This window comes from Hypanus sabinus, chromosome 2 (assembly GCF_030144855.1).
Source record: "Hypanus sabinus isolate sHypSab1 chromosome 2, sHypSab1.hap1, whole genome shotgun sequence".
Classification (NCBI taxonomy): Eukaryota; Metazoa; Chordata; class Chondrichthyes; order Myliobatiformes; family Dasyatidae; genus Hypanus; species Hypanus sabinus.
The window spans coordinates 83,622,788-83,694,876 of record NC_082707.1 but is presented as its reverse complement, the minus strand read 5'-3'; the positions used below and the strand labels follow the sequence as shown (position 1 = coordinate 83,694,876).

Sequence of the window (72,089 nt, the reverse complement as noted above, 5' to 3'; positions counted from 1 at the left end):
CACCTGACCATCCAGACTCTGAACAGGACATGCAGAATAGATGTCTCTATTGAATTTTCATTAATTTGGAGGAAATAAAATTGTGCGTCTTGAGAACCAGGTAGCAGCCTGTAAAGCTCCAAATTCAACAAAAGTCTAATCTTTCTGGAACCTTGTGAAGTCTTACATATGTGGCCAAAGTAAACGTACAAGCTCTGCTTGTGTTCTCAGTGTAATATCGCCAATGAAGAACTCAAATACAGATTGTACAATCTATAGAACATCTCCATTAAGTTCACAAAGCTAGAGTTTCCAATTACGTGTCACTTTAACACTCTGAACATTCCCACTTTGATCCTTGTGCCTGGGGCCTCCTTCAGTGATCCAGTAAAGCTCAATGTAAGCTTAAGGAATAGCACCTTATTTTCTCTCTTTACAATTTATAAGCTTCTCAATTTAATATCAAATTCAGCAGTTTCATACAATCAACCATTCCCATTTTCCTTTAGATTTTATTTTTCTCCTATATACACCTGTAGCTACCACTATCAAGATTCAAACTTAGTGGCAATGAAGGAAGAGTGCTTTATTCCTGAAGCGTGGCTTGGAAGAATACCTGTGGCTGGTGGAACTCACATCCACCTTTCGTCCTTCCCTTTTCTGGTGACAGGGATGAGTTTGAGAGGTACTGTTGGGTGACCCTTGTAGAGTACTCACACTGAATTTTGTAGGTGGAACACACAGCTGGCACTGTACAGTGAAGGGAATGAATTTTGGGGGCAGTGGATGGGTTAGAATGAACTTCCTTATCTTGAGCTCCTTGAGTTTAGCTAGAAATGTTCTCATCCACCCAATTGGAGACCTATACTTCTATCTTGTGTCTTACAGAAGATGGGAATGTTTCAGGTTGCCAGGACATGAGTCACCCCTAATGCACCACAGGATATCCAGTCCCTGGGCTACTTCTGTGGGCATGCTATTTCTATGGTTTCTGGTCAATGGCAGTTTCCAGGATATTGATGGTGAGGGTCTCAGTGATGACAATGCCTTCATTGAGTGCTCATAGGTTAGTAGAGTCTCTTGTTGAAGATGGCTATTTCTGGGCATACTTGCCACTGAGTGAACGAATTTCACGACATATGCCGGTGATATTAAATCTGATTCTGATCAGCCCAAGCCTGACTGTTCTCTGTCTAGCTGCATGCAAGCATGGAATGCCTTATTTGCTGAGGAATTGCAAACTGAATATTGCACAATCATTTGCAAACACCCCCACTTCTGACTTTCTCAGATGGGATGGACATTGAACGTAGGCCCACAAGAGAACCCTGTGGAACATCTGTACTGGTGTCTAGAGGCTGGAAGGATTGACATCCAACAATAACAATGATATTCTTCTTGTATAACTCTAAGCATGGAGTGTCTTCCTTTTCATGTCTTTTCAAGTTTTCTCAGGGCACCTTGATGCCACGCTCAGTCAATCCTGTTCTGGAATTCAATTCAGTGGTCCATGCGATCAGGAGACATAAACCAATGAGTACATAAGAGAAGAGGCTATTATTGAATGAATGCCACCTGGTAGGTCTGCCAATGGCACCTCCCAGCACTTCACTCACCAATGAGATTAGATAGGTTACATTGTAATTAGCTGATCTAAACATGTCCATTTTGTATAACTAGGAAACTTATATATTATTTTACAGTTGCCAATGATGTTCCTGTACTGGAGTAGTTTTTCTAGAGGTGTGGTTATTCCAAATATAAAGGATAATAATACAAAATAAATTCACTGAAGTGATGATCCATTTCACATTTTTGCACAAAGTTCAATCCAGTTATATTTGGAGGGACAGTCCTGTAAGTAAAGGAGAGATAAGATGGTGAACCTGTTTGCAGGCCACAGACTAACCAAGTATTTTCTAAACTAGCATTATTCAGCACTGAAAGAGCATTCTGGCACGTTTTTTCAGTCAAGGATAGTTTGAGGAGTAGATATAAGCCATTCAGATATTTAGCCAAACAGAGTTTAATCAAAGATTTGACATTTAGATTGTTTGACCCCAATTTATTGTACAGCACTAACCATAATGTGGGATTTTAAATCCACTGAGATTTCTTTACCTACTGTTACAAAGCAATGTGCCTAGAAATTCCAGTATACCCTGCTGTAATTATGTCTATACAGTGAGGCAAGATCTGCCTCTCACACTGCAGTAAAGGCTTTGAAAGGAAGTTCATGTTTTGATTCAACATTATCTCAGCTGTCTGAGGGAATTCAGCTGATCTGTGGGAAAGTTAAGGGGCAGTGAAATTGCCTAAAGATTCATGGAGGACTTTCACTACCATCGGGCCTGGCAGGTCAGCTACAGGGGTCTGAGCCAATATTCTCCTGGGTGCACATTGATGGGCTCTTCCACTCCCCTCTCACTCTGCCAGAAAGCTCTGCACAAGTCTCCTGCAGTGCCCAAAGGGAGGATTAGGTAGGGAATAACATAGTCCCTCGTGGCTCTGAGGTAGAAATCACACCAGCATTGTAGTACTGGAGGAACTCAACAGGTCCTGATGACAGGTCTCGGCACAAAAAGTTTGTTTTAATTTCTCTCCACAGATGTTGTCTGAGTTGCTGAGCTCCTCCAGTATTTTGTATTGTTACTCTGGATTTACAGCATCTGCAAACTCTCTTGTGTTTGTAACAGGGAGTTTGTGGCTGGACACAGGTTTTGACTGGTTGTTTCAACCAGAAATACTTGGAACCTTTGTATACTCTGGGTTACAGTGATTTTCAGTAAAACCATTCTGAAAAGAATTGTTATCTAATCCAATCTCTAGACTGCAGCATTTTGACATAATTTTGTTACAACCAAATTCTGAGCTCCTCGACATAGCCACTTCCTTCCTGCTGAATACTCAGACATTTCTAGTCATGGACTTTCTACCACTACATTGTTATCCTTTATGATTTATGGCAGATACATTGAGCCCGATTTTGTTTACTTAAATACAGGATTAAACCACTGAATTTGACAACAAAGATGAAGAAGTGCTGGAACCAGTTTCATTTCGTATGCATTGAGGTGAAACAGTTAACTTAAAGTGATTGGCTTCAGATCACTTTCAGACTTTTTTGTAATTTGTATGCTGCTTGTACAAGAGCCCACCATTATTAAAGCACTGTTTCTGGCACACTGTATTTGGCAGCTTAGGTGTTAAACCAGATCTTGACATGCCCTGATAATAATCAAGAAGCACCATGTTGTTCTATCTGTGGTATGTGTTTATACATTTGTTAATTAATTAAAAAAATCAAGGGAATCAAGCTTCCTATCGGGCCTTTATTTGTGAGCAGCAGGAGGTGGCAATTATCTGTAGAAGACAGAAGATATGATTAAATGTTCATACTGTATATATGGAGGAACTGCCTATTATTTTTGTCTGTGGCTTTGAAATAACTATCGGCACTACAATGTTTTAATGGTATTTTTGAAACCTGTGGTGTGGCTTTCAAATTACTATGATACTAATATATTTAGCACATTCACTGTCATTTTTTGTACATAGAATCCTCATGGTCTCAACCAATTTTGTAGCTCTTATGTTCCAGGAGAAATTAAGTTTATGGACTCAATTTTTTTTGTTTCTTTGATGTGTGCTAAAAGCTTGTGATATGCAAGTAGAATTTACTGAAAATTACAAGACAGTGTTTGTAAAAATTTTCTCTTTGTACGTGGATAGTTGTTTACATAAACACTTCAAGCACGATATGGGGAATAAAATGTTTTCATTGTGCCAAAAACAAAGCTGCTTGATATTGAATGCTTGTGTTCTATACAGTCCATGTTATAATGTGTTTCTTATTGTTAGAACTATACTGGATGGAAAGCAATAAATGCTGTGATTGTGTGACATGTCAATCAACACGTGAATCACAACTGAAGGGTAATGATTCAGAAATGATGGTTATTTCCTCCTGCCTGAATTTAAAAAATTCTGGTACACACATTAGTAAATAAGCTAATAATTATAAGCAATTTTCTTGGAGAAAAAAATCAAATAAGACATTTTAAATGAAATTTTGTACCCTTATAAGACCAGAAGACTGGTTTCTTGTCTTTCGGAAAAGGCTCATCATTCTCAAATATTTCCCCTTGGGTGCTATATTTTTACAATTTAAACACTCCAAACAATTATTTCTTCTTTGTTTTCCTTCCTGGTTCATTGGCCTAAATATTAGTCATTCTTGGAATAAAGATGACCTTTCTTTATACCTTTTTCAAGTTGGTAAATCATTCCTCTGAAACCATCAGCCCAATCCTATGCCCAGCCTTCACTAATGCAATTTTCAGCGTTCTTGTTAATACCATTCACTATCGTGTGGATAATTCAACCAGGGTAGCAAATTAATAGTTACCTAAAAAAAAAGGGAATGAGATGAAATATAAAGATTTTTTTAGACCATGTTTTATAAAATCTATTGCTCACAGTTCTGATGCCTTGTGGGAACTTGAAGGCAACATGCTTGAAGACTACATGTGCAAGAATTATTTCTGATAATCCAAATCAAGCTCAAGGTCTCTAAGATGGAAGGTTATATGGAGTCACTGTGGAGCATCAGGAGACAGCATTGCCCTGATCATGTGTTTTTGGAGGCAGCTACTTAAGGTAGTAAGTGTGAAGCTAACTGTAAGAGTAAGTGGGGGGAGGGTTTGCGGGAAGTTTTAGGGTGTATACCAATCCCAAACCATTACCAAGTACTAGAAGATTGTATCTGTTGGAGTCCAGTAATGAATACAGCATGATGTATTCTTCACACAAGCATTCTTCATACAGCATGAAGAAAAGCATGGTGAACAAGGAAGAGGGTGCGGTGAAGTGAAAGCGGTAATGATAAGGGTTTCCATTCATAAGGTGAAGACAGCTGTTTATGAAACATCTGTGTGGTGCATTCTCTAATGACATCAATGGGCAATATGAAAAAAAATGCGGCATTTTCCACAAAAGAGAAGGAGAGGTGACCCTGAGGAGGGGGGAGTGAACAACATGGAGAGGACCAAGTGTCCAACTTAAAGTAACAGGAAAATTTGTTACATCAAGACATTAAACATTAACATCTGGTCAAAATAGGGCAACAAGGCAGCATTGGGAGAAAAAGATAGATCTCAGCAGAGGAATTTGAGACAGTTTTCTATACTTCATTGCAGTAAATCATCTTCTATTCACTCGCAATTGTAAGAAATTCTGAAGTGGCATTAAAGCATATGCAAAGATTAGAACAATAAAATATAATGTAGCTTCTATCTCTGAAGTTTAGCGTTGGGAAAAGGATGGAAAATAATTTACAGAATCTGCACCCTCAGTGCACACATTTTGCTACTGGCAATGGGAATTGGAAGCTATAACTTCCCCATTGGTCAGAATATCACAATCTGCAGGTGACCAAACTTCTAACCTGATGCTCCACTGTAGAAACATTATCTAGTTAAGATGCCTGTATTATAAAACTGCTTACAGTTTGAGCTCATGTCCATGCAGTTATGCACAGTTTGTGCACATTAACTGAAAAGGCGAGGTGATTCCATCATGAAGACTGATCTGAAGGTGAAATATATCTAGTTCTCACCAGTAAGGAGCTTATTATTAGATGAAAAGGCTAAGTATTTTATGTATTTTACCATAGTATGACTGAACCAAACAGAGGCATGAAGTGGGGAGTGCTAGTCATAGAGTCATGGAAAAGTACAGCACTGAAACAGGCCTTTTGGCCCATCTTGTCCAGGCTGAATCCTTTAAACTATCTGCTTCCATCGACCTGCACTGGGACCATGGTCCTCCATACTCCCATCATCAATATACCTCGCCAAACTTCTCTTAAACGTTGAAATCAAGCTCACATGCACCACTTGCACTGGCAGCTCATTCCACGCTCTCACGACACACTGAGTGAAGAAGTTTCCCCTCATGTTCCCCTTAAGCATTTCACTTTTCACCCTGAACCCATGACCTTCAGTTGTAGTCCCACCCGACCTCAGTGGAAAAAGCCTGCTTACATTTTGCCCTATCTATACCCCTCATAATTTTACATACCTCTTTTAAATCCCTTCTCAATCTTCTATATTCCAAGGAATGAACCTATTCAATCTTTCCATATAAATCAGATCCTCCAGACCTGGCAGCATCCTTTTGTAATTTTTTTCCGTACTCTTACAATTTTATTTACATCTTTTCTGTAGGTAGGTGACCAAAACTGCACACAATACTCCAAATTAGTCTCTATCATTGCCTTATACAACTTCAACATGACATTCTATCTCCTGTTCTCAATACATTGATTTAGGAAGGCCAATGTGTCAAAAGCTTTTTTTACGACCTTATCAACCTGTGATACCATCTTCATGAATGATGAACCTGTATTCTTAGATCCCTTTGGTCTACCACACTCCTCAGTGCCCTAACATTCACTGTGTAAGACCTACCCTGGTCGGTCCTACTGAAGTGCAACACTTCACAATTGTTTGCATTAAGCTCCATCTGCCATCTTTCAGCTCATTTATTCAGATCCCACTGAAAGCCACAATAGTCTTCCTCTCTGTAAACTACACCACCAATTTTGGTGTTACCCGCAAATTTGCTGATCCAGTTTACTACATTATCATCCAGATCACTTATTGATGACAAACAACAATGGACCCAGCACCAGTCCCTGCAGCACTCCAATAGTCACAGGCTTCCAGTGAGAGAGGAAACCCTCTACTACCACTCTCTGTCATCTCCCACAAAGCCAATGTCTAATCCAGTTTACTACCTCATCTTGAATGCCAAGCGACTGAACCTTTTTGACCAAGCTGTCAAATGGGACCTTGTCAAATATCTTTCTAAAGTCCATGTGGACAACATCCACTGTCTTGCCTTCATCAACTTTCCTGGTAACTTCCTAAAAAAAACACTATATGGTTGGTTACACATGGCCTAGCACGCACGAAGCCACACTGACTATCAGTTCATCTCGATCCAAAAACTCACATATATTGTTCCTTAGAAAACCTTCCAATAACTTTCCTTCTGCTGATATCAAGCTCATCAGCCTACAATTTTCTGGTTTATTTTTAGAGACTTTTTTAAACAATGGAGCATTATTGGCAATCTTCCAATTCTCCAGCACTTCACCTGTCACTAAGAGAGATTTAAATATCTCTGCTAGACCCCCTTCCATTTCTGCACTTGCCTCCTGCAGTGTCCAAGAGGACACCTTGTCAGATCCTACAGACTTATTCACCCTAATTTGCCTCAAATAACACTTCTTCCTCTCTAATCTGTATGGGGTCCATGACTTCACTGTTGCTTTGCCTCACTTCCTAGACTCTTTTGTCGTCTCCCAAGTAAATACAGATAAAAAAAATCCATTTAAGATCTCCCCCACAGGCACCACGCATAAGTTACCATTCTGATCTTCCAGAGGACCAATATTGTCCCTTGCAATCCCTTTGCTTTTAACGTACTTGTAGAATCTCTTTGGATTCTCCTTCACCTTGTCTATGAAGACAACCTCATGCCTTCTTTTAGCCTCCTGATTCTCTAAGTGTTTCCTTGCATTTCTTATGCTCCATTAGCACCTTATTTGTTACCTGCAATGCATCTCCATTTTATTCTTAACCAGGGCCTCGATATCCCTTGAAAACCAAGGTTCCCTACTCCTGTTATCTTTGCCTTTTATTCTGACCAGCACATATAAACTCAATGCTCTCAAAATTTCATTTTTGAATGCCTCCCCCTTACCAAGTACACCTTTGCCAGAAAACAGCCGGTCCCTTTCCACAATTCTCAGATCCTTTCTGAACCATCAATATTGGCTTTTCTCCAATTTAGAATCTCAACCCACAGACCAGCCCTATCTTGTTGCATATTTACTTTGAAACAAATGGAATTTTGATCACGATACATGGTGCTCACCTACCCAGTTTCCCTCAGGATCAATAAAGTATGTCTGTCTGTCTGTCAAACTTCTGTCACTTACTCTGTCTCATCCCTAATAGTCAATCAAGTATCGCATACTCTCTCACTGAGATTTCTACGTGCTAATTAAGAAAACTTTCCTGAATGCATTTGACAAACTCTGTCCCATCACGTTCTTTTACAGTATGGGAGTCCCAGTCTGTGGTAAACTATGTATACCTGTCTGGACACACCCCTCTGCTGACTGCTCCTGTGGCTCCTCCCACGGACCCCTGTATAAAGGCGATTGGGGCACTGCTCCTCCCTCAGTCTCCAAGATGTCGTGCTCCCTTTTGCTGCTAATAAAAGCCTATTGTTCACTTCCTGTCTCCAAGAGTTATTGATGTTGCATCACAGTCATTATGTGGAAAGTTAAAATCACCTACTGTAACTACATTACGTTCCTTGCAACAGTCTGTGATCTCTCCACAAATTTGTTCCTCTAAATCACTTGGAATGTGAGGTGGTCGATAATATAGCCCCATTAATGTGTTCATAACTCTCTTATTACTCAGTTCCACCTATAATGCCTCTCTGTAGACGAGTTCTCTGGTCTGTCCTGATGGAGCACTGCTGTGACATTTTCCTTGGCTAGTAATGCCACCTTCCCTCCTTTAATCTATCCTGCTCTGTCTTGTCTAAAGCAACAGGACCATGGAATACTGAGCTGCCAGTCCTGCCACCCCTGCAACCAAGTCTCACTAATGGCTACAATATCATATTTCCAAGTGTTGACCTGATACTTCTTGCATTGAAACATAAGCAGCTCAGAACACCAGTCACACCATGCTCAACCTTTTGATTCCTGACTTTGTATGAGGTCTTAACAACATCTGTCCCCACAGACTCTCCACTATTTGTTCTGGCAGTCTGGTTATCATCCCCCTGCTCGCTGGTTTAAACACCTCCCCCACCCCCTTGCAGCACCAGCAAACCTTCCCGCTAGCATATTAGTCTCATTCCAGTTTAGGTGCAAACTATCTTTTCCATACAGGTCCCACCCTCCCCAGAAGAGAGCGCAATGATCCAGAAATATTATGTCCTCCCTCCTACACCAACTGCTAAAACATCTCTATTTCTGGCATCACTGGCATGTGGCATAGGTAGCAGTCCTGAGATTGCAACCCTGGAGGTCTTGTCCTTTATCTTAACACCTACCTCACTGAACTGACTTTGCAAAACCTCATCAATCTTCTTCCCTATGTCATTGGCACTGACGTGGATCACAATCTCTGGCTGGTTACCCTCCCACTTAAGAATGCTGAGGACTCAATCTGAGCTATCTGGACCCTGGGGCACCTAAGAGGCAACATACCATCCGACAAGATGCCATACAGTACATGAGGCTGCCTAACAAGTTAAGAGCCCATGGTATGACAGAAAAGATACTAGCATGAAGTAGTGGCTGATTGGCAGGAGGCAAAGAGTGGGAAGAAAGGGAGCCTTTTCTGGTTGGCTGCCTGTGACCAGTGGTCTGTGTTGGGACTAATTCATGTTGCATTATATGTCAATGACTTGGATAATGGAATTGGTGTGTTTCTGACAAAGTTTGCAGATGTTATCAAGATAGGTGGAGGGGCAGGTAGTTTTGGTAAGTGGAGGAGCTACAGAAGAACACACAAAATGCTGGAGGAACTCAGCAAGTCTTTGTGGAAGACAGCATCGATGGAAAAGAGTAAACAGTCAATGTTTCAGGCTGAGACCCTGTCGTGGTTTCTTGAAGTAACCAGGAGACGCAGAAGGTTCTTCGAGAAGTTTAAGCCTTTATTTGCAAACAAAAGCTGAGACAATTAATAAACGTGTCACTAATTGTCCACCGAGCCCTAGTTCACAGTATTCTTTATAGTAATTTCTTATCTTAGTCGCATTAGCATATACTTGTTCTAGTGCCTTGACTGGTCCCCATACCATCACACCACTCCATGATCCCGTCTACCACTGTTATCTCTACATTGCTTACTTTCTCAAGGCATTGATGTGTTCAATAGTACAGAGACAATACAGAGATTTCATTCTGGAAATAAGTTGGATACATAGTAAATATAAGGCTGGTTTCTCACTGTTCGCTACTTTCTTAAGGCTAGCTACATTCTCAAGGTACTGATGTGTTCAATAGTACAGAGATTTCATTCTGGCTAATAAATTGGATATATAGCAAATAGCAAACACAAGGCTGGTTACATAGTTTTGGCTACACAGCAAACAATGCAACTTTATTCTCCAATAACCCTTCATTAGGACTGGGAGTAAAAAAAGATGAGAAGTAAGAGCAGGAAGGAGGGGGAGGGGTGTGGGAGGTGATAAGTGAAACCAAGAGAGGGAGAAGGGTGAAGAAAAGAGCTAGGAAGCTGATAGGCAAATAAGATAAAGGGCTGGAGAAGGAAGAATCTGACAGGAGAGGGTAGAAGACTATGGAAGAAATAGAAGGGGAGGAGCACTAGAGGAAAGTGATGGGCAGGTGAGGAGATAAGGTGAGGGAGGGAAACAGGAATGGGGAATGATGAAGAGAGGCAATTGTCAGAAGTTTGAGAAATCAATGTTCATGCTGTCAGGTTGGAGCTATCCAGAGAGAATATAAGGTGTTGTTCCTCCAACATGAGAGTGTCCTCATTGTGACAATAAAGGAGGCCATGGACTGACATGTCCAAAAGGGAATAGGAAGTGGCATTAAAGTGGGTGGCCACGGGGAGATCTCAAATTTTCTGGCAAACAGAGCACTGGTGCTCAGCAAAGTAGTCTCCCAATCTATGTCAGGTCTCACCAATATACAGGAGGCCCTATTGGGAGCATCAGATGCAGTAGGTGACCCCAACAGACTCACAGGTGAAGTGTTGCCTCACCTGGAAGGACAGTTTGGGGCCCTAAGTGGTAGTGAGGGAGGCAGTGTTGGGGTAAGTATGACGTTTGTCACGCTTGCAAAGTTAGGTATCTGGAGGGATAACATTTGGGAGGGATGAATGGACAAAGGAGTCGCATAGGGAGCGATCCCTGCGGAAAGTGGAAAGTGGCGGGGCAGGGAAAGAGGTGTTTGGTGGTGGGAACCCACAGGAGATGGCAGAAGTTATGGAGAATTATATGCTGGATGCAAGGGCTACTGGGGTGATAGGTGAGGACAAGAGGAACCCTATCCCTGGCAGGGCGTTGGGAGGATGGGGAGAGGGCAAACGTGTGCGAAATGGAAGAGGTGGGTGAAGGCAGTGCTGATGGTGGAGGAAGGAAAGCCCCTTTCTTTGAAGAAGGAGGACGTTTTATTAGTTCTGGAATGAAATGCCTCATCCAGAGAGCAGCTATGACAAAGACAGAGGAACTGAGAGAAGAGAGATGACATTATTACAAATGACAAGGTGGGAAGCAGCATTGTCCATGTAGCTGTGAGAATCAGTGGGTTTGTAACAGATATCAGTAGATAAACTGTCTCTAGAGATAGAGACAGTGAGATTGAGAAAGGGAAAGGAGGTGGCAATAATGGACCTGGTAAATTTGAGAACAGGGTGGAAATTGGAAGCAAAGTTGATGAAGTCAACAAGCTCAGCATTTGTGCAAGAAGCAGTCCCGATGCAGTCATCGATGCAGCATAGAAAGAGTTGGGGAGTGATACCAATGTAGGCTTCTTTGCTTTGGAGGAGTTGGAGGAGCTGAAGGAGATATTATTGAGAGTGAGAACCAGTTCCGGCAAGTGTACGGTCATGCACTTTGGTGTAAGAAATAAAAAGATATACTGTTTCTAAATGGAGAGATTATTCAAAAATCTGAGGTGCAAGGGGACTTGGGAGGCCTGTGCATGATTCCCTAAAGGAATATAAAAGCAGGGATGGTATGTTGAGAATTTATGGTGTTGCTCCTCCAAACTGAGTGTGTGCCCATTGCAATAATAAAGGAGGCCATAGAGTATTGTGACCAGTTTTGGGCCCCTCACCTAGGAAAGGATGTGCTGACATTGGAAACAGTTAAAGGGGATTCACAAAAATTATTCTGAGATTGAAAGGCTTGTCGTGTGAACAGCGTTTTGTGACTGGGTCTGTACTCAACGGAGTTCAGAAAAATGAGGGGTGATCTCATTGAAACCTAACGAAAGGTGACAGGCCTTAGAGTGGATGTGGAGAGGATGTTTCCTAGGGTGGGGGAATCTAAGACCAGAGCACACAGCCTCTGAATCGAGGGGCTTTCTTTTAGAATGATGAAGAGAAATTTCTTTAGCCTGAGAGTGGTGATTCTGTGGAGTTCATTGCCACAGGCAGCTGTGGAGGCAACTTCATTGGATATATTTAAGGCAGAGGTTGACAGATTCTTGATTAGTCAGGGCTGGAAGGAATTCAGGCAGAAGGCAGGAGATTGGGGCCGAGAGGGAAAATAGATCAGCCATGATGAAATGGCAGAGCAGTCTTGATGAGCCAAGTGGCCCAATTCTATCAATTCTACTTCTATATTTTATGGTCTTATAGTACCACAGCTTGCCTCTTCACATCTCCATCCCTTCTGAGCCACAAAGGCAGACTTCATGCCAGAGACCTGACCACTGGCACTTTCTTCTCCTTGGTCATCCATCACCGCACCACCACCACCCACCCGCCCCAACAGTATCCAAAGAGGTATACCTGGCCTCAGGGTGCTCTGCACTGGCTCTTTAATCCCTTGTCCTTTTCTGAATATTACTCGTTTTCCTTTGTCATCCTCCTTGGTTATAACTAAATGCTCTATCTATCACCCCCTCAGCCTGCCAAATGATCCAGAGTTCATCCACTTCCAGCTCCAACTCCTCAACTCTGATCGTTCGAAGCTGCAGTTGAATGCACTTCTTGCAGGTGTATTCATCAGGGACATTGGAGGTCCCCCTGCCTTCCCACATCTCACAAGAGGAGCATTCCACTATCCTGAGGAGCATCTCTACTGTTCCCAGCTGAGCAACTATAAAAAATGAAAAACAATAAACCATGGGGGAGTGAAAAATACTCTGCCTACAGCTATTTTTGCCTTCTGTCACTCAAACCTCACCTCACTAAAGCCTCAAAATCTCCACTCTAACTCGAACCATTCCAACGATGGGCTCTCCACTTGCCCCTGCCTTACTTTAATTTGTTCTTGTCAATCAATCCGACTGATTGTCCACTGCTCAAAGCTCCAAAGTGCCATGAGTCACTGCTTTTCTACTCAACCTGCGAACCTGAGTGAGCTACATCTTCCCAGACTTTCAGTCTCTGATTGGTCACTATAGAATGGACAATAGAATTGGGCTGCATCTCTGGAGGAAAATGAACAGTCAATAGTCAAGACCCTTGATCTGGACTGTCTCACAGAGGCCTGATAGCAGCTCTTGGAAACATCCTCTTACCTTCCTGTGGTCTAGGACCCCACCAATGATCATCAGACAACTATGGCCCGCACCATCACCAAGATTGCACCTCCACGGTCTCCAAACATACTGTTCCCAATTCCTGCACTGCACTGCCCATTTCCACCTCCTACCAAAATAGCAGTCCAGTTAATGGACCACAAGTGGGAACCTTCACTATCCATCTCCCTACATAGAGAACGACTGAGCTATTGAGTTCCTCTAGTGTTTCTACAGATGTAGAGAGCATTCCAACTGGTTTCATCACAGGCTGGTATGGAGGTGTCAATGCACAGTACTGGAAAAAGCATTGGGGTTGTAGACTTTCCTAGCTCAATCATGGACACCAGCATCCTCACTGCCAAGGACATCTTCAAATGGTACAACCTCAAGAAGGTGGCATCCCGCGTGAAGGACACCCACCACCCAGGACATCCCCTCTTCTCATTAGGGAGGAGGTACAGGAGCAAGAACAGCTTCTTCTCATTCACCATCAGATTTCTGAATGGTCCATGAAACCACAAACCTTATTATTTTGCAGACATGAGGAGATCTGCAGATGCTGGAAATTCAGGCAACACACACAAAATGCTGGTGGAACGCAACAGGCCAGGCAGCATCTATAGGAGAAAGTACAGTCGACATTTCGGGCTGAGACTCTTCGTTCAGCTAGTCTCGGCCCAAAACGTCGACTGTACTTCTTCCTTACTATTTTGCTCTGTTTTTGCACTAGGTATTTATATATTCTGAATGTAATTTACAATAATTTTGTGTTTTGCACTGTACTGCTGTAGGAAAACAACAGATTTTCACAACATTTGTCAGTGATAATGAACTTGATTCATTCATTTCCTGAGAAATATACTACCCAGTTTTCTGACATTTGTTCTTTGTTCTAAGATCAGAGGTCTTCCGCTGATTCACAACAAGGCCCAATCCTTTGCAGAAAATGCTGTTAGATTACAATACAATCAAATTTTAATAATCCTATGTTACCAATCCAGAATTTCTATCATAGTGATGTAAGAAAGGACATTGAAGACAATCGTTCAAAGCAAGTAGTATGTATAAAACACTGGCCAGTTGGCTGAGGATTAGACACATCATTCAGAATGTTTGTGACATCATCAGAAGGCTGTGAGATTCCACTCTTAACAGTCTAGCACTTGACACCTCTTGATAATGATGAATATAGTTTTAACCATATTTTATTGTACTGCATGTTACAGAAGTGACCTCCGCATCAACCTCTGTGTGATGTAAATTATGACACATCTTTTGCACCCTACAAACCAAGGCAGTGGCTTACTGATAAAGTCCTGAATGACGGGTCAAGTTTGTTTAACACTAATGTGACCAGGGCTGATTTCCTTATTCAAAGCCAGTTGGCCTTCTAAATGGGAGCCTAATAATGGAAATTTGGAGTCCTGTTAACATCCTTTCTGACCACCACCGAGAATGAACACAATTTTTAATTGCCTCAAGGCAATAATAAATTCATGGGTAAGTTTTCCTAATGGTACATGTTGACTTCCTTTTTAGAAGTATTTATGCTGTTCAGTAATCAGAGCAGATTACCTGTGTGCGGATTGCGGTGTTAGACTTCTCCATTTTAAGAAGACATTGCAATATATGAGTATATCCTTCATTAATTGCACTTATATGTGGGTTACCATTCACGTAAAATGCAAACCAATCATGCAAAGATGCAAACATCTGCATTAATGTAGAGATTAAGCAAAATAAATAACCTACCCAGGACTTTTGTTCGCCGGTTCACAAGAAACAGAAGGGCAGGGAAACAGTAACTCTTACTGTTCAGATTTAAATATGGCCATTTAACTTACATCAACTAAAGTTTAAAAATTGCCAAAGCATGTTTCATCTTGGATAAAACAATAAACTGAGCACTCAGCTACTCTCTCAGGCAGATTTTCATGAAGCTGTTTTAAAGAAGAGACTGGCAGTTCTTTTTCACATCCTGGCTAATGTAGATCACTTAATCAACATCAGTAATATAACTATCTTATCCTTAACCTTACCTTGCTGTACTAGATCTCTCAAACTTACTGAGAGAAAATTGGCAGTTACATTTTGTCAGTGACTACAATTCAAAAAATACATAATTGGCTCTAAAACACTTTTAATTATAGAAGCTGAATAAAATGCAGAAATGCAGAAGGAAACCATTCTCTTTGCCATTATTATGACAGCTGTTTGAAAATACAATCCATTTTCCCTGCTTTCTTCTCATTCACTGTGGGGCTGCAAACATCCACACTTGAAGTATTAATTCAAATTTATTTTTTAAAGTTATTATTAAATCTCATTTTGCTATTTTGTTAGGCTTTGCCTTCCATGTCAAAAAATGTGTTCCCTCTATCTTAAATTCTTGTTCTGAGGTTAGCTCTGTCATTTCAAGCAGTTTCTGCTTATTCTCTGACTAAGCTATTCATGATTTCAAAGCTTTCAACCAATTTTCACCTTAATCTTTTCTGCAGCAAGGAGAAGCTTTAGTCATGTCCCAACATCCATGTAAACTGGGGGCTTTTGTCTCTGTTACCACTCTAATTAATTTTATTTGCACTTTCTAAAGTAATGGTGCTCAGAATTAACCTCAAGACTCACCAAATGGAGCCAAACCAATGATTTATGAAGGTTTAGCATGACATTATTTCTTTGTTCTTTATTTTTCTATGAATGTTATAACTTATCCACTCACTTTCAAAGAATTGTTTTCGCGACTGTTTCTGCTACATTGTTTATCCTTTACTCTGCTCCCCCCTTCTCTCTCTCCCTCTCTCTCCCCATCCACCCTGTTTCACTCTTCTTCCTCCTTCTCCCATCCTCACTCAGGCTGCTGTAGTAAGCCCAACCGTTACATATCACACTTTGGCAACCCGTTGGACCATGTTTCTTACCCTTCCCAATCCTAACAGTGAACTCCTTGGTGCTGCAGCTACAACATTGCCAGCTCCAGGACATTTCAGAGAGAATGTGTCAAACCCTTTGAAGAAGATGTTAGTAATAGGCCAGAAAGTTTAGAGAAAACTAAGGTTGTTTTAAATGATTTAGAGATCTTAAAAAGCGGGGCCCTGCTTCAGCTGAAAAGGCTGTAAGTTGACACTGTATTTCTCCAAGGCCAGACAACATGTATCCAAGGACACTTGAAAAGTTCTGTGCTTGTATATACAAAACACTGACATGTACTCTACAAAAGTCAGTGAAGCCTGGTGAACTCGCCAAGGACTGGAAATGGGCTAACGTTGTCCCAATATAACAACGGTGACTGCACTGACCCTGGTAACTGTAGGCCAGTAAGCTTAACGTGTATCGTAGGTAAGATAGTGGAAACATTAATAAAGAATGAGATGGAAAAGCAGCTGATAAAAACAGGCAAGTTAGCAGAAAGCCAGCATCGGTTCAGAAAGGGGAAATGATGTTTTAGTAATACGCTTGAGTTCTATAAAGAGACAAGTAAAATTTATGATAACATTAAGAACACTTGTTATCATTTACTTGGACTTTCAGAAGGCCTTTGTCAAAGTACTGTATCTCACAAAAGGTTACTAATCAAATTATAGGAGGTGGGGATTTAGGTTAAAGTGTGTGAATGGGTGCAGAATTGTCTCAAAAACAGAAAATGAGTTATGGTGAGAGGATAATCTTCACACCCAGCTGATGATAAAAGTTGGGTTCTGCAGTGATCAGTTTTCGGGCCACTGCTGTTTTTAATTTACATTAATGATTTGGATAAGCACATAACAAATAAACTAATAAAGTTTGTTGATGACACAAAATCAGTGGATGGACATTCAGGCAGCAGAATCAATCCAGTTAGATGTAAATAAAATCCAAATGTGGGCAAATAAATGGCAAATATGTCATTTATGTAAATGTAAAATATTATATATAGGAATTGGAATATTAGATACAAATATACAATAGGGTGTTTTGTGTTAGAAAGTGCATGGTATGAGAAGGATTTGGGAGTCCTGGTAGACTCTTCACTATCCACAACTAGACAATTCACAGAAGCGATTAGGAAGGCTAATAGAATGGTGGGCCATATAATGCCCTCTGTGGAAGAAGTCCAGAGACATTCTCCTTAAGCTGTACAATGTGTTTGTGAGGCCACGTGCATCTTGAGTATTGTGTATAGTGTTGGTCTCCATATTTTGTGAGGGATGTGAAGGCACTAGAAAAAGTTCAGAGAAGGGTGACAAAACTCATTCAGGTCTGTAGGGTATGAGCTATGAAGAACAGTTGAAAGAATTAAATCTTTTTAGCCTAAGTAGACATAGAATGAGAGGAGACAGGATAGAAGTGTTCAAAATCACTAAGGATATAAGTAAGGTTAATGACAGCTGCTACTTCAAAATTAATCCATCATCAAGGACATGAGGACCTAGGTGGAGACGGGTTAAAGGGAGATTTCAGACTAACATCAGCAAGCATTTCTTTATACAGTGAGCTGCGGTCATGAAGAACAAATACCTAGCTGTTCAGTTAGAGAAGTACCTTAGAGACTTTCAAATCTAAACTTGATTGTTATTTCAACATGCCATGTGAATAGGAATTTAGCAAGCTTAGTTGGGCCGAATGGCCTGTTCTTGTGAAAAAATTTCTAACGTTCTAACATTGGTGGTTCTCTAGTCTCCGCTGTAAAGACTAGTGGATTTTTTTTTATTCTCAGTCAGCACTCATTGATGACTGATATTCAGCTCTTCATGCCTACACAGCCATCCTAGAAGATCCTGTCTGATCTTATATTTCATCACTACTTTCTTCATCCATAGAACATCTTAATATTTATTGATCCTGACTTCAATACCTTGGCCTCAATAGCTCTTTGTGCAATTGGATCCTCGATTTTCTCACTTGTAGCCTTCCCATCAGCTTGGATTGCCAGCAACATCTCCACAATCTCCATTAGCATTGGTGCACCACAAGGCTGTGTGTTTAGCCTCTTTTCTTTATTCACTTTACACTTATGACTGTGTGGCTATCCACAGCTCCAGTGTCATATTCAAGTTTGCTCATGTAAGCCAGATCAAAGGGGGTGACAAATCAGCATCTAGAAGGGAGATTGAAAATCTGTCTGAATGGTGCCATAGCAGCAACCTTTTACTCAATGTCAGCAAGACCAAGATAATTGACTTCAAGAGAATGAAAGCACAGGTTCATGAAACAGTCCTCATTGGAGGATCAGAGGTTGAGAGGGTCAGTAACTTTAAATTCCTCAGTGTTATCATTTTGGAGGATATGTCCTGGGCCCACCACGAAAGTGCAACTATGAAGAAAGTACAGCAGCACCTCTGCTTCCTTAAGTGTTTCTTTAAACTGTGACAAACTTCTATAGATGTGTGATGAAGAGTATATCGAGCCCAGTATGGAAACACCAATGCATCAAAAAGCAGTGGATACAACCCAGTCCATTTCAGGTAGATCTCTCCCCACCATTGAGCACATCGACATGAAGCACTGTCCAGGAAAGCAGCATCCATATACAAGGACCCCGACCAAACAGATCATGCTCTCTTCTTGCTGCTGCCATCAGGAAGGTACAGGAGCCTCAAGACTTACACCAACAGATTTTGGAACAGTTACTACCTCTCAGCCATCTGGGGATAAATTCACCCAACATTACATACTTACCCTGTCATTGAAATGTTCCTACAACCTATGGACTCTAATAAATATTGCCAAATTATTATATTATTATTATTAATATATCTTTATTTTTGTATTTGCACAGTTTGGGTCTTTTGCACACTAGCTGAGCACCCAGGTTGGTGCGATCTTTCACGGATTCTATAATGGTTATTATTCTATTACGGATTTACTGAGTATGCCTACAAGAAAATGAATCTCAGGGTTGTACACGGTGACATTTATGCACTTACATAACAAATTTATTTTGAATTTTGAACTTGTGTATTGTAAGTTATCGAACCTTCACATCACTCTTGTCAATCCCAAAAATTCATCCTCTCTTCATCTGTAGCCTACAGGATTGTCTCCTTATTTTGAGACTGAGAGTCCTGGTTCTGGACCCCCCCAGCCTGGGAAAGCAACATCCCTGCATCCAGCCTCTTAAGTCATTTAAGAATTCTCCATTTTAATAACATTATCTCTCGTTTTGCTGGATATTGAAGCCTTTTCTGGTTTACATTAAGAAGTAAAGAATATACTGTAGGTTTTGTCTTTTTAATATCTTAATCCCTTTTACTTTAGTTAATATTGTGGAACTATCTGTTTTACAGTCTTGTTTTCCTTGCCTTCTACTTTTGATTATCACATTCCTCCTTCTCTTTTCCTATCCCAGTTTTTTCTTCTACTTCTCTCCATAGTTTCCTATCCCACATCATTGTAGATTAAACCCTCCTTAACACCTCTCGCTAACACACATGAGCACATCAGTCCTAGTCCTGCCCAGGAGCAATCTGTCCAACTGATGCTAGTCCCAGCTCCTCAGAGATTACTATCTTGAGGTCCTAGATTTTATTTTCTTCCTGACTTGCTTAGACCAAACGAGATGCAAAGGTTCCTTTCACACAGGTGACAGAGGTGTAAGGTTGTGTAGTGTTAGTGGTTCCTGATTGCCAGATTCTCTTTTCCACTTTGCTTCCTCCATTTTCACTTCCTCATATGTGTGAGCACTGATTTGTATGTGGGCAAGTCAAACAGGAAAATTCAAAGTTCCATTGGGAAGCATCAACTTGTAGGGTAGCATAGTCAGGAGAAATGTATATAATTCTCAACCTCCAACATTGAGTTGGAGTTCCACTTAAAGAAGTTGGTCTGGTGTGACGACATGATTATGCAAAGATTTTTAGCAGGCTTTGGTGTTTAGGTTTTGCAGATCATAAAATGTCTTATGGGTTTCTTTAAAGATAAAATGCCTGACTTCATTTTATTTGCAAAAGCCTACGTTGGTGTCTCTGATGCCCTCGGACAATTTCAGAGACACTCAACATGTCGGCCAATGCAGTCGCTTTGAAACTGCCAGAGTTTTGGGAGCAAAATGCCGTCACTTGGATTATACAACTAGGCAGTCCTGCATCATTCCTCCTCCTTTCTCTACCTCAATAAGCATGGTCAGCAAGGCCCCAAACATAAGGACACCCAAGGCTGCAAAACAGACAAAGCCGGGTCTGTGCTTTTACCATGTTCGCTTTGGTACGAACACTAGGAAGTGCCGACTGCTTTGCAGCTTTGACAGTGCCAGCACACTGGCACGTCAGAAGTCTGAGAACACCATGGGTTCCAGTTGCCAGGGACGTCCATTACAGACACCCATTCAGGGCAACACTTCCTGTGTGACACGAGTGCTCAAGTGAGAGTGCTAACAGCATCGCCTATTGATAAGGCAAAAGCAACACAACCTCGCTGGAGGTTGCCAATGGCAGCAGGATCCAGACTTACAGACACAACAGTTGATGCCTTGCTTCAGTGGGTGACATTACACATGGGACTTAGTCCTGGCTAAAGTGGCTAGAGTTTAGTGGCTCGGTACAGATTTCCTGTGTACCCAAGGACTGCTAGTTGATCGAAGAACTGCCAGCTTGTGGATGTCATTAGCCTGCTCCCCCAGAAATTTCCCCACAACAACTCTGTCAAGTGCACGCACCTCTGCATGTGAGTTTTCTCAATTGCTGGGCAAATTCTCAAACCTCAGCACGCTCACATTCTCCACAACAGTCACAAAATATGGGGTTGAGCTCCACATTCACAAGCTGGCTGACTAGTCCATGCCTGTGCGCGTAGATTGGACTCAGAAAAGCTGGCACCTGCAAAGGCTGAGTTTGCCAACATGGAAAGACTCAGCATTGTACGCCGCTTGAATACCCCCTGGGCTTCACATCTTCATATGGTCCCTCGATCCAATGGTGATTGCCGCACATCTGATCCCTTGATCATTGCCGCAGTCCCCGATTCGTTTCAGGCCTCTGGGCTGTGATGGCCCAGAGCCTCGCCATTAGGTTATATCACATCATGGCATATCATCAGCAGTCCACCACTCCTTAAAGGCTGCTCAGAGGGCTTCCCTGACCTATGGGCATTGGCATGATCATCTCCATTGGGTCCTGCAGGGGCTCAGAACAGCTCCACGAAGAAGACATGCAGTTGTCCGCAGCTGCGTTGGTATACGGGCAACCATTATGAGTGCCAGGTGATTTCATGCCTGACACCATGACCGCCTGGTTGGCCTCCCAACAGCATTCCACCTCCTTAGTAAATTCAATTCCCTTGCACCTATTCCTACCTCCCATCAGGAGTACAGCACTCTTGGGTTCCTGTTGAACTACATTCCACCTCGTTTGTTTTCGTCCATCATAATGCACGTCCACACCCCCTTAGGCCCACTTAATGATGGCCCGTTCCACATTTTGGAGCAGGGAGATAATACTTTTATCATAGAGGAGTAAACCTGAATGTACGTCAGTAGATCGCCTTAAGCTGGCCTACCAAGGTTTAAAGTATTCCACCGCCATGGCCCTGGCGTTATGACCATGAGCATGTTAACACACCTTTGGATGAGCCAGAAACACCCACCGTTCCTCCACCCATGGAACACAGGACCTGAGAGTGCTGGATTTAGTGAATTCGGGGGTAATGTAATTGGGAGAAATATACAGTCGGCCCTCCTTATCCATGAGGGATTGGTTTGGGACCTCCCGCAGATACCAAAAAATATGGATGCTCAAGTCCCTTATATAAAATGGCATAGTAATTGCATATAACCTACGCACATCCTCCAGTAAACTTTAAATCATCTCTAGATTACTTATAATACCTAATACAATGTAAATGCTATGTGAATAGCTGTTATAATGTAATGTTTAGGGAATATTGACAAGAAAAAAAAATGTACGTGTTCCTGATGAAGGGTCTCGGCCCGAAACATCGCCAGTGCTTCTCCTATAGATGCTGCCTGGCCTGCTGTGTTCCACCAGCATTTTGTGTGTGTTGTACATGTTCCTCTCACGCACAACACAAGCAGCGAATGAATGAGGCGCGAGGCGAACAATGCTCGAACAACGAGTGCTGGAAGAGCACTTCCAGGGTTTCTCGATTCACAGTTGGTTGAATTCGCACATGCAGAACTTGTGGATAAGGAGGGCCGACTGTATATAATTCACAACCACTGACATTGAGTTGAGGTTTCACTTTAAGAGGCTGGTCTGATATGAAGATGTAATTGTGTAAAGATTTTTAGCGCGTTTTGGTATTTAGGTTTGGAGTTCAATAAAATGTGTTATGGGTTTCAGTAAACAAATAACACCTCACTTTGTTTTATTTGCAAAAACCTACACGCTCCTCAGGGATTATTATAGAATCTCCATTTCTATCAGCCAGGTGACTATTTGCCTTCAGTCAACTCTCCTTGAAGTGACTGTTTGGGTTTTCTGTCATCAGATGTCCTTCTGATGTGCCATTTTGACATGTGTAAATGCTGCAAAGATTTATTTGAAATGGAATCTGTGAGTTTAAAATCTTCTCTTGTCACTTAATGCAACATATTCTGTTCAGATAGGTCATGTGGAAGTGGTTAAGCTGTCTGGCATGTCTGCAGCACACTGTCCAAATCTTGCAAGCATGAAGTGGGTATGACAATAACACAAATCATCTTCAGCTTGGTCTTTGAGCACATCCATCTTTCTTTTCGCATTTTGCTTCACAGTCTTTCAAAGCCAAGAGCTGGCTTTTGCTGATCTATTGTTAACTTTGACATCAGTGTTGACTGATTGTAAGAGAGTGCTGCCAAGATACTTTCCATTCTCGGGATAAATATATTCTTGGGCACCATAGCAACTAGCTATTCATATACATGCTCCAGGATGCTCTCCAACCACTCGGAGAATCCTTGATCCTCACACCAAGGATGAAGCACACCATCCAGGAAATTAACTTGAGTTGCAAAAGCATCTGCTTTCCTTACAAACAGACCTTCTACCACAGCAGCCTTCATAGTCATGAGCAGCTGAGCCAACTGTGTGTTGACTGTGCTACTTGACGTCATCCAGCACACCTGACTAAATCCAAAGCAGTATATCTGTCGTAAAGCTATAGCTCAGAACCGGAGCACTTAAATTCGAAATGCCTCCCTTTGCAAAAAGATCCCTGCTGAAATCAACAGTGCAGGTCAGTGAAAAAGAGTTTTGTGATTAAATTTGCAGACCTGGGTATGACTCTAAACTGCAACTGGTGATGAGGCTCTGATTGGGGACTTTCAGAGCTTTGGGGAAAATGGAGTTACCCCTTAGACCTTCATTGCTCCCAGGGCCACTCTGACCCGGAACGGTAGCACCTGCAAAGGTTCCTGCTCAGGATACGAGTGAAGGCCAACGGCAGATCCGGCAGGTTCAGTAACTGAACTTATGACGGAGAAGGCAGATGAGCTAGGGCCTCAAATGACAACGGCTATAGTACAGGCGGATGAACATTTGGGAAGAGAAATGGCGATCTCTTCAATTCGCCCAACAGAAGGCAATAGCAAACCACCGTTGCTGGATACTAGGATTCCTAAAATCTATTTGCTAAGAAAACCATGGTCAAACTCACAAAATGTATCGCACAACAACAGCGTCAAGAGGATCTTCAAGACAATTCTGAAGATGCTTCATTCAGGTGATCCCTGACCATCATCAAGCTACTGCTCATAAAATTCAAGTAAAACAGAAGAAAATTATTGCCACTTGGAATGTAAGAACCCTATATCAAGCAGGAAGATGGACAATGTGATAAATGACATGGAAGGACTAAAGATTACCATCATGGGAATTAGCAAAGTTTGATGGACAGGTGCTGGAACATGTCAGAATAGAAATGAAACAGTAATTTATTCTTGTGGAACATCCATACTAATGGAGTAGGAATTCTTATTGATGAAAACATGGCAAGTCCTTAGATAAAAAAGTTAAAAGCTTATGTCAAAAAGCCAAAGAAAAATGGTTAAACCAGGAATGTGAGCAACTAGAAAGAATCCCTATTACTGATCCAAAATGGGTACATCACCAAATCAAGAATACCACTGGTAGAAAGCTCCTCTGTTCTTCAGGTGGATGTTTGAAAGCAAAGGATGGTACCACTATCATGGAAAAAGATGAGATTATGAACAGATGGACTGAGTATATTCAGGAATTGTTTGAAGACGATCGAGGCGATAAACCAGAAATTAAGAAGAACGTTGAAGGTCCAAGTATTTTATAATCTGAAGATTGTAATGCAATAAATAAGATAAAGAAAGGAAAGGCAGCAGGCCCTGATGAATTAGTAACAGAACAAATTATCACCCTTGAAGATTATGGAATTGAAAAACTTATCACTCTTCCTAAGAAATCTGGAGCAATAGAATGTGAATTACATAGGACCATAAGTTTAATGAGTCATATCACCAAGATACTTCTAAGAATTTTGATGACAAGAGCTAAAAGTAAGATACAAGCTGAAACAGGTAAAGAACAAAATGGGTTTTGAAAGACAAAGGTACAAGAAACACGATATTGATGTTAAGGATACTATCAGAATGAGCTAGTCAAGTGCAAACAGATTGTTTGTTTTATCAACTACACAAAAGCACTTATTAAGTGAAGCACAATAAGTTATTTGAAATATTACAGGAGACTCTAGATCTAGATTTGAAAGACCTCCACCTAATCAGAAATCTGTACTGGGAACAAACTGCCACTGTAAGAATAGATGGAGAAGTGAGTCAGTTTATGAAAATCAAGTGAGGCGTTAGATAAGGATGTGTTTTCTCCCCTGATTTGTTTAATGTGTACAGTGAAACAATACTACAAAAAATAAGAGACATCTTGGGAATCAAAGTTGGTGGTGAAAACATCAATAATTTCAGATATGTGGATGACACTGTGTTAATTGCAAATACGGAGGGAGAACTACAAAACTTCATTGTTACTTTGTTGAAGAAAGTGCAAAAATGGGTCTGTCTATCAATTGCAAAAAGACAGAATGTATGATGATATCCAAAAAGAAGGAGAATCCTATCTGCAGGTTGAGAATAAACGGGGAAGACAGAAAACAAGTACAGAACTTTTGCTACTTAGGAAGCTGAGTGACATCAGATGGCAGGTGCGACATGGAAATTAAAAGAAGAATAGAGATAGCAAAAGACACCTTTACGAGAATGAAGAATACACTGAACAACACTAAACTAGGCATGACAACCTGCCTCAGAGTACTGAAATGTTACGTTTATCCAGTTATGTTATATGGATCTGAATGTTGGACAATATCTAGTAACAAGAGGAAATGAATTGAAGCAGCAGAGATTTGGTTTCTGAGGAGGATGCAAAGAATATCATGGATGAAACGAATATCTAACAAGGATGTCATGAACAGAGCAAGCACAAAAAGAGAAATAATGTATGAGATCATGAAAAGGCAATGTAGCTTCATTGGACATGTGATTAGGAAAGAGGAGTTAGAATGCACGGTAATTATGGGAAAGATTGAAGGGAAGAAGGCAAGAGGAAGGCAAAGACAAATGATGATGGAGACAGCAGCCAGAGAACTAGAAATGAATACAGATGAATTGATCCACTTGACCCAAAACAGGAGTGTGTGGGCCATGGCAGTCAGAGCTCAAACTGGGCACGGCCCTGATGATGATGATTCCATTTGACTTAAAGATTTGAAATGAGTTGCTGGGACAGAGGAGATTACAGTCTTCCCCAGCTCCAGCTTTAATGGACTAACTGATATGTCTTTGGACTGTGGAAGGAAACAGAAGCACCTGGGGAAAATCCACATATTCCACCAGGGGGACATACAATCTCCTTACAAATTATGTTGGAGCTGAGTTCTGAACTCTAACAACCCAAAGGAAACAGCATTGCTCTAACCCCTGTGCTACTGTGGCATCCAACAAGTTACAACAGATAAATAGAGAGGGGGAAATAAGTATACAGTTCTGGTAACTGCACTATACAACATGGAAAAAAGCTTTTCAGCCCAATGAATCCATACTGATCCTACATTACTCACATTTCATTTTTCTCTCCACATCCCCATTAACTCCCTCTTGATTCTACCACTCCCTACAAACCAGCAGCAATTTACAGAGGCCAATTAATCTATGTACTTGTACACCTTTGGGATGTTGGACCAAGTTTGAGCACCCAGTGGAAACTTACATGATACACGGAGAATATCCAAATCCAGTTGGACAGCATGTGAACTCATGTCTCTGGTGCTGTGAAGAGCCATTCTACCAGTTATACCTCTAAGAAAGATGAGATTTTGCTTGAGAATGTGCTTCGGAGATGAGTAGGGCTGCAGGAGATTTAAACAGTTAATAATAAATATGATGATTATTCAGATATGATGTTGAAATGTTAATAATCCCACATCAAATCTATTCACTTAAAGATAGAGTCATGGAGTTGTACTGCACAGAACTGAGCCTTTCTCTCTTCAAGTACATGCCAACCTATTTGCCCATTAGCTGTCTAATGAATATATCTTTTTATGCATTACCTATTGAAGTACATGTCTAAATGCTTCAGAAACATAGTGATTATATCTCATTCCACCACCTTCTCCAGCAATGCCTTCCAGACATCACGCCCTCTGGGTGTAAAAAAAATTACACCTCAGGTTCCCTTTAAAGCTCCTACCTCTCACTTTAAAATATGCCTACTTGTTTTGATATACCTTCTATGTGGGACAAAGTTCAAGTTACCCTACTGACAAGCCTCTCATAATCTTGTGCGAGGTCAGCTTTCAGCTTCTTCCCTCCAGGGAAAATAAACCCAGCCTCTCCATCTCTCCACATAACTAAAGCCCTCCAATCCTGCAACATCCTGGTGGATCTCCTATGTATTCTCTCGAGCAAAATCTCATTCCCCTTAGGTTGCACAGTGGTGTGGCACAGCGCTTCACAGTATAGGTTCAATTCCCGCCACAGACTGTAAGGAGTTTGTACGTTCTTCTCGTGACCACATGGGCTTCTTCCAGGAGCTCTAGTTTCCTTCCACAGTCCAAAGACATACTGGTTGGTAGGATAATTGGTCATTGTAAATTGACCCGTGATTAGCCTCCGGTTAAATCTAAGTGTTGGAAGGACTTATTTCATGCTGTATCTCAATAAATAAACATTAAAAAAAAGTTTCCACTGGGTGCTCAAACTTGGTCCCAAACCCCAAAAGCATACAAGTAGGTAGATTAATAAGCCTCTGTAATGTGCTCCTAGTTTGTAGGGAGTGATAGAATCAAAAGGAAATTCATGGGGACATGGAGAGAATAATGAAATGTGATTAATGTAGGGTTAGAGTAATTGTGTAGTTGATGATCAGTATGGATTCATTGGGCCAAAAGTTCTCTCTGTTCATCTGTTGGGCGCCACAGAAACGTAGGGTTTAAGATGATGCTATACACTTCGGGATGTCAGAGTTCAGAGTTTAATTCTGACATGTGCAAACAATTTGCATGTCATCCCTGTGACCACATGAGTTTCCTCTGGGTGTTCCTGTTTCCTCCCACAGTCCAAAAACGTATCAGTTGGTAGGTTAATTAGTCATTGTAAATTGTCCTGTGATTAGGCTAGAGTTAAATCAGGGGTTGTTGGGCGATGCGACAATGGGGCATTTTCCAAGCTGTATTTCAATAAATAAATAAATAGGCAGTGTCCTCAGCTTTTAATGGGCCTCAGGAAACCAAACAACTGAAGGAGAATGAGGCCTGTTTCTCTATCATTTGCCATTGAAGCAGCGTCTTCGGGTAAGGCACATTGAGTGTTTTCTCCCATTTCACCGAGGTGCAATCTTTTCCCACTTGCCCCCACCCTTCCCAGCTCCACAATCATAGCATCTGGAAGTTTACTGAGGCTTGCATCTGCTGAGCTGGGAAGAGTGAGGGAGAATTTGTTTGAAACATATGAGATCCCAAGGGTTCTTTACTCAGTTGAGTGTGAAAAGGATGTTTCCGCTCGTGACAGAATTAAAATCAAGGGTCATTATTTTAAAATAAGCTACCGTATTTTCTCAAGGGTCACAAACTTTTGAAACTTACCCTTTTTCCAAAAGGGCAGAATCCATAAATATTTCTAAGCCAGAGTTCAAAGTGTTCTTGACAAACAAGGGAGTGAAAGGTCACCATGAATGAGGAGACAAGGTTACAGTTCGAGAAATTGAAGAGCCTGTTTTCGGGAAAAGAACCTTCCTGTGTTGGTAATTGTGATATCAGACTCCACAACGTATTCATGCCACTAGTCTTGGAACTAGATCTCTCTTGGATCAGGCATAACCGCTCAGGGAGTGGGATCAAGATCAAGATCTTGTGCTACAAATTCCAACGTCAGCTTGTTTCACGTTCTTGGACCTATAACACAGCTAGGAATGGTTCAGTGAGACTGGAAACCAATCCTATACAATACATTGACTTCCGGAGAGAGAACTTGTTGAAACATTGAAACACAAGCTCAATATCACATGCTCTTTCCCTTCAACCTAAATCCAAACTTAATCATAGAATTCTGTCCAGACAATACTGGGGGCAGGAGTTAAAGAATATCTTTGTGATTTTCCTATCAACTTTAATATTTAACTATTTCCTTAAGTGAACACACTAATTGAAACCAGTTCTCAGTAAAATCTGAATAAAATTACACTTCTGCAGTCTTAGCTGGTGAAAAGGGATGTCCCAAACTTTTATTTTTAAATTGGCTTTATATTTCTTTCTATGCATCCTTCACATCTTGCTAGGGTACTTCAGTGTTTGGATGATGAGAAAGTGATTTGTTGCTATTGTGTGTGAAGCAGTTTATGGCCTATTCTTGCATATTTGAATGAGGCTCATTAACATTGGTTGGTAAGTTGATGGAGAAGATCCTGACAGGCAGGATTTCTGAACATTTGGACAGGCATAATATGATTAGAAATAGTCAGCATGGCTTTGACAAAGGCAGGCCATGCCTTACGAGCCTGGTGGAATTTTTTAAGGATGTGATTAAACACATTGATGATGGTAGAGCAGTAGATATAGTGTATATGGATTTCAGCAAGGCATTTGATGGTACCCCATGCAAGGCTTCTTGAGAAAGTAAGGAGGCACATGATCCAAGGGGACATTGCTTTGTGCCCACAAAACACAAAAAGTGGCTGTAGATGGGTCATATTCTGCATGGAGGTCGGTGACCAGTGGTGTGCCTCAGCGATCTGTTCCGGGACCTCTTCCCTTTGTGATTTTTATAAATGACCTGGATGAAGAAGTGGAGGGATGGGTTAGTAGATTTTCTGATGACATAAAGGCTGGGGGTGTTGTGGATAGTGTGGAGAGTTGTCAGAGGTTACAGCGGGACATTGATAGGATGCAAAGCTGGGCTGAGAAGTGGCAGATGGAGTTCAACCCAGATAAATGTGGGGTGGTTCATTTTGGTAGGTCAAATATGGTGGCAGAATATAGTATTAATGTTAAGACTCTTGGCAGTGTGGAGGCCCACGGGGATCTTGTAGTCCGAAGCCATAGGACACTCAAAACTGCTACGCAGGTTGACTCTGTGGTTAAGAAGGAATTCAGTGCTTTGGCCTTCATCAATCATGGGCTTTAGTTTAAGAACCGAGAGGTAATGTTGCAGCTATATAGGACCCTGGTCAGACCCCACTTGGAGTACTGTGCTCAGTTCTGGTTGCCTCACTACAGGGAGGATATGGAAGCCATAGAAAGGGTGCAGAGGAGATTTACAAGGATGTTTCCTGGATCGGGGAGCATGCCTTATGAGAACAGGTTGAGTGAACTCGGCCTTTTTTCCTTGGAGCGACGGAGGATGAGAGGTGACCTGATAGAGGTGTATAAGATGATGAGAGGCATTGATTGTGTGGATAGTCGGAGGCTTTTTCCCAGGGATGAAATGGCTAGCACGAGTGGACACAGTTTTAAGGTGCTTGGAAGTAGGAGGTGTCAGGGATAAGTTTTTTTTTACGCAGGGAGTGGTGAGTGCGTGGAATGGGCTGGCAGCGACGGTGGTGGAGGCGAATATGATAGGGTCTTTTAAGAGACTCCTGGATAGGTACATGGAGCTCAGAAAACTAGAGGGCTATGTGTAACCGTAGGTAATTTCTAAGATAAGGGCATGTTCGGCACAGCTTTGTGGGCCAAAGGGCCTGTATTTTGTTGTAGGTTTTCTGTGTTTCTATGTGTGTTTTTTATGTGTGTTTCTATGTAACACACATAAAGTCTATCAGTCATTTGAATGTGTACGTGAAAGCTAGAATTATTGTATCAACTAATCATTGTGCCTTATAACTGTGTCCCTGACCACTCCATGAATGGAAAGATTAATTCTATGCTTCTAATTCTGACGATGGGCCCTCAAGGTTCAATCATATAAGGATGTAGGATGAGGAGAAATAGAACCAGGACTAGGCTCTTTAAGCCTGGCAAAGGACCACACCTAATTTTGTGCCTCATCAATTTTCCCAACCAAAGACCAGAAATTATGACTCTAGTGTCCAAAAATCTATGAGTTGCTGTCTTGAGTGTTTCAAGCCATTAAATGAAGAACTCCAGCAACACACACAAAATGCTGGTGGAACGCAGCAGGCCAGGCAGCATCTATAGGGAGGAGCACTGTCGAGACCCTTCGTCCTGACGAAGGGTCTTGGCCTGAAACGTCAGTGTCGACAGTGCTTCTCCCTATAGATGCTGCCTGGCCTGCTGCATTCCACCAGCATTTTGTGTATGTTGCTTGAATTTCCAGCATCTGCAGATTTCCTTGTGTTTGCCAAATGAAGAATTCCAATAGCTTACAATCTCTGAACTCCATATAATAAACAGGAATCTTTATTGCTTTCTTTGAAGCGAACTTCATACTTATAAATGGGAGGATTATATTGACAGTAACTATTAAATGATTTTTCTTTCTATTCCTGCAGTATAGACAAAGCGAACCATCAGATAAAGCCAACGAAGAGTCCAATGAGAACTATGCCAAACCTGAAAATCCTGTCCCAGAACAATCATCGTCAAAAAATAACGTATTAATCACTGAAATGCTGGCATCTCTGTCCATATTAGAGGAGGCAGAAGCCTCTCTGTTTGAAAAGCACCCAATCAATCAAAGTTATCATGCTAAAGTATTCGCTGGATTAAGTGATATTCTTGAGGTAAGGTACAAGTGACAAACCAGAAACCACAGTAACAATTGCCTCTATTCAAATCCAATGCTTTCTCAGGTTTAAATCTACATTTTTCATAGATTGAAAACATAGGAAAGTAACATAAAGGTCTCCATTCCAAAGATAATATTACAAAGTTCAAAGAGTTTGAGGGCTACAGATCTAAGGCCACCACTACTGCACAGAAAAACATATAAAAACAAAAGGATGTAAATGCCTGTAATTTAATATATTGGACTGAGTCCTACAGAGTGTAATACGATCTTCACAAATTGCCTGTTTGAATTCTTTGAGGAGGTAACATGAAGTTTACACAGAGCTGAGTTGGTAGTTGTTATTTAAATGGATTTTCCAAAGGTCTTTGACAAGGAGTTGTAAGTGAGGCTGCTTACAACAAGATGAGAGCCCATGGTGTTAAAGGCAAGGTATTAGTATGGATAGAAGATTAGCTGACTGGTAGAAGTCAGAGATTGGAGATGAATGGGGCCATTTTTGGACAGTTGCTGTTAATTAGTGGAGTTCTGCAGTTGTCAGTACTGGGGCCGAAATACATGAGTGATCTGGATGAAGGAAATGATGGCATTGTGACCAAGTTTGCGGATAGGTTCAAGATAGGTGGAGGAACAAGTAACGTACCAAAGGACTAGGACAGGTTAAGAGAATGCGCAAAGAAGTGGTAAATGGAAACAGCATAGGGAAGTGTGGGGTTATGCACACTTGACAGGAAGAATAAAGGTGTAGACTATTTTCTGAATGAGGAAAACAGTCAGGAACCAGAGGTTTAAAGGGATTTGAGAATCATAGTTCAGGATTCCCTGAAAAGGATGGATAGAGTAAGTTGCACATTGTGTCCGTAGTAAAGAATGCAAATGAAATGTTAACATTCATTTCAGGAAGATTAAAACGTAAAAGCAACGATGTACTGCTGAAGCTTTATAAGGCATTTGTCAGACCCCATCTGGAATATTGTGTGCAGTTTAGGGCACTTTATCAAAGAAAGGAAGTGGTGGTCCTGGAGTGGATCAAAAGGAAGTTTCCAAGAACGACTCGAGAAAAGAAAAACTTAACAGACGAGAAGTATTTAAAATCTGGACCATACTCAGTGGAATTCAGAATGATAAGAATCTCCTTGAAACCTACTGGATACCGAAAGGCCTGGATAGAGTGGATGTGGAGAAGATGATTCCTTTAATAGGAGAGTCTAAGATTCTCTGTGATCTGAGGGCTAGCCTCAGAATAATAGGACATGGTGAAGAGAAATCTTTTCAGCCAGAGGGTGGTGCTATCACAGAGGGCTGTGTAGGCCAAACCATTGGGTGTATTTAATGCAGAGATTGATAGGCACTTGACTGAAAAGGGTGTTAAGTGTTACAGGGAGAAGGCAGGAGAATGGGGGTAAAAATATCAGCTATAATTGAATGGCAGAGCAGACTCAAAGAGAAGCATGGCACGGTTCATCTTATTTTGCTGTCTTATAGTGTAATTACATTTACGTAAGATATTTTAAAAAAATAAACTTCTGCCTGTGTTTGTGAAGTTAGATTCTAAGGATGAACGGGAAGCAGATAATCCACTGGAGACATCCTTACCTGGTCTCAAACCGTTTCCGGAAATTAACTCAGACTTGCCTGACGTAGACAACAGGAGAGCACATACTGTCACTGAGATCATCAATACAGAGATGCAGTATGTAAAAAATTTACGGGACATTTACGAGGTAGGCAGTCGAAAGATATAAAGTACAGTTATCTGACACTTTTCAATTTAAGGAGATAAGAATACGAGAAACAGAACCAGAAGTCAGCATTTTCTGTGAATCAGAATCAATATGATCACAACTGGCCCTGTATCTTATCTATCTTCCCAAAATACGTCCTGTGATCAATAAGTTTTAGTCCTGAGCATCAGCAATTTTCAGGTGAAGATTTCAAAGATTTATAATCCTTCGATAAAGAATTTTAGCCCCTTGAGCCTGTAACATCTGTTGGCAGGGGCAATACTGATAGTTCCATTCCTCTGCTGTGTCCCCATGGTGCTGCAATTATTCTTCCTTCATGTGTTGATTCCTTTTTAAAAGCCGCAGTTGAATCTGCCAGATGCTAACTCTGCTGCATTAACGGAGCTTCTCACCTTTTCCCTTCCACTTCCCTGATACCTTGCTGCATTTTCCATTTCTTTTTTTTAATTTATGTTCTCTGATCTTGACTCTTACACCAATGAGAAAATTCTCTTTGTGTATTCTATCTGTCCCACTTATTTAGAACTCCTCTATCTGATGTCTTCTCAACTTCCTCTACCCTAAAAAAATCCTACTTTATCTAATTTTTCCTGTACAGCAAGAACACACGTAACAGGGAGAGGATTAGAATAGTTGGCTGCCTGTCTAAGTCAATAAGATCACGGCAAATTCATTCTTAGCCTCAACTCCACATTCCTTGACTCTCCTCTGGTTTAAACCTCTCACAGTTACGACCTTGAATATATTCAGTGACTCCTCTTCCACAGCTTTCTTGGGTTGAGAACTCCAATGACTCACATTTCCCTGAGGCAAGAATTTTCTCCTCACTCCGTCTTAAATGAGGAACTTATTATACTGAAATATTGATGCCCCTAGTTCTAAATACCCCCACTAGGGAAATCTTCCTCTCAGCATCCATCTATCATCCCCACTTAGAATCATATCTGTTGCAATACTACCACTTCTTAGCCTTCTGTATTCCAACGTGGTCAACCTTACCTGATACATCAACCACTTCTTCTCAGGAATCAACCTCTCTCTGCACTGCTTCAAATGCGAACACATACTTCCTTTCAGGAAGAGATCAAAATTACACACAGTACTCCACATACAGTTACTCTCTAGGTATAGTTGTGCAACGAACCCCAGAATAAATCCTGATCTTTGCTTCTACCTGTTGAATCTTCCGTGTGCTTAGCTTTTTCCCAAAGCCTAGATATGGGAGTTGTTAGGTTAATTAACCACTGGGTGTTGTCTCTGGTGTGCTTTAGGGAAATTGGTGGGAATGGGAGAGAATTTAATGGGATTAGTTTAAAATTGTTGCTTCATTGGTGCCGTGGATTTGGTGGCTTGCTTTTTTTCTATATAACTTTATGACGTATAATCTTAATAGACTTGTGAAGCCTGCCTCAAAATGTTCCTACTTTTAGAATTATTTTTGACTGCAATAAAGACCAATATCCTATTAGTCTTGCTAATTACATGCTGTATCAGCTCATCAGCCTCACTGATCCCTCTTCATTTCATGGTCGTGTTCTCTTTTAAATAGATCTTGCATTCTTCCTTCCAAATTTTCCCATAAAATACTAATAGGACAGTCCTGATGATGGGTCTCAGCCCGAAACATCAACTGTTGACTCTTTTCCATAGATGCTGCCTGGCCTGATGAGTTCTTCCAGCATTTTGTGTGTGTTGTTTGGATTTCCAGCTTCTGTAGGTTTTCTCTTGTTTGCTTTTGGAATCTGTCAACTTCTACCATCTACATAAATAAGTCATATCTCCTTGCATGTTCTGGGTGCTCTACTCACAACCTTACATTGTATTTTCAGTAAGTATGGCTGCAGTGCACTTGTTTGCAACAACAACATCATTAATACAGTATATTAATAATTGAGTTCCTAGTATTGATCTCTGTAGCACCCCAGCAGCTACAGACTGCTCATCTCTTATTTGGCTAATGCATCGCTCCCATTCCATGCAATTTCATCTTCTGCAGTGATATTATGCCCTACAACATATTGAATGCCTTCTGGAAATCCATATACACAATGCCTATTTATTCCTTTGTATCTATCTGTCTGTTTCATCCTAACAAATATGTCACACATGATTTTCCCCACATGGAAGCATATTGATTGTGTTTGGTTATCTTATGGCTTTCCAAATGTCATGCTGTTAACTAGTAAATAACAAGTGCAGGTATTTTCCCATTGACAGATATTAGACTAACATATGTCTGCCTCACTCCTTTCTGGAACAGCATCAATATAGTTGCAGTTTTCCAGACCTCTGGTCTTCTGCAGAGACAAAGGAATTTTGCAGATTTAAAAGGAACTCTTGTTTTCTGCACAGTCACTTCTTTTTGCACCCGAGGATTCAGAACACAAGATTCACCCTAGGTTCACCAGATTGATTCCTGGGATGGCAGGACTTTCATATGAAGAAAGACTGGATCGACTAGGCTTATATGCACTGGAATTTAGAAGATTGAGGGGGGATCTTATTGAAATGTATAGAATTCTAAAGGGATTGGACAGGCTAGATGCAGGAAGATTGTTTCCGATGTTGGGGAAGTCCAGAACGAGGGGTCACAGTTTAAGGATAATGGGGAAACCTTTTAGGACCGAGATGAGGAAAAACTTCTTCACACAGAGTGTGGTGAATCTGTGGAATTCTCTGCCACAGGAAACAGTTGAGGCCGGTTCATTGGCTATATTTAAGAGGAAGTTAGATATGGCCCTTGTGGCTAAAGGGATCAGGGGGTATGGAGAGAAAGCAGGTACAGGGTTCTGAGTTGGATGATCAGCCATGATCATACTGGATGGCGGTGCAGGCTTGAAGGCCGAATGGCCTACTCCTGCACCTATTTTCTATGTTTCTATGTTTCTACAAGAGATTTGTAGATTTTATAGCCTCACTGGTGGAGACAGATGTTGCAATCTGCAATGGTTTGAGCAAGTTCTCAGGGCTGTATATGGTGATATATATGTACGTTGATAATAAAATTTACTTTGAGCTTTGAAAGTCTGTTGAGGAAAGGAATTGTCAATGTTTTGGGTCAGGACTGAAATATACAAGGTTTCAACCCAAAACATCCACAGCTTTTTTACTCCCAAAGTCATTGCTCAACCCATTGGGTTCCTCTGGCAGATTCTTCGGTGTTTAGCTTGTTCATCTTTGCGGGTTTCTTAATCAAGGAATGTATTCTTTTGAAATTCGGAACTAAGTTACCGTGGTTTCATACCGCATCATAGAGTGTCAACCCCGTGCTTAGACTCTGAGTGGTTTTGGCTTGCTTTCAGGTAACCACTATACCAAGAGATGCAAATCTTAGTTTGTCTTTAAGCAATGCATAACATCATGATGCATCAATTCACAGGCTGTCACACACATACACTCTGCCCATTACACTATTGGCATTTAGTGCAGCAATGAGGGTCCCCCCATCTCTGTTTGTCCTTAGTCATCTTCTCTATTGTGCTCCAGGTGTGGCTCAGGGCCTCTACTATACAGCACCAAGTTGTCCTTGGTCCCCATTTTTCCTCTGCCCATCAAGGGTCGAATGAATTGCTGTCTTAATGATGGAGTTGCCGTCTCTTCTCATCACATACCCCAACCTTCTCCAACATTTCCTTGTGATGATTGTGGCCATGTCCTGCCAGTGACAGTGAAGGAGCAGGGGTGTGGGCGGACATCTTTCTTGGCCAGGAAACACAGAGGATCTTCTGAAGGCTCATGGTATAGAATGACGAAAGCTTTGCAAGGTTGCTCCCTGTCATGTGCCAACATTCTGACCCGTACAAGAACGGGGAAGGAACAGAGCTCTGGTGCAGCTTCACCTTGGCCTGGGCGCTGTACTTGGTTGATCCCCATATGTTGCTTATTGATCTGAAGACATTTCTAGCTTTGCTGAATCTGTTTCACATTTCACCATAATGAATTATATAAACAACAAAGAATACTTAATCAAACAACATATTTATAATATTACTCAAATATTACTGAAATATTAATGTAATGCCCTGGTTAAAACTGTATTTCTACTGCTATGCTGTCCAGCATTTTATTTTAGCAGTTTTCTGCAAACACAATGTGCTCTGTTAGCAAGCTTCATAAACTAGAACTTTGGTTTCAGTAGGAGATAAGGAGCCTTTTACTCCATTTAGAATGTTGTGTCAGTCAGTGGCCTGTGCCTTGGTATGTGTTGTAACTTCCTATGCAGTGGGATGTGATGGAAGTTTTGAGAGGGCTGGGTGCGATCAGTTTTCTGAAGGACAGGAGTCTAGTTTGGGGTCTTTTGTTAGGCGGTGCGGAGAAACAACAAAGGAAGGCGCTTAGAGGATCCCACCTGAAGGGGAGACCCTATTGCATGGTGTGTTTTGTGCAGACAAATGGTTTCATGGAGGAAATGCCAATACTTCTGAGTTAGCCAGCCTGTTAGTGATGTTCTTCGAGGGAAGCTTGACCTGTGGCTGCTGATGGGAATTCAGTGCTGTGAGTAAAGTGATACACCCACCCAACTACTACAGAATGAGCTCCAATGTTTATGTGCACAGTTAGACTGTTTTAACCGTAATGGGCCCTTTTTCAGTAAACTGTTTGCTAAAGTTGAAATATTGGTAAATATATTTCCACTGTAACTTTATTCCGACATTTCCTGGTGAACAATAGCATTGCGTGGGGCTGTATTTACACTGTGTTCACCACAATTCTTGTTCCTTCACCAGAACATTCCAACTTCCCTGTTTGGATGAACCCAAATCATGCCATCCCTAGACATGTGTTGCTTATTGAAGGAGGCCTTCCCACCACTGAGTCAGGTAGCAGTTAGCAGAGTTAGCTTAAATGCCAAGTTTGTTATGAGCTATAGTGAAAGGATTACATTGGATACACAACACCCTCTACCCAGCAACTTGTTAGCAAATGTGCAGTCACATTTGAGAACATGAGGATAATATTGCTGTATAGGTGGGAAATGAGAAATTGTTGTGTTCTGTGTTTTACTGAGACATGGCTTGATCCCATTCAGGCTAGATCGAACTGCTGATTCAGAAAAGACAAAAGGTGAGTGGGGGGGATATGTTTCATGATTAACTCTATGTGGTAGTTTTCTCATGCTCATGTTTCCCCAAACTTGATCACTTAATGATCAAATGTCAACCATTCTATTTACCAAGAGAATTCTCCTCTGTGATCCTGATCACATTTTACATACCTCCATTGGCTGATGGAATCAGGCACTTGAGATGGCATGTTGCCATCACCAAACAGGACACAGACCATTTCAGATCAGCTGAGGACTTTAATTAGGCTTGTTATCTCTGCCCAATTACCTTCTGCATATTACCTGTAGCACCAGAGGTCCCAACACACGACCTCTAAGACAAGGAATGCCTATCGTTCCATGCCCAGATCGCGTTTTGCAAAATCTGATCACTTGGCTATCGTTCTCCTACCTGCATACAGACCGAGGCTAAAGGGCAAGGCTCCAGAAATGACAACAACAAGGAAGTGGTGATAGAGGCAGAGAAGCCGCTAAGAAATTGCTTCGAGTCTGTGGATTGGGCTGTGTTCAAGGCGTCATCAGTGGATCTGAATGAATACACCATGGTTGTCACAGCCTTTATAAAAACTGTCCTAGACAAGTGCATCCCCACAAAATCAGCCAAAGTCTTCCCCAACTAGAAGCCCTGGCTGAACCATGATATCCATAATCTGCTGAGGGCCAGATCAGAGGCATTCAGGTCTGATGACCTAGGAAAATACAAGGGTCCAGGTACGTTCTCCAGAAAGCCACCTGACTGGCAAAATGGCAATTCCAAATTAAACTTGGATCACTGAAGGATGCTCAACAGCTGTGGAGGGGATTGAATTGTATTACCTCTTACAAAGTGAAATTAAGTGATGTAGATAACAACAGGGCTTCACTTCCAGATGCACACAATGCCTCTGCTTATTTTGACCATCAAAATATGAAAGAACTTCTACGAACTCCCACAGCCCCTGGTGACTCTATGATTGCAGTCACTGATGTGAAAGCATCTTTCAGGATAGTGAACCTAGATGAGGCAATTGGCCAAATAAAAAAAAAATGTGCTGATAAACTAGTTGGAGTGTTCACCAATATCATTAACCTCTTGCTTTGGCAGTCTGAGGTACCCACCTGCTTCAAGCAGGGCTCAAACATCCTGATGCCTAAGAAAAATGTTGTAAACTACCTCAATAACTAACAGCCAATCGCAATTACATCCACAGTGATAAAGTACTTTAGGAGGCTGGTGATGAAACAAGTCAATTCCTGCCTGAGAGATGACTTGGATGCACTCCAATTTGCTTAGAGGCATACCAGATCCACAGCAGACACCATTTCCTCGCTCTTCACTCAGCCCTGGAACATTTAGACAGTAAAGATGCATATATTGGGAGGCTTCTTATTGACTGCAGCTTGGCATTCAATATTATCATTCCCTCAAAACTAATCAAGCAGTTTTAAGCCTTTGGCTAACCTCTTTGTGCAATGGGATCCTCAATTTCATCACCTGCAGACCCAGTCACTTCTGATTGACAACAACATTTCCCCCACAATCTCCATCAGCATGGGTGCATCACAAGGTCTTGTGCTTAGCCCCTTCCTGTACTCACTTTATATCTATGACTGTGAGGCTAAGCACAGCTCCAACCCCATAGTTAAGTTTGCTGATAGCACCACAGTCATTGGCCAAATCAAAGGTGGTAACTAATCAGCATATAGGAGGGAGATTGGAAATCTCGCTGAGTGGTGCCAGTCTCAGTCAAGAGTTAGGAGATGATTACTGACTTCAGGAGAAGAAAACTAGAGGTCCATAAGCTGGACCTCATTTGGGGGATCAAAGGTGGAGAGGGTCAACAATTTTACATTCCAGCAGTGTTATCATTTCAGAGAACATTTCCTGGGTGCCATTATGAAGAAAGCACAGCAGCACCTCTACTTCCTTCGAAGTTTTTGAAGGTTTAATATGATATCTAATACTTTGACAAATGCTTATAAATGTGTGGTGGAGACTATATTGACTGCTATGGAAATGTGAATGCCCTTGAATGGAAAATCCTACAAAAAGTAATGGATATGGCCTAGTACATCTTCGGTAAAGTCCTCTCCACCATTGAGCACATTCATACGCAGCGCTGTCGCAGGAAAGTAGCATCCTTCATCAAGAACATCCACCACTTGGGCTATGCTCGCTTCTCATTGCTATCATCAGGAAGAAGGTACAGGAGCCTCAGAACTCACATCACCACATTCAGGGACAGTTACTCCTCAACCATCAAGCTTTTGAACCAGTGCTGATAACATCATTTGATATCACTTGCCCCATCCCATATCTGTTCCCACAACCTATGGATTGACTTTTAAGGACTCTTGATCTCATGTTCTCAATATTTATTGTGTGTTTGTTTGTTTATTTATTATTATTATTATTTCTCTTATATGTGCACAGCTGGGTGTGGTCTTTCATAGATTGGATGATGATTCTTGGAATTACTGAATATTCCCACAAAAAAATGAATTTCAGGGTTGTATTTGGTAAAATATACATATTGTACTTTGTTAATAAATTTACTTTGAACTTTGACGTAAATATTGATTTTCTAGCTGTTTTGAAAATTTAGTGTCAAATGGTTTGAGGAATATTCAGCATTGCTAACATAGAAAATGGGCTGAGGTTGGATAAAACTATGCATGTAATCCAGATGATGATGAATTAATGACATGATATATTTTTCCCTTTTCAGCATGACCATTTTTACTCCTGATTTGTCTTTAGATAGTCTCACTGTGTGTTGTTCTTGTCTACCCACATCAATACCTTTCCCTAATACAGATTCTCAAGCTCAAGTCCCCTGTAATTTGTAGTTTTAAATATAAATTGAGTCTTCCGGTTAAGACAGTAGGTTGAATTTGCAAAGTGATTCCCAGCAAATGAATATGCTTCAACTACTGAATCAGGGCTTCAGGCTGGCAGGGGAGGGGGTGTAGTCTTAGAATTCGGGCAAGGCAGGCTGATCCCGGAGTTTGGGCAAGGCAGGAGGATCCCGGAGTTCACTGAGCAGGCTACATAACTCCTGGGCAGGGCACAGACCTCCCAGGCAGCAACACAGGGGCCTGGGCAGGTCACAGGGCACCTGGGTAGGTTACAGGGCACAACCCATCAAAGGAGAGGGATAGGAAGGGGCAGAACCCTCTGGGCAGGCCACATAACCCCTAGGCAGGGCCCAGACCTCCCAGGCAGGAGCACAGGGGTCTGAGCAGGTCACAGGGCACCTGGGTAGGTTACAGGGCACAACCTGTCAGTAGTGAGGGATGGAAAGGGGCAGAGTCCCCCACCAGGCAACAGCAGTCCAGCCATGCTTGCCCAACAGAGGCAAGGGATAGGAAGGGATCTAGGTCCAGGGTGACTGCCAGACTTACTCAAAGAACTCATCTTTAACAAGGGGAACTCCAAGCCAGGCAACCAGAGGAACAGGACAACCCCTAGCTCTACTTAGTCCCAGAGCCCCCTATATACACCGCCAGCCGATGGGCATCAGGTGCGCCTCTTGAGCCCCAACAAGCCACGATGATCCACAGGTGTGACTAATTGGGCTCAAGGGCAAAAGGAGGGACGGCTTCAAGATCCAGAGTCCGGACCATGCGGACCGGATCAAGACCCGGAATGCAGGTTCCGGACTGGACCATAACACAAACATGCTAAATGAATTGGGGAAAAAGTATTCCTGTTGTTGAACAAAATGCTCAAATAAAAATAAGATAACCATTTTCACCTCTTCATTTCAGGGTTACTACAGAGAGTGTCAGAAAGCAAAAGACTTGTTCTCTCACAAACGGTTGGTAAGTCTCTTTTCAAACATCGGGGACATCTACAAAATGCACAAGAGATTGCTGTCCAGTATGGAGAGGAGGTACAATCCACAGCAACCCCACTTGAGTGAATTTGGTGCCTGTTTCATTGAGCAAGTGAGTACTAGTGAGCTTTTCCAATTTTCCTTTGACAAGTGTAAAACACCTATAAATCCACAAGCCACAAAGCTGGCTCTTGATATGTTCGAAGGAATTTTAATGCAGCTTCAACTTGTTGTAAGAACAGTAGGGTATGAAACAATGTGAACACCACCAGCATGGCCAACTAAAATTGATGTTGGACTTCTGAGAACTCTGAAAACACTCAGCAGAGTGGAAGTTTCAGCTTTTGTCAGGACTGATGTTGCATGTTGTAAAGCAGTACAGAGGAAGCGGGGTGCAGGGCAAGTGTCGATGAAAATACTAAACTTTGATAAAATGGAAGGCAATATAATAGGTATGATAATAGATCACCAGTTTCTGTAAAGTTCATGCCACAATTTTGAATTCAACATTTCAGACTATAGCTTCTCATTCCATGTTTTAGCTGCTAGTACTGGTGATGCCTTTATCACTTGCATATCCTCTTTGTTATTGGTTTGCTACTAAATCTTGTCTCAGTATCACCTCTGTTTATCTTGCATCATCATTTCTTTGTCAAATACTCTCACTCACTTTCCATCCCCTTTGAAACTTTCTATGATGGACCGTGGTGGCATCCGTTAGTCTTGCGAGACCATGGATCTGCGCCTGGAAAGTCTTGCTTTAGTTGCCACCGCGGTGAGGCGATGCTAGAGTGTCCTCTCCACGGCGCAGGTCTGGGCAAGGTTGTATGGAAGACCGGCAGTTGCCCTTGCTGCAAGTCTCCCCTCTCCACACCACCGATGTTGTCCAAGGGAAGGGCAAGGGCCGATACAGCTTGGCACCAGTGTCTTCACAGAAGTTGGCAGAACGAGGTTGAAGGCAACGTCGGACTGCCTTTGGGACTCCAGCTCCAGAGTGTCCTCAGGGTTTACTCCTGAAGCCTTTCCCATGAGTGGGTATGGCCGCAAGGCAGCTGAGGTTTGAAATCAGAGTTTTCCCTCTCTTAGATGGACTGCCTTCCCAAGCTGACGAGCTCCATCTATCCGAAATGATGGACCGTTGACCTCAAAATTTACCTCATCATGATCTTCGTCCATATTGCTTACCCACATTGCCCTTTCCCTGTAGCCGTTCCACTTTATTCTGCAGTCTGTTATTGCTTCACCTTGTGCTACCTCGAAGTACTGTGGTGATTTGAACACTAATGCAAGACAAGCTTTTCGTTGTACCTCTGTACATGTGACAATAACAAACTAATTTCAATTCCAGTGTAATCCTTTCCTTCTCTACTCCATTCCCTACCATTACATTTACACTTCTGTCAGTTCTTACAATGGACCATCTATCTGACGTACCTGTGTTCCATCCACAATGGCCACCTACCACCCCCTATTGTAAACCATTCTAATTCCCCCTCCCATTCCCATACTGACTTCTCTATCCTTGGTCTCCTCTGCTGCTAGGTGAGGTGAAATGCACTCAAAGAGCAGTACCTAATATTCCACCTGCTTAGCCTCCAGCCCAATAACATGAACATTGAAATCTTCTCTTTTATGTAACTTGCTCCCTGTCTGTCCTTTCTCTTTCTAATCCACCTTTGTGTCCTCTCACACATCCCATTCTTTACAGCCCTTCCACCCCAGTCACCCATTTTCATTTTCCCTGTCCCACCTACTTCGTCTGCCCATCAACCGCATACACCTACTTAATCTGCTAGTCCCTCCCCCACTGTTCCCATCTGCCCAATATATTTCAAAGTTCAAAGCAAAATTTATTATCAGAGTACGTACATGTCACCACATGTCAGCAACTGAACAACAAAAAGTGCAAATGGAAAAATAAATAAATAATAAATAATAAATAATGATAGCATAATTTGGTTCACTCTTTGTGTGTTGTAGGTCATGTCTAACCAATCTTAGAGATTTTTTGATGAAGTTACCAGGAAAGTTGAAGAAGGCAAGACAGTAGATGTCATCCACATCGACTTTAGCAAGGCCTTTGAGAAAATGCCCCATGGGAGGCTGGTCAAGAATGTTTATTGCTTGGTATTCAAGATGAGATGGTAAATTGGATTGGAGATTGGCTTCACAGGAGAAGCTAGAGAGCGGCAGTAGACGGCTGTCTCTCTGACAGGAGGCCTGTGATTAATGGTGCGTTCCAGTGATTGGTGCCAGTTTCATTGTTGTTTGTCATCTATAACGTAAACTAAATCAACAAATTTGCAGGTGACATCAATATTGGGGGTATAGTGGGATCTGGACCAGATGAAGAATGGGCTGAATAATGGCAAATGGAATTCAATGCAAGCAAATTTGTGGTGTTATACAATGGGAGGACAAACCAGGGTAGGACTTGCACAGTGAGTGGTAGGACACTGAGGAGTGTGGTAGAACAGAGGGATCTGGGAATACGGATTCATAATTCCTTGGAAGTGGTGTCACTAGTAAATACCATTGCAAAAAGAGCTTTTGGCACATTGGGTTTTATAAATCAAAGAAGTACAACAGCTGGCAAGTTATATTGAAGTTGTATAAGACTTTGGTGAGTCCTAATTTGGACTATTATGTGCTGTTCTTGTCACTTGCTTGAAGGAAAGTGTTCAATAAGATTAAAAGAAAGCAGAGAAAAATTACAAGGATGTTGCCAGGATTTGAGGACATAAGTTATAGGGAAAGATTGAAGAGGCTATGTTTTATTCCCTAAAAAATAGGAGAATGAGAGGAAATTTGATAGAGGTACACAAAATTATGAAAGGCATAGATAAGGTAAATGCAAGCAGGCTTTTTCCACTGAGGTTGGGTGAGATATAACCAGAGGTCATGGTTTAAGGGCGAAAGGTGAACTGTTTAAGGCAGAGGTTCCCAACATGGGGCGTATGCCCCACAGGGGGGTAATTTGATTTTTAAGGGGGGCAATTCGAGAATGAGTTATTAACAGTGAATTTTTTCTAGTAAGTCTGTGTGAGTCTGAGTGTGTGTGCGAGTTAATACATATGTGTATATACAGTATGCATACATAAAAATACTTGTGTGTATGTACATGTGTAATTGCGTATGTACTGTATATACAGTGTATCACCATCATTACAACCATCAAATGGCTTTCATAATTAAATTAATGAAATGACTGATGTAGGAAGGAATGAATGAACAAGTCCAAACGCGTAAGAAACTCGTACGAGGTCGCGCCAATGCTGCTTTTTGCAGTAGCTTTCGGTTCTTGGTGGTGTGAAGGTGTGTACATAGCGTCATCTCTTTAAAACAGTGTATCTGTCTTTGTATGCTGTAGTAATGAATTGGCATTGTTTTATTTATTATTATTATTATTTTAATATCACTTAATGTTCTTTTTTTACAATTTCTTAGTAATTTCTTCCTCAGCACTTTAACAGTCCTTTGGTCCTTTTATTTTTCTCTTTCATGAATGCCATGTTCTTTGGAAGCTTTTTTAAACCAAGTTAATGGTCTTTTAGGCTTCCTCCAGGTGAATAGGAGTTCACTTTTAGAGTAATAAGAATTATATATCACCACAGGGGGCATCAGGATTTTAGAGGTGATTAGGTGGGGCATGGCCAAAAAAAGGTTGGGAACCACTGGTTTAAGGGGAACTTGAGAGAGGGGTGCAAGTGTGCAGCAAGCTGCCGGTGGATGTGACGGATGCAGGTCTGATTTCCTTCTTCAAGAGAAATTTGGATAGGTGCATGGATGGGAGGGCTGTGGTCCAGGTCCAGGTCAGTGAGACTAGGCAGAGACCCAGACTAGATGGGCCAAAGGGCCTGCTTGTGTGCTGTTGTATTCAATGACTCGCTGACTCTAAGTGTGTGAATTGAGTCCTAGGATATGGTCTAGTTTTTGCGATGGTAGGGAGCTCTGGGCTGTGAATCAGTAGAGTTGCTGCCATCAGTCATCAGATATGAGAATGTCTTGGAAGCCAGCAGAAGGATAAGGCACATGGGAGACATGAGTGGGCAAGGTTGAGCTAAAGGTAAGTAGTTGGGGAAAAGACCAGGTAAGTCTTTGATAAGTGGGGATAAAGGATGTCTGGCAGTCAGTTGATTAGCTACTTCAGCAAGAGCATCATATTTGACGGGTTAATATTCCGGAGGGGATTCAGATAGCTGTTTTTTGGGGGTGAGGTGAAGCACTCGGGTCCTATGCTGGTTTGGGGGAGCAGTGGTCTGATGCAGGTTAAAAGCTCAGGGGCAACACACACAAAATGCTGGAGAAACTCAACAGGCCAGGCAGCATCTATGGAAAAGAGTAAACTGTTGACATTCCAGGCCAAAACCTTTCATCGGGAGTGGAAATGAAGGGGGAAGGAGCTTTTGGGTGTGTCTTATGGATTACTTGGTCATCGTAAATTGTCCCATGATTAGGCTAGGATGGGGGCATGGTTTGAAGGGACAGAAGAGCCCTGTCCATGCTCTATGTCAATAAATTAAATCAAATAAAACAATAGATTATGGATCAAATGATGATAAATGGCATCGGCATAGAAAGTGATGGGAAGGATAGGGGTTCTGTTGAAGGGTTTGTGTTGTATTACCCAGTGCTTTAGCTTTATGACTCAACTGAGACAATTCCCATGATAAAGACTCCATTTAAAATCCAAGCTTCTGGTTGTTGCTTCCGAATGTGGTCTAGCCTGGAGTCCACATTTTTCATTGTGACGATTTGCATTCCGCACCACTCTGGAAGGCAGGCAGTTGTTTTAATATCCTGTGATGGCTCGGTGACTGATAGACTTTGAGCAACTATGGCTGCCTCTGTGTCATCTATGGTATCACCTCCTCATTTTCCTCTCTCTTATTTGCAGAAGAAAGGCTTCATGATGTATGTGACATACTGCACAAGTCACATGAAAGCACTTGAGGAATGGACTAAACTCACAATGGTGGAGAAATATGCTCACTTCTTTGAGGTTTGTCGAATGCATCAACAGATGATCAACCTGCCACTTGATGGTCTGCTGATTATGCCAGTGCAGAAGATCTGTAAATATCCATTATTGCTAAAGGAGCTGCTGAAAGTCACCCAACCTTCTCACCCGTAAGAGTTAAATCTGCTACCTACTGACTTTATTTGTGAAAAATCCATGCAACAGTAAGTTCATACTCAGGAGGTTGCAACTTTATAAAACTCTGGTTGGGCCTCATCTGGAATATTGCATACAGTTCTGGTTGCCCCACTGAAGAAAGGAAGCTGAGGTTTTGGAGAAAGTGCAGAAGAGGTTTGCCAGGATGATGACTGATTTAGAGGGCATATGCTATAACAAGAGGCTAGGTAATCTTGGGCTGTTTTCTTTGGAGTGTCCAAGGCCAAGGGGAGATCTAATCGGGCTTTACATAATTATAGGAGGCATAACTAGAGTGTATAGAGGGTATCTGTTTCCATGTTTAGTACCAGAGGGCATGCATCGAATGTGAGAGGGGTGTAGGTTCAAAGGATAAGTATTTTACGCAGGGAATCATGAATCATGCCTGGAATGTGTTGCCTGATAGGTCGGTGGAGGCAAATGCATTAGAGGCATTTAGGAGACGTTTAAATAGGCAATGAATGTAAGGAAGATGGAGAGATAAGGACGCTCTAAGTAGGAGGGATCAGTGTTTGGGTGTTTTGACTTGCTTTTGAGCTGGTTCAGTGCCCCATTGTTGACTGAATGGCCTGTTCCTGTGCTGTAGAGTCATACACAAGTACAACACAGAAACAGGCCCTTCAGCCCATCTCATCCATGCTGAAACCATTTAAACTGCCTGCTCTCATCAACCCCTACCAGGATCATGCCCCCACTCCATACCCCTACCATCCATGTACCTATCCAAACTTCTCCTAAATGTTGAAATCAAGCTTGCATGCACCACTGGTGCTGGCACTCATTCCACACTTTCACAAACCTCTGAGTGAAGAAGTTTCACCTCATGTTCTCCTTAAACTTTTCATCTTTCACACTTAACAGCTCACCTCTGGTTGTTGTCCCACCCAACCACAGTGGAAAAAGCCTGCTTGCATTTAGCTTTATCTATACCCCTCATAATCCTCTATCAAATCTCCTCCAAATCAGATTCAGATTCAGTTTATTGTCATTTAGAAACCACAAATGCAAAGCAGTTAAAAAATGAGATAACGTTCCCCCAGAATGATATCACAAAAGCATATGACAAAACAGACTACACCAGAAAATCCACATAACGTTTGGCAATCCCCAATCCAGAGTCCGGAGAGGCTGTTGCGTATTAATATCGCGCTGCCGTCTAGCGCGTTCCCCGGAAAGGAGCTCCAAATCCACCAGACAAACAAGACCAAAAACTAAAGCTACAAGACCTGCACAAAACCACATAGATACAACATATAGTTACAACAGTGCAAACAATAGCATAATTGATAAAAAAAAGACTATGGGCACAGTGAAAATAATCCAAAGATGTTAAAGGGCTATAAGTTCAAAAGAAATCACCACACAGTTTCCACAAGTCCCCAGGGTCCCGACAGACTCGCCATCCCACGCCGGCGGCAGAAGGGAATACCCCCGCTATCGACTTCCAAGGTGCCGCCCGACTCAGCCTTGCAGATGCAGCACACACCGAAAGCGACCTGAGTCCGCCGAACCTCTGAGCCGCCGACCATCCCCTCCGGCACAGCTTCTCTGAGCACCATCCTCTGCTGAACGTATTAAGACGGTCCCGCCAACGGCCATCAGCAACGCGACCCCAAGGACTGGAGGCCTGTTCTTCCCAGCAGTCCCGGACCTCACAGCAGCAGCAGCAATGAAGAAGGTCCTCCTGGAGATTTCCCGATGTTCCTCCATGTTCCCATGTCCATTTTCAATTAATTATGATTGAGCACTGCACCCCACTTCACAAATAACAGATAATCAGCTTCGGAGTGGCCGCTGCAAGCTGCGCCGTGCCACCATCTTGGATCTTTTACGTTCCAAGGAATACAGTCCAAACATATTCAATCCTTCCTTATAGCTCAGGTCCTCTGGACCCTTGTAAATTATTTCAGTACCCTTTCAACCTTGTTTTCATCTTTCCTCTAGGTCGGTGACCAAAACTGCACACAAAACTCCAAATTAGGTCTCACCAATATCTTATTATATAACATCCCATTTGTGAAGGCCAGTATGCCAAAAGCTTTCTTTATGCCTCTATGTACCTGTGACATCACTTTCAATGAATAATGGACCTGAATTCCCAGATCCTTTTGTTCTCCCACACTCCTCAGTGCCCTACTATTCACTGTATAAAACCTACACTGGTTGGTCCTACCAAAGTGCAAAACCGTGTAATTGTCTGTACTAAATTTTCTTCTCCACAGGATCCCCTTCCCTGGAAGAGAGCCCAATGATCCAAAAATCTTCTGCCATCCCTCCTACACCAATTCCTTTGCCACATGCTAAACTGTATAATCTTCCAAGTTCTGGCCTCACTAGCTCATGACATGGGTAGTAATCCTGAGATCACAACCCTGGAGGTCCTGCCCTTTAACTTAGCACCTAACTCCCTGAACTCCCTACACAGAACATTGTCACTCTTCCCACTCATATCATTGATACCTACATGGACCACAACCTCTGACTGTTCATCCTCGCGCAAGAACGCTGAGGTCTCGATCCCAGTTGTCCCAGACCCTGGCAGGTGGGAGACAACATACCATCTGGGAATCTCGATCTCATACACAGAACCTCCTTTCTGTTCCCCTGAGCCACAGCTCTCTTCTCCCCCCGCCCCCACCACCTTCCTTTCTGAGTCACAGAGCCAGACTCAGTGCCAGAGACCCGACTGTTGTGACTTTCCTCTGTTACGTCATCCCCTCCCTTAACCGCATCTAAAAATGATATACCTGTCGTTGAGGGGGATGGCCACAGGGGTACATTGCACTGGCTCCTTAACCGCTTTCCCATTCCAGGCTGACACTCTGTCTCCTGAGTGTAACTACCTCTCGATCACCCCTTCAGCCTCCTGAATGATCTGGAGTTCATCCAGTTCCAGCTCCAGTTCCTTAATGTGGATTGTTAGAAGCAGCAGTTGGATGCTCTTCTTGCAGTTGTAGTTGTCGGGGAGACTGGAGATCTCCCTGCCTTCCCTCATCCCGCTAGAGGAATGTTTTGCTAACCTGCCTGGCACCTCTACTATTCTAACTGATCAAATATAAAGAAAGGGTTGGGGGGAACTCTACCTACAGCTAATCTTTTTTGCCTTTTCTGACTGAAGCCTCTCTTTGGTGAAGCCTTGCAGAGCTAAAGCCTCAAAATCTTCACTCAAACTCTGTCCACTCTGCACTTGCTCCAGCCTTCCTTTAATTTGTTCTTGCTAACCAATCCCAAATTAGTCATTCCCCTGACTTGAGCCAAAGCTCCAAAAAAAAAACTGTTGCAAGTGGCATTTATAATCCATTAGCAAACCTGAATGAAAATCCCCCTCTCAATCTCCCTAATTTATAGGCCTCTACCATCACTCCTAGCAATGTGTCCCATGCACTTACCACACTCTATATAAAAAACTACTCCCCCAAACTTTCCTCCAATCATCTTAAAATTATGCCATCTTGTATAAGCCATTTCTACCCTAGGAAATAATTCACTGGCTATCACTCTTTTTATGCCTCTTATCATCTTATAGATCTCTGCCGCTACCTCTCTTCCCCCTTCAGTTCAAAGAGAAAATCCCTAACTCCTTCAACCTCTCCTCATAAGACATTCTCTCTAATCCAGGCAGCATCCTGGTAACTCTCCTCTGCACACTCTCTAAAGCTTGCCTTTTATGAGGCAACATAACTGAACACAATGCACCAAGTTTTATAACGCTACAACATTACCTCACAGCTCTTGAACTCAGTGCCCCAACTAATGAAGGCCAACACACCGTATGCTTACTGCATATTTCAGAAGACATAATGCCCCACATCACAGGTGGCACCAAACGGGCCAGTCCCATATGATCTCCAACCATGTAGGCCAGACAAGGGAAATGGGGGTAGATTGATGGATGTTTGAGTGCAATCAACATGAAGGGAATCCCAGCGATGGTAGAGAAACACCAGAGATCAGAACTGGGTGTGGGATCAAAACTGGTACCACCTGGCAGTTGCAGAAGTTATCATTACTGGAGCTGAAGACAGTGGGAAAGTGAATGGTGAGTCTATAGTAGTTGATTGGCAGTGAGGAATAGGTTGACTAATGCACAGTTAGGGTCTTCGTTGAAGACTAGAGGTTGGGTTGGCCACCATCTTGGAGTCAGATGAGGATTAGGAGCTGCAGGTGGGTGGATGGGGTGGAAGATGTTATTATCCCCTGGGTTAGCTGATTTAAATACATTACAAAAATGCCAGCATCAATCTCCATAGGTCTTCACCTTCTGAGACTGATAAACTGTAGGTCATCAAACACTTACAAGCACTGTGATGGTCTCCATGGGAAATAAATGCAAGCAGGAAAATGCATTTGCATTGGATATCAACAAGAATGTCCACACTTCCACATTCATTACTCATGGAGATCTGTCTCTGTGTGTATCAACAACTCTGGGAAGTGCATTACTCCTGAATTTCCCATGCATTTGGATTTTTCAATTAAAGTTGTGGTACATGGTGCACAAAAGCATAATGCTTATTTAATCTCATTTCTACACATAAGTGTCCCGACTAACATCTTAAATTAGTTTCAGTACCATGGTTCATCATAGTGCTGAAACCAATTTTTTTTTAAATTTACTTCCAGAGATCTCTGCACTGTTTTGCTTCAGTGAGTGAACTGGTGAAAATTCTAGAGAAAAGTAAAGGGAAAGAAGTGTATATCTCTTTTCACCTTTTAGATGGTGGGGGAAATTACAAAGAGTAAATAGTCACCAGAGTCATTGGACAATTCATTGTGAAACCAGCCTGATTTTTCTTCCTTTAGCTTTACTGAAAATGTATCCCCATTGGTCAACTAAAAGTAAAGGAGAAGTGGATCTTGCATTTTTTCTTTATTGAGTAAGGAGAAAGTAATCTTAACAGGTTTACTGAGAAATAAACAAAAACATGACAAAATGATTGCTAATTTACCACACCATTATGATGAGGGCTGGGCCACTGATCCAGGGAGTTTAATTCAAATCCTACCATCAGTTCAAATATCCTGTTGTCAGTTCAAAAAACCAAATATCTTAAAAATGCAAAAAAGAATGATGGGAATGAGCCTCTTTGCCCCTCAGCTCAGCTTGTTGTTCAATATTATCATGGCTAACCTCAGTCCTGGCACCCGTTCTCAGGAGCAAACGCACAATCGGTTCTCTGGGTTAAATCAGGCCCTCAATTTCCTGAGCTTACAAAAAAAAAGCTCCCTTCACTGAAGTATATGAATCAAAATGTGGCATTAAAAATAGCAGAAATAGTGACCAAGAAACTACTAAATTGATATCATTACCTATTTTCATGTCCTTTAGCAACTATCCTTACCCAGTCTAGTCTACAGATGACTCCAGATCCACCAAAATGGATCATGTGAACAATTAATTAGAGTGGATGGGATGATATCTACCCCTTCCACCTTGAAGTAATTTTGCTATGATTGTAGAAAGTTTATTTATAAGCTTTTCTCTTGATTTACCGAGGGATTATTCAAATGTGAAAGAAGCTGTGGTTGCCATGAGGGAAGTTCTTGATGCGATTAATGCTGAGAAAGGAGAAGACCAAGAAGATAAATTAACAAAGTTTCAGAAATCCGTTTTAAATTGGAAGGTAAAAATTGGGAGAATTGGGAAAAAGTGCTTTGCCTTCTCTTTAGCCTCCTTCCCAATATGCTAAGACAAAACCTATATATTTTTTAAAGCATTGACACTGGATGAAACATTTGGTTACACTGAAATATCACTGTAGCAACTTAAAAGAACTGCTAAGTCCATTAAGAACAGTGGTTGCTGCTTGCAGTACAAGCTTCTGGTATTTTTTCTGCCAATTGGAGTTAAATGAGCAGTTCGTAAATGCTGCATTACTGAGACAATGATCACAGGAGAGATCATCACACCTTATCAGACCTCTCCCCAAGGTGGCTACAGAATAGCTATACAACAGGCTACTGTGGAGATGAGGGAGAAGAACATTGCAGCCAAATCCTCTGCACTTCTTTCTCTCTCTTTCCCCTCTCTCTGTCTTGCCCCTTTATTTTTGCAAATAAGACCTTAAGATTATAACATACAGAAAACAGAATTAGGCCATTTGGCCTTTTGAGTCTGCTCCACAATTTCATCATGGCTGATCCATTTTCTCCCTCAGCCCAAATCTCCTGCTTTCTCCCGGTATTCCTCCATGCCTTGACTAATCAAAGAACTATCAATCTCTGCTTTAATTATACTCAATGACTTGCCCTCCACAGCCGCCTCTGGCAACGAATTCCATACATTCACCACTCTCAAAAGCGGCCCAGATAATAGAAGTCTAAAAAGAAAAAGAAAATTGGAAAACACTCATCAAGTCAGCCAACATCAGAGACTCTGTCAGAACTTAACCAATGTTATTTTAAATGGCAAGTGGAATTTAATCCTGAAATTTGTGTGATGATTCATTTTTGAGGACTAGAAAGATTAGAATATACACAAAGAATGTTAAGGCCCCATGAATTAATGAGAAATAGAGGACTTTGGTGTGCATAGCCAAGGATCTGGCATTGGTGGTTAAGAAAGGATAAGGGTTACTCACTTCATTAGCCATAAAATATAATAATTGGAATTGATATTATTATTTTTACTGAGATACAGTGAAAAGTTTGTATTGTCTACTGTCCATACTGATCAGATCAATACAATGTGCATTGAGTTAAAGCAAAGTAAAACAAAAACAATGCAGATAAACACAGCTGCAGTGTAAGTGCAGTGCAGGTAAACAATACAGTGTAAACTCAATCATGAGGTAGACAGGGAAGGAACCATTGTGTAGACTTATAACTGCAGGGTAGAAGCCCTGCATTTAATTTTAATAAATTAAAGCAAATTTATTATCAAAGTACATGTATGTCAGCATATACAAACTTGAGTTTCATTTTCTAATGGGCATACTCAATAAATCCATTAACCATAACAGAATCAATGAAAGACAGCACCGACAGGGAAGAATACCAATGTGCAAAAGAGAACAAACTCTGAAAGTACACAAAGAAAGAAAGAAGGAGTGAGAAATTGCGATGAAGAATTCTTGAAAGTGTGTCCCTAGGCTGTGGAAGCAGTTCAGTGATGGGGCAAATAAAGTTGAGTGTAGTTATCCCCTCTGGTTCAGCTGCCTGATGATTGAGTAATAACTGTTCCTGAAACTTGGTGCTGTGTATCCTGAGGCTCCTGTTACTTCTTTCTGACAGGAGGAGTGAGGAGAGAGCATGACCTGGTTGGTGGGGGTCTCTGATGATAGATGATGCTTTCCTGCAGCAATGCTCCGTGTAGATGTGCTCAATGGTAGGGACAGCTTTACCCCTGATAGACTGAGCCAAGTCCACTACTTTTTGTAGGATTTTCTGTTGGTGTTTCCATACCAGGCTGTGACGCAGCCAGTCAATATACTCTCCAGCACACATCTGTAGAAGTTTTAGATGTCATGCCAAATCCTCACAAGTAGAGGTGGGGCTGTGCTTTCGTTGTGAATACATTTCTGGGCTGGGCCCTGGCCAAGTCCTCTGAAATGATAGCACCAAGGAATGTAAAGCTACTGATCCTCTCCACCTCTGATTTCCTGATGAGGACTGGCATGGATAGTGGTATGTGCTTTTGGGCTTATATATCTTCTGCCTGATGGAGTGAGGGAGAAGCAAATGTCCAGGGTGGGTGGGTTAACTAATTGGCAGATAGACCACAACTGAAGTTTTGTATGCAGCTTTGTTACACTATAGAAATATAATTTCTTGGATGTTGTCTAAGATGAAGCATGTTAGCTATGAGGAGAATTGGGTTTGGCTAGCTTTGATTTTCTTTAAGGGGAAAAGGCTTGATTAATGTATACAAAATTCTGAAAGGTAGAGATAGATAGGGCTTTAGTAAAGACATCCAGAACCAGAAGGCATAGATTTAAGATAAGGAGATTTAGAGGAGATGAGAGCAAGAAATATTTCACCAGAAGATGGTTGAAATCTAGTGAACTCCCTGAGGGCATGAGAATGACAGGCACTCTCACGAAATTTCAGAAGTATTTAGATGAACAATTGTACTGCGAAGGCATAAAGGCTATGATTCAGTTGCTACAAAAGAGAATGAGCATAAATATGTGCTTGATGTTTGGCATGAAGACTGTGGGCTGAAAGACTTATTCACATGGTGATTGATTATGATTATCTTTTGAAAGAAATTACAACAGATAAGTTATTGAAAAGTAGGTGAAATAGGTATAGATTGTATATTCTTTTAAGGGTTGTAGGCTTCATAAGCTGACCAGTATTTAATAGCCCCTCCTCAGTTGAGTGGTGTAGCAACAACAACCTTGCACTCAATGTCAGTAACGCCAAAGAGCTGATTATGGACTTCAGAAAGGGTACGAAAGGGAACATGAACCAATCCTCACAGAGGGATTAGAAGCGGAGAGAGTGAGTGTTCCTGGGTGTCAAGACCTCTGAGGATCTAAGCCAACACATCAATGCAGCTATCAAGAAGGCAAGACAGTAGTTATATTTCAGTAGGAGTTTGAAGAAATTTGGTTTGTCACTTAAAACACCGGAAAACAGTTACAGATGTATCGTGAGAATATTCTGACTGGATGCATCGCTGTCTGGTATGGAGGTGACATGCTATTGCACAGGATAAAAATAAGCTACAGAAAGTTATTAAATTAGTCAGCTCCATCTCGGGTACCAGCTTCCATAGTATGCAAGACATCTTCAAGGAGCAGTGCCTCAAAGAGGCGGTGTCCATTATTAAGGACCTCCATCACCCAGGGCATGCCCTCTTCTCATTACTACTATCAGGTAGGAGGTACAGAAGCCTGAAGGCACACACTCAGTGGTTCAGGAACAGCTTCTTCCCCTCTGCCATCCAATTCCTTAATGGATATTAGACCTGTGAAAACTACCTCACTTTTATTATTTCTGTTTTACACTATTTTTAATTTAATTATTATATATATATTTCCTGTAATTATTTACTTATTCTTTTTTTCTATATTATTATGTACTGCATTGTACTGCTACCACGACATTTGCTAGTGATAGTAAACCTGATTCTGACCAGTGTCTTTGCCTTATAAATGATTATACATCTCTGTACAGGGAGAAAAGTAGGTCTCCATAGAGACCAAAGCGCAACCTGTTCACAGAGCAATCAGAGATGTGTGAGATCTTAAAATAAATAATTCTTATGTGCAGCACTAAGGAGAAGATCACGGCAGATTGAGAGGGCAGGGGGAGGGACAGTGATAGCATGTTTGTATTAAGAAGGAAGAGATGTTAGATGCCTTGGAGCAAGTAAAGGTGAATAAGTCCCTAGGGCCTGAAGAAATATGCCCATACAGCAACGGACGGCAAGCAAAAAGATCACCAGGAAATTATTACATCCTTGCCAGTACAAGTGAGTTACCAGAAGACTGGAAGACAGCAAATGCAGTTCCTTGTTCAGAGTGGCAGGTAAAGATCAGCCAGATAACTACAGACCAGTGAGTTTTTTTATCAGTGGTAGGAAATTATTGCAAATAATTCCAAGAGACAGGATTAATCTCTGCTTAGGTATTGATTAAAATGGTTTAATTCATGGGAAGTTCTGTCTCACTAATTAGAATTTATTGAAGAGGCAACTGTTAAGTACGAAGTGGTAGGAGTTGTCTGCATGGGTCTGAGCAGGACTGTAGGCAAGTCTCAGCGTGGTAGGCTATTCCAAAAGGAGGAAGCGCCTGGGATCCAACGTAAACTGGCAAGCTGGATCCAAAACTGCCTTGCTAATAGGAGGCACAGGGTGGGCTGGTTTCCTGACTGGAGTTTGTGGCCAGTGGTGTACCACAAAGGTCAGTCTTTTGACCCTTGATGTTTGTGGTATACATGCATCGCCTGTACAGTATGTTCATGTAGGAAGTATGAAAATGACACCAAAGTTTGTGATGGTGTAGTTACCAAGTCGGATTGTCAGGCTTCAGTATTATGCTGAACAGCTGGGAAGCCGGGCTGAACAATGGCAATGGCATTTGATGGTGACAAGTATGAAGTGATGCATTTTGGAAGATGAAATAAAAGTAGCCCTACACGTTATCAATGGAAGGATACTGGGGAGTGCTGAAGAACATTGGGGTAGTGAGGTACAGATTCATAGAACCCTGCCAGTGGCAGGGTGAGTGGTGAAAAAGATGTATGGGACACTCACTTCCATCCCATCTTGTACAGAATACAAGAGCAGCAGTGTCAAGCTAAGTATTTTTAAAGCATTGGTTATGTCACAGGAGTACTGTGTGAAGTTCTGTGGGAGGACATGAGAAGGTGCAGAGGAAATTTGCGAGGATATTGCCTGGATTGGAGCATTTCAGATATAAGGAGGGACTGGATAGGTTGGGTTTATTTTCCCTGGTGCAGAGGACCATAAGACAGGTGTTATGAAACCCCGTAACTGGGTCACTTACCAGCAAAGATAGAGAGGTCCGTTGAAGTCTGATGGTACTATTTTTAAAAGTATTTATTGATAAAGGGGCACAAAAATAAGATTAATGCAAACATACAGATAATATACGTTGTCAATACTAAATCTAAAAGTGCGGGTATCATAATAACCAATAAGAAATAGCTCTATCGTTGTCTAGGGGATAATGTATTGTCCGATGGAAATATAAAAGTCACTGTTAGTTTGTTCAAGCTGCAGCATTTTGGGTTTAAGAGAGAGACAGTTTAAACTTGCCCAGGTCTTTTATGATGCCAATCCTTTGAATCGGGGAGTTGGTTTCCTCGTTGCTAGCTAAAAGCCGTTTTCCGTGTTACAAGCCACCAGTCCCAGGCAACGGAACTGAACGCATGTGGCCTCCTTCAGCTGGCTTCCCGCTATCACGAGAGTGCTAGCGTTTCTTCTGGTGCGTCTGAGGGGCTGTTCCCACAGACCCTCTTTTATCCTGACTCGCAGGGTCGCAGATGTCAATTAGGTTGGGGGTGATGCAATCCCTCCCTCAACCAGCCCACTTTGCCTGAGGGCATCCACGTAGTACAGTCTCCAATCCACAAATTCGCCTTCTGGAGACAATGGCCATGTCCCGTAGCTTTATATCGCCGGGGGAACGAGACATTCCGCACGTCTCTCTCTCTCATTTCCTGGGTCCCCTGACCCAACCCAACAGTGATCTTGTGATTCTCACAAAGAAGGGGCTGCAGGCATAACACAGGAAACAGAATTAGGCCATTCAGCCCATTGAGTCTGTTCCACCAAGGTTGATTTATTATCTCTCAACTCCATTTCTTCTTGTGGGATAATGTCTTTCCTGACAAGTAGGGGCCACTTTACCTGGCAGGTGAAACCTGTGCCTGTGAAACAATCTCAGGCTCTGGCACCTTCTTCTTGGTGGTTGGAGGATTTGACTCTGGGACTGATGGAAGTGGATCTGACAGATCTGGATACCTTACTTCTCTAACAACTGACCCTGCTCTCCTCAGCTGATCAATGTGCTGTCTCCAGACAACATCAGATGCAATGTCCACTCTGTCCAGTTCTGTCCTTAATCTTTCCAAGTACCCACGTTTGATCATCTTTGCAGTACCTCACCAGGATTCAGCAGTGAAACGTTGAACCTCTTTGCTTAAGGTGCTCTCAGTTCGTCTCAGCTATTGTCCTGTATAATCCTTCTGAGATTGGATTTCATTTTTCAGTTGTGTTCTATTGCTTTTCAAAAGCATGCCAATCCTTTAGCTTCCCACTAAGTTTTGTTATATGCCCTCTCTTTTGCTTTTATGCTTTCTTTGGCTTTTATTGTCAGCCATGGTTGCTTCATCCTCTCTTCAGAATGTTTCTTCTTCCCTAGGATGACCTGATCCTCTGTCTTCCAAATTGCTCCCAGAAGCTCCAGTCATTGCCGTACTGCCAGCATTCCTGCTAAGGTCCCATTCCAACTTTGGCCAGCTCCTCTCTTGTGCCTCTAGAGCTACCATGTCTCAGCTGTGATACTGATGCATCTGACTTTAGCTTCCCCTTTTTAAGCTTCGGGGTGAACTCTTATCATGTTATGCCTCTTTAGGGTCCCTTTACATTAAGCTCCATAACCAAATCTGCTTCATTACACAACACCCAATCAAGAACTGAGCTGCTCTAAAAAGTTATCTCATCAGCATTATACAAATTCCTTCTCATGGGATCCAGCCTGATTTTTCCAATCTGCTTGCATGTGGAGACACATGATAAAATAAGCCGAGGTCAACATGGATTTCTTGAGGGAAAATCTTGCCTGGTAGATCTGTTGGAATTGCAGATGATACAAATGTAGGTGGAAGGGAAGGTAGTGTTGAGGAAACAGTGGGGTACTTAGACAGAAGGACTTAGACAGATTATGAGAATAGGCAAAGAAGTGGCAGATGGAATACAGCGTCAGGAACTGTATGGTCATGCTCTTTGGAAGAAGAAATAAAAGTGTAGACTATTTTCTAAATGGAGAAAAAATGTTATTTAGTTTAACATCTTACCCACCCCCTTAGTTAAGTGATTCGCTAGGACCTTATTCCAAACATGACTCAGGTGGAGCCCTTTCCATGGGAATAGCTCCCTCCTTCCCCAATACTAGCGCCAATGTGCTATGAATTCAAACCCACTTCTCCCACATTAATCTTTGAACCACACATATGATCTTATTAACCCTGTGCAACTTGCACATGACTCCAAAAAAAATTTGAAAATTATAATCTTTTTGGTCTCTAGCTGCTCAAATTCTCTCAGCAGAACCATTTCCTTGTTCTCCTATGTTGTTGGATCATGAGGTCTGGACCTTTCTCCTCCCGCTCCAAATTCCTCTGCAGTTCAGATGAAATGTCCCAAACCCAGGCACTAAGCACACAATACAGCCTTTAGGATTCTGAATCATTGTGACAGAGAATTGTGTCTATTCCCCTGTCTATACTATCCTCAGTTACAACTACATTTCTCCTCTCCCTCCTCTTGAGTGGCTCCCTGAACTGTGTGGCCACAGTTCAGTTTCTCATGCTTCCTACAATTCCCACTCTCGAACTCTGAAGGAATTTCAGACCAATTGGGAAAATAGGCTGAGGCACCTCCAGCCCTACCACTTGGATCCCCCTACCTGCCTCACTCGCTATCTCACCCCTGGCAACAGACCGAGTTTGAAGTAGTTACTCTAATGGATGTGGCCGTCTCCTGAAACTCAGTGTCCGGGTAAAACTCAGAATCACAGTATTTGAAGCTCAGGACCCAGGCCACCAAATTTGAGCCTTGGTTCCTTGAGCATCAAGATGTGGTCACCAAGAAGCTGAGGAAAGATCCCAAGAGTGGTGTACAAAATTATGAAGGGAAGAGATAGGTTAGACTTTCTCTCGAAATTCTTTCTCTCGATGGAGATATCTAAAACAGGAGGCATATTATAAGAACAAACACGAGGAAATCTGCAGATGCTGGAAATTCAAACACACACAAAATGCTGGTGGAACACAGCAGGCCAGGCAGCACCTGTAAGGAGAAGCACTGTCAACGTCTCGGCCCAAAATGTCGACAGTGCTTCTCCTTACAGATGCTGCCTGGCATGCTGTATTCCACCAGCATTTTGAGTGTGTTGTAGGCATATTATAAGGTGAGAGGAAAGAGCTTTACGGGGGATCTGACAGGGAGAATTTTCACATAGGGAGAGGCTGGAATTTGGAACTTATTGCCTAAGGAGTTGATGAACGCAGATACTCTTACAACATTTAGGAAGCATCCAAGTTAATCATATGATTTACCAAATCATCGAAATAAATGAGACAAATATAGACAAGTACAAAAATCAGCCTGGAAAAGATGTGCTGAAGGGCTTCGTTCCCTGCTGTACTGCTAAGAATCTGTGATAATGGAAGGTGATGAGAATGAAATAAGTGAGTGCCAAGTGCAAGTCTACATTTTAATATTTCCTAATTTATTGTTCAACAAAACTATAATTGGTATTAAACTGCTTGCCAAAAGCTTCCTGCAGTTTATATCACTATATTACAGATCGTGAATCAGTAGAATATTTTCTGTCATATAACTTGTCATCTTGATGATAAAAGTAATTATTTGCCATTGCTGACACATTCAGCACAGATAATTCCATGCCGCCTCTTCCAGCAGAAAATTCTTCGTTTTCATTCCTCACAGAAAACACAAATGTATGTTGCAAATAGCACACCATAATTTCTGTGGCAAGAAGTGTTGTTGAACATAATAAAAAGGCTGATGTAAAATTAGTCGGAGTCATGGAGTCTTACAGCACAGAAACAGAGCCTAGGGCACAACTTTTTGGCCAACTACACAAATCGCCTCTGACTGCATTAGCTCTGTATCTTTCATTACTGTAGCTGTTGAAGTACATTTGATACCACTGTGTTCCAGGAACCAATGATGGTGGGAATGACTTTCCCCTCAAGCCCTCGCTAAAACTCACTCCTCACACTTTGAACTAGCACCCTCTTATTTTTGATGCCCCTATCATTGGTAGAAGATTCTGTTAATATACCTTATCTAAGCCATCTGTTATTTTTAGTGTGAGATTTTGTTTTAGAAATTACTGTTATCTTAATATTAAGTGGACACCAAAGGGTCAAATCTTGTTAGGACTTGTCTGTCACTATTCAGTACCACTGATCCCCTTGGGGAGGAATCAACAGAGCTCCTTTCATTATTACAACAGTGAAGGTCTACCGTCCCATTCTACATTTCAGGAGTTAATCCATTGGAAATAATCACACTATTCAAATTAAGGCATAAGAAATTGTGAAGGCAGTAAACATTCAGCCCCACTCAGCACTTAGTAAGGAATTTCACAATTCCCAAAGATCTGTGCTCACCTTTCATTCCATATCTTAGGCCAAATAGCTGAACAAGTGCAAAAAAAATAATAATAGAGCTGTAGCTAATGGAATGTTTATATTCTCAGGGTGAGGACCTTAAACTCCGAAGCACAGAATTGATTCATCGTGGTGATCTAGTTGTGGTTAGTGAACCAGGTGCCAGGGCAAAGAACTATATGGCTTACCTATTTGACCATCAGATGATTTTATGCAAAAAGGTAAAGTCCCAGTTAAGAATTAAAACTTCAACATCTTGAATAGCTAGTTTAAACACTGTCTTGCCATCTGTGCTACCAATATATTTTGTTTTCTTACTTTTATTTACTTGTTTTCTCATTGAAACATTGTCTTCACCGTTAATCTAAATGCTAATGTTGAATATTCTCCCAACGAGGTTTTATTTTAAGTTTTTTAAATGTTTATTGCGATACAGCACAGAACAGGACCTTCGAGCCTTGTAGCCTAGCAACCTCCAAGTTAACCCTAGCCTAATCACAGGACAATTTATAACGATCAATTAACCTACCAACAGGAATGTTTTGTGGACTGTGGGAGGAAAGCCATCAGGCAGCAGCAGAAATTGAACCCAGGACACCTGTACTGTAAAGCGTTGTGAGAACAACTATGTTGCCTCAGGACTTACATTACCATGTCCATGGTTGGGGCCTCCAACATTTTTCTTCTTTCCCTGATTCCCTTAATGCTTTTTTGACTACTCCATTCCAGAAACTAATGCTACTGGCTGATGGACTTAATTCTTCTTCTATACATGCTCTCTGTATTTATCACATCCAACTGGGTACCAGAGTCTACAACTTGTTCCCACTGCCTCCTGGCCAACCACCTTCCCCTCTGTGATATCTGAATTTCACCATCTGTTGCAAGCCATTTACTTCACCTCCTACCATTCTCTCATTAACTAGTCCGCACGTTATCCTTCGCACTGCATAAGGTCACAAAAATGTCTAAGATGGTAGGTTGAATTTACAGAGTAGTAGTGTATTGGTAGGGCATCAAGTAGAAGGTACAGGTGTCTCAAGACTCACATTACCAGGTTCAAGAACAGTTGCTACTCCTCAACCATCAGGCTCTTTAACAAAAGGGAATAGCTACACTCAATTAAGGACTCTTTTATCTTGTTATTTCATGCTTGCTATTTAGTGCTTTGTATTTATTATCCATATTTGCACAGTTTGTTTACAGTTTACAATTCTTGATGTTTACTATTTACAGATCTAGTTTACAACTAATGTTCTATAGATTTGCTAAGTATGCCTGCAGAAAATGAATCTCAGGGTTGTGTATGGGTGACATGTACGTACACTGATAATAAATTTTACTTCGAACTTTGAACTTTTCTGTATAATTGCTCATGTTCCTCTCACTTTATGGCGATATGTACTACATGTAAAACTTTCCACCATGTCAGACATTTATGGGGTAAAATATTGCCTGTACTCTGTACTCCATCTTAAGCTCTGGGCAGAGCTATTAAGCTAATAAATGAGGTAGACAGAGAGATCTAGAGTTCATCTTTAACATACATGAGCACCATTTAAAACTGTTCAATTGTTGATATATTAGGTGGTGATTAATAAATTGAAAATACAAAAAGCTGGCAGTATGATTAACAGATGTGCTTTGGTATATTTCACAGGATCTGATACGCCGTAACGTACTTTACTACAAAGAAAGAATTTTCTTAGAAACCTGCCTGGTGACTGAAGTGGGTGATGGAAATGACATGGAATTTGACTGCAAAGTTAAATATGCTTTCAAGCTCAGAAGCAAGTTTTTTGAAGAGCGGTGTAGACTCATGTTTGCAAAAAGTCTCGCAGACAAACAGTTATGGCTGCATGCCTTTGAGAAGGAGAGAAATATTGCTTCAGGCAATAAAGTACCAGATAAAAGGACGGATGTTGATCTAGGACTGGGTGAGAAATCAACGTCCCTTGTTTGAAATATTTATTAGCCTTTCTATAGTTAATTAAAAATGACCTATTGTACTGTATATACTATGGGTTAAAACACAAATGAAGAACTCAGTAAGATTATTTATCCAAATGTTCAGTCATGCTGCAGATAAGTAGGCACACTTGAAGATGATTGTTATGTGCTGCTTATCCCTTGACTGTTTTACTTTAAAGCTTGAGTTTTGTTTAAGTTGATTCTTCAGTTTTCAGCAAAATGGGGTATCTTCACTTTTCAAAACTATCAGTCTCCATGAGGCACAATTAAAAATAATAGAAATGGCTGACCAGTTTGGACTCCACCTTACTTATTTCTTCAACAAAACCTTCTGCGAGCACTTATTTCTTTCTGCCTCTGCTGATCAAGGAAGCCTACGAATGAGCTGAATTGATCAGTAGACATTGTGAGTGCTCAGACAGACTCAGGATACATTCTGAAAACGAGATGAAAATGTAACTTCAACATGATTGCCATTTATTGCTGTTGGGGTTTTATCAGTCATGAATTCCTTAGCAATTAAAACATCTTTCAAATGTTTTTGTTCTACTGCCAATAAATTACATTTTAAACTTTGGAGCCTCCTCAAAGACATGCTTGCAAATAAAATTAGCAGAAACTTCCAAAAGTTAGCAACTTAAGGTTGGACTTCTTTTCAGACAGCATTTTAAAGCAGCCCATAAAAAAAAAATAGAAATCATAGATATGTTATTTACATTGAATAGAAGAACAATTCAAATATTGCAGGTTTTATGTGCATTCAGCCGATGGTGACAGAAATTATGCTGGAATGGACAGTGCTTTTGAAGAGTTACTCCCAAGTGTTCCATTTGGATATGGCAACTTATTGCAATTTATTGGCAGCAGGACAAAGACATATAGAATATAGTTTAATTACATTTACTAAGCAAATTCAGCATTGTACCCCAAGGTAATCAGAAAATGATCTTGTATATCTTTTAAGTCATTGTCAGGTCTTTAATATCAAGTTACTCATGGTTGGTGCATTGACACCAACTTCTTATTAGTGCATTAATTAAAAAGGACCAAAGTACTACTTGTAACAATAACGCAATGTTTTATGCACATTTCAAAAAGTTCCAGCTCAACTAGTAATACAACTGGATGACAGATCTGAGCAGGCAACCAACACAGAGGCTGTATACAAGAAGGGCCAGAGTTGCCTTGACATCCTGAGGAGACTGAGGTCCTTTGGAGTATGCAGGCCTCTCCTTCACATGCTTTACCAGTCTGTTCTCACCAGTACAATCTTCTATGCAGTGGTGTGCTGAGGCAATGTCATCAACACAGGTGATGCCAACAGGCTCAATAAACTGATTAGAAAGGCTGGCTCTGTTATGGGAGTCAAACTGGACACATTGGAGGCTGTGTCATTAAAGAATTGAGTTGAAATTGATGAAACTGTAAAGATAATACTGCAACAAAAGGCAAATGTGAGAATTGGCCCCACATTTATCAGGCCAAAATAGTAATATTTAATGGCAAATATATTTGATATAGAATTTTAAAATTATTTTTAATATATTTTCTTTTTTTTCATTATTTGTTATACAGTACGTAATTCTACAATTAAACCTACAGCTACTATGGCAAATATCTGGGAAATATTACAAAGAACGGTTACTAAGAAACAGCTAAGTAGCTCCCAACATAAGATAAATGTCATTTCCCAAAACAGTTATGGCCTAACAGTCCTTCAAAGTCTGGCAAAGTTTAGGTGGATATCATTAACTTAAAATCATGATTGGTCACTGGAACTGATTATCAAAGGTAGTAGTTGATTCTTCTTCTTGATGTGAAGTCTCTAATATTCAATTTTCTTCTGTTTCAGAGGACAGCTTCTATGACTTAAGATCACCAAACGTTTCAACTGGCCCGCAAGAACAGTTCGCTTTCTTATTTCAGCGCAAGCACAGGAAATCAGGGTACAAGTTCAATCCAAAAATCTTGTGATGAAAACATGACCATGCTAATTGAGGGAATTAGTTGCACGGCCAGAAATTTATGTACCTTGCAGCACAGACCACACTTCCACTTGACAACTGGAATCTCAGAAGGAAGTGGGATCATGCTTTGTAACTACTGCGCTGCTGAGTGTTGCAGATTCATCTGTTCAAAGGAAATTTCTTTAGAGAATATAAATTTTTATTGGGCTCTCGATCGTTTGTATTTTACAGTGTCATCATCAGGAAACAACAAAATTGCTATAAACAAGGTCATTCCAAGACTCCCACCTTGTTGTTTATTTTCTTTTGTGCTTTAGATTACGCTGTTATCTTAATATTATTAATTCCTATGTATTATTTCATCACACAGTGAATTTGAAGTACCATTTCAATGTCTCTTTGCCAATCATTTAGGGAGAACAGGCTAAATTAATCACACACAATTAAGCTATTTAAAAATCCTAACTTAAAAGCAGAACGCTTTGTCAACCTCCAATTGATCACATTTGTACAAACCCGCAACTGTACGCAAACAAGGATCTGGACTGAAAGTCAGCATTGTAATACTCAAACACTGCAGTGATGCAGAACTGCCCGCAATTGATTGTCTGTCCGTTGTAAATCCAATTGAATTTAACGTGCAATCAATTTGGCAGGGTAGAGCTGCTCACCTTTTTTTTGATCACACCAATGTTCACTTCATCAGCATTTCTCCATCTCAAAGTCTTCAACTGTAACAAGCATAAGGATTAACAACCTTTCTCCCTCACAGCTGACTTCCCAAATATGAAACAATCTCATGTGGTTTATTGCTATTGTCAAAAATGATGCAGAATAATGAATAAGCTGCAACAACCTGCATTCATCTTCATATGGATAACATCCAACAACATCCTCGTCGTGCAAAAAGAAATATTGAAACTGCAGAGACAGTCATTGGTCAAAATATGAAATACTCATTGATTTGCAGTGGGAAATAAATCTGGAATTGGAATCTAAATTGATTTATTATTGTCACATTTACAGTGAAAGGCTTGCATTGCATATTGTTCAGAGAGATGAAATCATTATGTGGAATTTGTTGCCACAGGCCTGATCATGAAGTGTATTTAAGGCAGAAGTTGATAGGCTCTTGGTTAGTCAAGGCGTGAAAGGTTATGGGGCTTCAAGGGAAATTGATCCCTCCAAATGGCCTAATTCTGCTCTTTTGTCTCATGGTCGTTACATAATGAATTGAGGTAGTACAAGGTAAAGCAATAACAAAATGCAAAATTAAGTGCTACAGTCACAGGGAAAGGGTAGTGCCAGTAGACTATAAAATGCAACATCATAACGAAGTATATCATTCACAATTGTCCAGCATTTGCACCTGAAGTAGAATTTAATCTCCGACCTCTGCACGTGGCATACCTCTAAACGAAGAACCATTGGGCCACCTTCACTGTTGCCAGTTCCTGTGCAATTCACACTGTCATTGTTGCTTCAGTATCATAGTGTAGGAATATGTGTAGAAGAAATCATCATGGTCTCAATTAACAGAATGAAGGAATGGTCGTTCAGAAATATAAAGCCATTATTGAAGAGCCAGTTGCTGAGGCCAGCCCTCAGATTTCTCAGTCATGTTTCCATGGATAAATTGAGGCTCTCTCCTCCTTTCAGAAGACTCAGATTCTCACAACGTTGCTCATGGGTGGCTACCTCTGACACCACCATGTCTGATGGCCCCATCTGTATCGTATCACTCTTTGCCTTTTCATTTCAATCCGGGGTCACTAATGTGAACCAGAATCTCTTGCAGAGTTTACAAAAAGATTGTACTTTTTCTACAAGTCTTAAAATGGATCAAAAATATTATGTGTAACTCTGCTGAAATCAGGGAATGGAAGGCATCTCCTCACTCCTATAGGAAACTGATATGGTAGAATAACCACCCCCAGTTTAGTATGCTATTCCAGCCCTCAGTGCACGCATGACTAGCAAAGGGCAATAAACCCATTTGAATTTTAGATTTGAGGTGATAGGAAACTTGTATGGTAGTGAGCTTAGGGCAAGAGGTGAGTCTAGCAGGGCTATATTGAAACAGAGTCAGTGTAACATGACACTAAACAGGCCCTTCATCCCAAATCAACCAGACAAATCATAGTCCCATCCAAACGCATCCCAGTCACCTACAATTTGTCCCATATCCTTCTAAACTTTTCCTCTCCATGTATCTGTCCAATTTTTTTAAATGCTGTTATTGTACCTGCCACAACTGCTTTTCCCTTTCAGCTCCGACCACCTTCGGTGTGAAGAAGGGCACCCAAGGTCACATTTAAATATTTCCCCCTCAAAGTGCAAGAAATAATATCCACATAAATCATCATCATCTTCTTAGGCAATCCAGTGGCGCTGAAGATGATATGGTTTCATTCCAGTTCCTAGGTCAGTGTGAGAATAAAAGACTCTGCTTTGATTGGGATAGGAAGTGTTTGATGGGGTTGCTGAATGGATGGTTTGGGAAGAAGTGTGTTCTAACAGCCTCTTATGCTGTGCACATGGAATTGCTCTCAGCTCCATCCCAAAAACTCCTTCTTTGTTTTGAGTGCTCATGGATTGCCTGGGAGACAGGGGGTTGTTACAGATATGTAAGGAGAGTTTGAGAACATTAAGTGATTTGCTTGACCAACCTGGTAGTTTTTTGCAAGGTAAGGCTCAGAACTGAGTGGCTGCATTGAAAATCTGGCATTTGGTGGGAGATCAACATGGTCTGCCTGACAGAGCTGACGAGCATACTTAAGGACTCTTTACTGGAGATGTTAACCTGGGAGAGGACTGTGACACTGGTTTGATAATCCAGTTGTATGTTTGGATGATTTTGTGAAGCAGCTGTGATGGCATCACTTCTATCCATTGAATGCCTGCCTCAGAGTTAATGCCACAGCAGTGTACAGAAGTGGGGAACGGTGTCAGCAATCATTGAACCATGAATTTTATACTGGGTTTAACAAAAAAGTTTAAACAGTTTGTCTCAGAAGGCCAAATGCTGGCTATTGCTTTGAAGGTGACGGGGAATTTCATCGTTGATGCTTGCCTTCCATCATCAAAGATCCTCACCACCCAGGCCATGCTTTTTTCTCACTGCTGCCATCAGGTAGAAGATACAGGTGCCTCAGGACTCGCACCACCAGGTTCAAGAACAGATTCTACTCCTCGACCATCAGGCTGTTGAACAAAAGGGGTTAACTACAGTCATTTAAGGACATTTTTATCTTGTTATTTTATGCTTGCTATTTATTTATTTTCTGCATTTGCACAGTTATACAGTTCCTGATGTTTACAATTTACAGATCCTGTTTACAGTTACTATTCTATAGATTTGCTAAGTATGCCTGGAGACAAAGAATCTCAAGGTTGTATGTGGTGACAGGTATGCACTCTGGTAATAAATTTGACTTTGAACTTTGAACTTTGCCCTCTTGAGAAATGGCTGCTGGCATGTTGGAAAAGATCCATGTGTCTCAGGGTTGGGTCCATCATGAACTTTTGTACTGAGTGAGTTGTATTTTACTTCAGAATTTGGTTGGTAAGGAATCTTTGTTTAGCATTGGTTAAGAGTAAGGTCCATTTGTATTCATTTATTTAGTGATACAGCATGGCGTAGGCCCTTCCAGGCCTTCGAACAGCACCACCCCAGCAACCCCACAACCCCAATTAACGCTAACCTAATCACTGGAAAATTTACAATGACCAATTAACTTACCTGGTACGTCTATGGACTGTGGGGGTGAAACCAGGGCACCCGGGGAATATCACAGGGAGGACATACAGAGGATGCTGGGATTGAACTCTGATGCCCCATGCTGTAATAGCATCATGCTAACTATTACATTACCATGACACCCTCATTTTCTCGCATGCTTCAATGAGGTCAGTCTCCGAATGTGTATATGCTCACAGCAATGTAATCACAAATGCAGGAGTGAAGCTTGCTCCAGAGTGGAGACAATGTAGATTGAACGGCTTCCCATTTATTCCATAGGTTAGCTCCCCTGCAATAGGAACATTGTTTTTTGGAAGTGAGACGTAGTATTGCAGTGTGAAAGATTGAGAAAAGTGTCAGGGCAAAGATACTTCCTTCAGTGAAACCATTCAGGGCCTGGGATTCCATCATGAAGCAGACAGGACATTGAGAAAAATGTCTATGAAGAATCATATCTGGGAAGGTTGCTTTTCAATCCCTCTCTAAAGCAGCAGTGCTTAGTGATTGATGCCGAATAGGTGGATATTCAAGAAGGAAAACATGTCAAATTTGATCTTCCCTCAGTGACAAATGGTTTTACACTGAGACTATTGAAGTAAATATACTGTAAAATTCTGAGGTTCAAAATCTAAGAGAGAAGAAAACAAATGGGAGACATGAGAATAGAGAGTATAGCAATACATTAAGGTCTAACAAAAAAACCAGAGCAATAATCTTTCATCAAAAGAGGCATGGGCCAATTCTTGACAAAAGAAGTTTTTAAGACCCTAAGGCCATATGATATAGGAGCAGAATTGGGTCATTTAGCCCAAGAGTCTGCTCTGCCATCTCATCATGTCTGATCCATTTCCCTCTCTGCCCCAATCACCCGCCTCTTACCCGTATCCCTTCATGGCCTGATAAATCAAGAATCTATCAACCTCTGCCTTAAATGTACAGAAAGACTTGGTGTCCACCAACACCACAGTCCACATATTCACCACTCTCTGGCTAAAGACATTGCTTCTCATCTCTGTCCTAAATGGACATCCCTCCATTCTGTGGCTGTGTCTTCTGGTCTTAGACTCCCCCACCAAAGAAAACGATCTCTCTACATCTACTCTGTCAAGGTCTTTCAGCAGTCAATAGCTTTCAATGTAATCCCCCGCCCCATCATTCTTCTGAATTACAGTGAGTACTGGCACAAAGCCATCAAATGATCTTCTTACGATAAGCCTTTCAATCCTGGAATAATTTTTTGTGAACCTCCTTTGGGCCCTCTCCATTGTAAGTGCATAATTTATTAGATGAGGGGCCCCAAAACTACTCACAATACTCCAAATGAGGCCCACCAGTGTCTTAAAGAGCCTTAACTTTGCATCCTTGCTTTTATATTTTAATCTTGAAATGAAGCTAACATTGCATTTGCCTTCCTCCCCACTGACTCAGCTTGTAAATTAACCTTTAGAGAGTCCTGCACAAGGACTCCCAAGTCCCTTTGCACCTCAGATTTTTTGAATTTTCACTCTCTTTAGAAAAAAAGTCTACACATTTATTTCTTCTACAAAAGTGCATGATGGTACATTTCCTGACGCCATATTCCATCTGCCACTTCTTTGCCCATTCTCCTAATTCATCTAAGTCCTTTTGCAGCTCCTCTGCTTCCTCATACTATCTGCTACTCCACCTGTCTTCATATCATCCACAAAGCCATCACTTTCTTCATCCTGACAGAGAATGTAAAAAGAAGCAATCGCAATATGGTAATCCCTGTAGAACATCACTAGTTAACTGCAGCCACAGTAAAAGCTCTCTTTATTCCCACTCTTTGCCTCCTGCCAATCAGCCAGTGGTTTATCCATGCTAGTATCTTTCCTGTAATACCCTGGGCTCTTAACTTGTTAAGTGGTCTCATGTATCAGCTTGTCAAAGGTTTTCTGAAAATCCAAGTAGACAACATCCACTGATCCTCCTTTGTCTATCCTGATTATTATTTATTCAAAGAATTTCAACAGATTTTCAGGCACAATTTTTCCTTAAGGAAACCATGCTGACTTTGGCCTATTTTATCATGTGCCCCAAGTACCCCAAAACCACATCTTTACTAATCAACTCCAACATCTTCCCAGCCACTGGGATCAGACTAAGTGGCCTATAATTTCAATTCCTCTGCCTCTCTCCCTTCTTGAAGAGTGGAGTGATATTTGCAACTTTCCAATCTTCTGGAACCATTCCAGAATCCATTAATCCATTCATTCTTGAAAGATCATTACTAATGCCTCCACAATCCCTTCAGCTGCATCCTTCAGAATGCTGGGCTGTAGACCATCTGTTCCAGGTGACTTAGCTACCTTCAGA

The 72,089-nt window shown here is 41.5% G+C and overlaps 2 protein-coding genes across 2 annotated transcripts in view; both read left to right on the top strand.

Moving 5' to 3' along the window:
* The window catches only part of LOC132380386 (uncharacterized), a 188,835-nt gene extending 185,013 nt beyond the window's left edge, over window positions 1–3,822 (top strand). The window contains 1 exon segment of the mRNA XM_059949135.1: window positions 1–3,822. This exon segment is cut by the window's left edge and continues 3,538 nt beyond it. The gene's annotated coding sequence lies outside the window, so the exon portion shown is untranslated.
* Window positions 3,823–20,391: 16,569 nt separating this feature from the next.
* Window positions 20,392–66,276, top strand: LOC132403683 (rho guanine nucleotide exchange factor 4-like). The gene is made up of 9 exons (XM_059987243.1): window positions 20,392–20,476; window positions 21,391–21,470; window positions 31,195–31,425; window positions 41,991–42,170; window positions 46,956–47,188; window positions 52,732–52,858; window positions 62,162–62,293; window positions 63,733–64,009; window positions 65,896–66,276. The coding sequence occupies exons 1-9, from the start codon at window positions 20,392–20,394 to the stop codon at window positions 66,015–66,017; spliced, it is 1,467 nt and encodes a 488-aa protein (XP_059843226.1). The 3' UTR covers window positions 66,018–66,276.
* The last annotated feature ends 5,813 nt before the right edge of the window (window positions 66,277–72,089 follow it).

Coding starts and splice junctions, on each gene's coding strand:
- LOC132403683 (XM_059987243.1), top strand. CDS start 20,392: ATGGTCAGCAAGGCCCCAAACATAAGGACACCCAAGGCTGCAAAACAG. Junction 52,859..62,161: donor AATCCGTTTTAAATTGGAAG/GTAAAAATTGGG, acceptor TTATATTCTCAG/GGTGAGGACCTTAAACTCCG. Junction 62,294..63,732: donor AGATGATTTTATGCAAAAAG/GTAAAGTCCCAG, acceptor TATATTTCACAG/GATCTGATACGCCGTAACGT.